This window comes from Bombina bombina, chromosome 4 (assembly GCF_027579735.1).
Source record: "Bombina bombina isolate aBomBom1 chromosome 4, aBomBom1.pri, whole genome shotgun sequence".
Lineage (NCBI taxonomy): Eukaryota > Metazoa > Chordata > Amphibia > Anura > Bombinatoridae > Bombina > Bombina bombina.
In genome coordinates this window covers 1,210,019,790-1,210,091,878 of record NC_069502.1, presented here as the reverse complement: position 1 = coordinate 1,210,091,878, position 72,089 = coordinate 1,210,019,790, and the positions used below count along the sequence as shown (strand labels likewise).

Genomic DNA, 72,089 nt, shown 5'->3' with positions numbered 1-72,089 from the left:
TGGTATCATATGTTATATTCTTTATTACAGCTGGTTATATGGTATCATATGTTATATTCTTTATTACAGCTGGTTATATGGTATCATATGTTATATTCTTTATTACAGCTGGTTATATGGTATCATATGTTATAGTCTTTATTACAGCTGGTTATATGGTATCATATGTTATATTCTTTATTACAGCTGGTTATATGGTATTATATGTTATAGTCTTTATTACAGCTGGTTATATGGTATCATATGTTATATTCTTTATTACAGCTGACTATATGGTATCATATGTTATATTCTGTATTACAGCTGGTTATATGGTATCATATGTTATATTCTTTATTACAGCTGGTTATATGGTATCATATGTTATATTCTTTATTACAGCTGACTATATGGTATCATATGTTATATTCTTTATTACAGCTGGCTATATGGTATCATATGTTATATTCTGTATTACAGCTGGTTATATGGTATCATATGTTATATTCTTTATTACAGCTGACTATATGGTATCATATGTTATATTCTTTATTACAGCTGACTATATGGTATCATATGTTATATTCTGTATTACAGCTGACTATATGGTATCATATGTTATATTCTGTATTACAGCTGGTTATATGGTATCATATGTTATATTCTTTATTACAGCTGGTTATATGGTATCATATGTTATATTCTGTATTACAGCTGGTTATATGGTATCATATGTTATATTCTGTATTACAGCTGTATATATGGTATCATATGTTATATTCTTTATTACAGCTGGTTATATGGTATCACATGTTATATTATTTATTACAGCTGACTATATGGTATCATATGTTATATTATTTATTACAGCTGGCTATATGGTATCATATGTTATATTATTTATTACAGCTGACTATATGGTATCATATGTTATATTCTTTATTACAGCAGACTATATGGTATCATATGTTATATTCTTTATTACAGCTGGTTATATGGTATCATATGTTATATTCTTTATTACAGCTGGTTATATGGTATCATATGTTATATTCTTTATTACAGCTGGTTATATGGTATCATATGTTATAGTCTTTATTACAGCTGGTTATATGGTATCATATGTTATAGTCTTTATTACAGCTGGTTATATGGTATCATATGTTATATTCTTTATTACAGCTGACTATATGGTATCATATGTTATATTCTTTATTACAGCTGGTTATATGGTATTATATGTTATAGTCTTTATTACAGCTGACTATATGGTATCATATGTAATATTCTTTATTACAGCTGACTGTATGGTATCATATGTTATATTCTTTATTACAGCTGACTATATGGTATCATATGTTATATTCTTTATTACAGCTGTCTATATGGTATCATATGTTATATTCTTTATTACAGCTGGCTATATGGTATCATATGTTATAGTCTTTATTACAGCTGGTTATATGGTATCATATGTTATATTCTTTATTACAGCTGGCTATATGGTATCATATGTTATATTCTTTATTACAGCTGGTTATATGGTATCATATGTTATATTCTGTATTACAGCTGGTTATATGGTATCATATGCTATATTCTTTATTACAGCTGGTTATATGGTATCATGTGTTATAGTCTTTATTACAGCTGGTTATATGGTATCATATGTTATAGTCTTTATTACAGCTGGTTATATGGTATCATATGTTATAGTCTTTATTACAGCTGGTTATATGGTATCATATGTTATAGTCTTTATTACAGCTGGTTATATGGTATCATATGTTATATTCTGTATTACAGCTGGTTATATGGTATCATATGTTATATTCTTTATTACAGCTGGTTATATGGTATCATATGTTATATTCTTTATTACAGCTGGTTATATGGTATCATATGTTATAGTCTTTATTACAGCTGGTTATATGGTATCATATGTTATATTCTTTATTACAGCTGTCTATATGGTATCATATGTTATATTCTTTATTACAGCTGGTTATATGGTATCATATGTTATATTCTTTATTACAGCTGTCTATATGGTATCATATGTTATATTCTTTATTACAGCTGGTTATATGATATCATATGTTATATTCTTTATTACAGCTATCTATATGGTATCATATGTTATATTCTTTATTACAGCTGGTTATATGGTATTATATGTTATATTCTTTATTACAGCTGGTTATATGGTATCATATGTTATATTCTTTATTACAGCTGGTTATATGATATCATATGTTATATTCTTTATTACAGCTATCTATATGGTATCATATGTTATATTCTTTATTACAGCTGGTTATATGGTATCATATGTTATATTCTTTATTACAGCTGGTTATATGGTATCATATGTTATATTCTGTATTACAGCTGGTTATATGGTATCATATGTTATATTCTTTATTACAGCTGGTTATATGGTATCATATGTTATAGTCTTTATTACAGCTATCTATATGGTATCATATGTTATATTCTTTATTACAGCTGACTATATGGTATCATATGTTATATTCTTTATTACAGCTGGTTATATGGTATTATATGTTATATTCTGTATTACAGCTGGCTATATGGTATCATATGTTATATTCTTTATTACAGCTGGTTATATGGTATCATATGTTATATTCTGTATTACAGCTGGTTATATGGTATCATATGTTATATTCTTTATTACAGCTGGTTATATGGTATCATATGTTATATTCTTTATTACAGCTGGTTATATGGTATCATATGTTATATTCTGTATTACAGCTGGTTATATGGTATCATATGTTATATTCGTTATTACAGCTGACTATATGGTATCATATGTTATATTCTTTATTACAGCTGGTTATATGGTGTCATATGTTATATACTTTATTACAGCTGACTATATGGTATCATATGTTATATTCTGTATTACAGCTGGTTATATGGTATCATATGTTATATTCTTTATTACAGCTGGTTATATGGTATCATATGTTATATTCTTTATTACAGCTGGTTATATGGTATCATATGTTATATTCTTTATTACAGCTGATTATATGGTATCATATGTTATATTCTGTATTACAGCTGGTTATATGGTATCATATGTTACATTCGTTATTACAGCTGGCTATATGGTATCATATGTTATATTCTGTATTACAGCTGGTTATATGGTATCATATGTTATATTCTTTATTACAGCTGTCTATATGGTATCATATGTTATATTCTGTATTACAGCTGGTTATATGGTATCATATGTTATAGTCTTTATTACAGCTGGTTATATGGTATCATATGTTATATTCTTTATTACAGCTGGTTATATGGTATCATATGTTATATTCTGTATTACAGCTGGTTATATGGTATCATATGTTATATTCTGTATTACAGCTGGTTATATGGTATCATATGTTATAGTCTTTATTACAGCTGGTTATATGGTATCATATGTTATATTCTTTATTACAGCTGACTATATGGTATCATATGTTTTATTCTTTGTTACAGCTGGCTATATGGTATCATATGTTATATTCTTTGTTACAGCTGGTTATATGGTATCATATGTTATATTCTGTATTACAGCTGGTTATATGGTATCATATGTTATAGTCTTTATTACAGCTGGCTATATGGTATCATATGTTATAGTCTTTATTACAGCTATCTATATGGTATCATATGTTATATTCTTTATTACAGCTGGTTATATGGTATCATATGTTATAGTCTTTATTACAGCTGACTATATGGTATCATATGTTATATTCTGTATTACAGCTGGCTATATGGTATCATATGTTATATTCTTTATTACAGCTGACTATATGGTATCATATGTTATATTCTTTATTACAGCTGGCTATATGGTATCATATGTTATATTCTTTATTACAGCTGGCTATATGGTATCATGTGTTATAGTCTTTATTACAGCTGGCTATATGGTATCATATGTTATATTCTTTATTACAGCTGGTTATATGGTATCATATGTTATATTCTTTATTAAAGCTGGTTATATGGTATCATATGTTATATTCTTTATTACAGCTGTTTATATGGTATCATATGTTATAGTCTTTATTACAGCTGGCTATATGGTATCATATGTTATATTCTTTATTACAGCTGGTTATATGGTATCATATGTTATATTCTGTATTACAGCTGGTTATATGGTATCATATGTTATATTCTTTATTACAGCTGGTTATATGGTATCATATGTTATATTCTTTATTACAGCTGGTTATATGGTATCATATGTTATATTCTTTATTACAGCTGGTTATATGGTATCATATGTTATATTCTTTATTACAGCTGACTATATGGTATCATATGTTATATTCTTTATTACAGCTGGTTATATGGTATCATATATTATATTCTTTATTACAGCTGACTATATGGTATCATATGTTATATTCTTTATTACAGCTGGTTATATGGTATCATATGTTATATTCTTTATTACAGCTGGTTATATGGTATCATATGTTATATTCTTTATTACAGCTGGTTATATGGTATCATATGTTATATTCTTTATTACAGCTGGTTATATGGTATCATATGTTATATTCTTTGTTACAGCTGGCTATATGGTATCATATGTTATAGTCTTTATTACAGCTGGCTATATAGTATCATATGTTATATTCTTTATTACAGCTGGCTATATGGTATCATATGTTATATTCTTTATTACAGCTGGCTATATAGTATCATATGTTATATTCTTTATTACAGCTGGTTATATGGTATCATATGTTATATTCTTTATTACAGCTGGTTATATGGTATCATATGTTATATTCTTTATTACAGCTGGTTATATGGTATCATATGTTATATTCTTTATTACAGCTGGCTATATGGTATCATATATTATATTCTTTATTACAGCTGACTATATGGTATCATATGTTATATTCTTTATTACAGCTGGCTATATGGTATCATATGTTATATTCTTTATTACAGCTGGTTATATGGTATCATATGTTATATTCTTTATTACAGCTGGTTATATGGTATCATATGTTATATTCTTTGTTACAGCTGGCTATATGGTATCATATGTTATAGTCTTTATTACAGCTGGCTATATAGTATCATATGTTATATTCTTTATTACAGCTGGCTATATGGTATCATATGTTATATTCTTTATTACAGCTGGTTATATGGTATCATGTGTAATAGTCTTTATTACAGCTGGTTATATGGTATCATATGTTATATTCTTTATTACAGCTGGCTATATAGTATCATATGTTATATTCTTTATTACAGCTGGCTATATGGTATCATATGTTATATTCTTTATTACAGCTGTCTATATGGTATCATATGTTATAGTCTTTATTACAGCTGGTTATATGGTATCATATGTTATAGTCTTTATTACAGCTGGTTATATGGTATTATATGTTATAGTCTTTATTACAGCTGGCTATATAGTATCATATGTTATATTCTTTATTACAGCTGGCTATATGGTATCATATGTTATATTCTTTATTATAAGTGATCTTGTGCTTTCACTGACACATCTTTAATAAACTATGACAGGGGCTGCAGAGCTGTATGTTTTTTATTATTTATTTATCTACAAAAATACAGAACAATTGGGCAATTTGTGCAGAATTTTCCCAGATACATTCATTCTGCTGGGAAAGTTATTTTGCAGAAAAACAAAGCAGACCACTGACCTTGGGGTAAATGTCCCCCTCACCCTGCAGGTCACAGTTATCTTGTGATAAGGAAGCACTGGTCAGACTCACAAGCATATCCTGTTTAGTCACTACATTTAAAGAACACAGAATACTTTGTATTTCCTGATGCATTTAAACGTACAAAACCACTTCTAAACAAAGGCATTGATAATAGTTTGCAGAAGAGAACATGTTTTGATGTTAGATCATTTTCTTATTCTACTATTTCTGTGTTTAACACCTGCAAATGGATTAAACACATAGTTAAAGTCAGCCCCACAGCAGCAATGCACCGCTGGTAGCTAGCTGAAAACATCTGGTGAGCCAATGACAAGAGGCATATATGTGTGGTCAACAAATCAGCAGCTAGCTCCCAGTGCATTGCTGCTCATGAGGTAACAGAAGTAAACGCAAAAGTCTCTTTAATAATGATGTTAATGGTTACTATAGAGACACGCTGGTTGCTTGTATAGTCTAGTTCCCTTTCATTTCAGAACTACAACAACAGCTCTATATACTGTGGGTGACGTGGTCTCTGCCCTACTGTCAAATAACACAGCAATGTTTCCTTGTTGCTTGATACAGACTGTACAGATCTCTGGAACTATTTAGCAGTGGCTACAACATTAATAATGAACAGCAGTTTCACTAATAAAACCAAATCAAACCACTGTAAAATAAATCAGTTTGCAAAGGACAATGCATATAAATCATTTATATTAGTTCAATCACATCTCTTCAACAAGGAAATCAAGAAGCTTCTGAGCTGAACTCAACCACTGACTGGTGCAGCCCTGTTACTTCCTTTGTGGAAGCCACGGTTATCTGCTGTTTCTTCATGGGACTTTATCTAATAAATAGATTCCATAGTTTAACAAATTAAGGATTTTTTTTTACTAAACTGTCCCTTTAAAGGGACAGTCAACAGTAAAATTGTTATTGTTTAAAAAGATAGATAACACATTTTGTACCCATTCGCCAGCTTTGCACAAGCAATATTGTTGTATTCATATACTTTATAACATTTAAACCTCTAATTTTTGCCTGTTTCTAAGCCACTACGTACAGCCTCTTATCACATGCTTTTTTATTTGCGTTTCACAACAGGAGACTGCTAATTCATGTGAGCGATATAGATAACATTGTGCTCACGCTGTGGGTTTTGCACTACACAGCACTAATTGGCTAAACTGCAAGTTAATAGTTAATAAATAAAGAGCCATGTGATCAGGGGGCTGTCAGAAGAGGCTTAGATACAAGGTAATCACAGAGGTAAAAAGTGTATTTCTATAACAGTGTTGGTTATGCAAAGCTGGGGAATGGGTAATAAAGGGATTATCTATCTTTATAAACATTAACAAGTCTGGTGTAGACTGTCCCTTAAAGGGACAGTATACACTTATTTTCATACAGCTGCATGTAATAGACACTACTATAAAGAATAATATGCACAGATACTGATATAAAAATCCAGTATAAAACGGTTTAAAAACTTACTTAGAAGCTCTCAGTTTTGCTCTGTTGAAAAGGTAGTTGGAAAGCCCACTGCAAGTGGGAAATAGCAGACACTCCCCCCTCCCCCTTCTTTTGCATATGAAAAGACCCTTTACACAAACAGGAGCAAGCTGGAGTAGGTAGCTGAGGGTATTCTCATAAAACTTTGAGGCTTGGTTAGGAGTCTTAAAATCAGAGTAATATTTAAAAATAAGCAAAACTATACATTTTAAAAAAAAAAACTAAAACTTTATGGGCTATATAAATAGATCAACTACACAACATTTATGCAAAGAAAAAATGAGTGTATAATGTCCCTTTAAAGCATAAATTACTTCATTTTAATAGCTAACCTGTTAGAACTAAATTGAGCAAAAGTAAACCACTATAAAATTATTACATTAAGGGTATCTATAATCACTCTATTTAAATAAACTGGAATCTGTTTAAAGGAGGGTACTAAAATGGTCTAAAAACAAAACTAAAAAAAAAGGCTCAATGACTTAATTATGTACAGCTTAGAAGAGGGAAGGGAGAGGTGATATGAGTTTAAAGTTTAGGCTGTAAGTATTTTTCACAAAAAAAACAAGGGGTTGTGGACTCAAGCTGAAGGGCAGCAGATTCGGAAGCAGCGCAAGATTCAAGGAATAAACTTCCATTTATCTGTATATAAGTCCTATTATTTTCCCTACTACTAAAGTTAAACTAACTGGCCTGTAGTTACCAGATTCTTCCCTATTACCCTTTTTATGAAGAGGCACTACATTTCGCTATTCTCTAATCATCTGGAACATCTTCTGTTAAGGAACATTACAATACACGTTTTTTCTTTGCATAAGTGTTTTGTAGATGATCTATTTATATAGCCCATAAAGCTATTTTTGTTTTGTTTTTTAATGTATAGTTTTGCTTATTCTTAAATAACATTGCTCTGATTTTCAGACTCCTAACCAAGCCCCAAAGTTTTAGGATAATAGAGACATATACCTACTCCAGCTTGCTTCTGTTTGTGTAAAGGGTCTTTTCATATGCAAAGGAAGGGGGATATTTCCCACTTGCAGTGGGTGTTTTAGTAACCTTTTAAACAGAGCTAAACTGGAAGCTTCTAAGTAAGTTTTTAAACAGTTTTATATCAGTATCTGTGCATCTTATTCTTTATAGTAGTGTCTATTACATGCAGTTATATGAAAATTGGTGTATACTGTCCCTTTAATAGTGACTGATTAAACTAATCTCTTTATGTAAGTTGTCTTTATGTAAGTCATAATTCTTTCTTTTAAAATACTCACCAATCCCAGCAACAGCAGGGGACCTCAGTGAATGTGTGACCCCCAAACATGTACAGAAGAAGAATGACCCGATAATTAAAAACTAGCCGACATGGAGAGAAATGACACAAAATCTTTGGGGGCTTTTTTTGAGCATTATAATGTAATGCAGGTGCGTCTCCTGCTCACCCAGACCCTATATAGGAATAAAACAACTCTCAAGCTAAAATTTGCCTTTCTCAAATTGTTTAAAGGGCCAGTAAACCTAAAAAATAATGTTATATAATTCTGCACATAGTGCAGAATTATATAACATTATAGTAGCAGCAGCTTTATAAAACCTAATATTCCCTGTGAATTTTTATAAAAAAGACAGTTTTTCAGACCCGCTCTCTGTGCTCTTCTGAGCGGGTCTGTTTTTATCACAGAGCGCATCTGGCCAGCTGTCTAGTCACAGCCCAGCTCGACCACGCCATTATACCCTGTGCAGCTCGCTCCCGCTGTCAGACAGAGCAGGAGTGAGCTGCACTGAGAGTAATGGCGTGGTCGGGCCGGACTGTGACTAGACAGCTGGCCAGATGCGCTCTGTGATAAAAACAGACCCGCTCAGAAGAGCACAGAGAGCGGGTCTGGAAAACAGTATTTTTTTATAAAAATTCACAGGGAATATTAGGTTGTATAAAGCTAACGCTAATATAATGTTATATAATTCTGCACTATGTGCAGAATTATATAACATTATTTTTTAGGTTTACTGGCCTTTTAAGCCTTTGCCCATATAGATCTGCATCATGCAGTACATAGCCCATCGTACCACATAATAATGCTTGAAGCACAAGCAGTCTCGGTTGTCACATGACAACCGACACTTGCTGCTTGAGGGCTTCCAGCATCGGCCTTCACGATCAGTGCTCTGTTACCATATTATACCAGATTGCAAGATCATTACAGATAGTGACACTGTCTGTAATGATCTCCGTTGGTGCTGGTGGGAGGTGTGGGAGGGAACGTGGGAGGCGGGTGGGCGGCCCAGCGGCCCAGCGGCAGAGGGGCAGGATCCTACACTACAGAAAATAAATTTTGGCCTAGATTACAAGTGGAGCGCTATTTTAAGGTGCGCCATAAATGGGGCAAATTTGCCTGTTTACAGGTGCACGCTTAATAACCAGTCATTACAAGAGGCTGGTTAATGCTCCCGCGAGCTCAATTACCAGAGGTCAGACCTCTGGTTAATTAAAAAAAAAAAAATGCCCCAATTGCCCCCCACAAAAAGTGGACAGTTCCGTTCCTGTAATAAAAAATGTAAGCATCCTTATTTTTTAAATAAACTGCACGAAGCAGTTATAAGGGGTTAAAGTGAGGGCTGAAAAGTGCCTTTACATAGCGGTCTATGGGGACTGTGTTTTATACTGCAAATTTATATGTATATGCAAATCTATATGTATACGCATATAAACACATAAATATATACTGTATGTACAATATATATACGCATATAAACACATAAATATATACTATATGTACAATATATATATACTCATATAAACACATAAATATATACTGTATGTACAATATATATACGCATATAAACACATAAATATATACTGTATGTACAATATATATACTCATATAAACACATAAATATATACTGTATGTACAATATATATACGCATATAAACACATAAATATATACTGTATGTACAATATATATATACGCATATAAACACATAAATATATACTGTATGTACAATATATATACGCATATAAACACATAAATATATACTGTATGTACAATATATATACGCATATAAACACATAAATATATACTGTATGTACAATATATATACTCATATAAACACATAAATATATACTGTATGTACAATATATATATGCATATAAACACATAAATATATACTGTATGTACAATATATATACTCATATAAACACATAAATATATACTGTATGTACAATATATATATGCATAAACACATAAATATATACTGTATGTACAATTTATATACTCATATAAACACATAAATATATACTGTATGTACAATATATATACGCATATAAACACATAAATATATACTGTATGTACAATATATATACTCATATAAACACAAATATATACTGTATGTACAATATATATATACGCATATAAACACATAAATATATACTGTATGTACAATATATATACGCATATAAACACATAAATATATACTGTATGTACAATATATATACGCATATAAACACATAAATATATACTGTATGTACAATATATATACGCATATAAACACATAAATATATACTGTATGTACAATATATATACTCATATAAACACATAAATATATACTGTATGTACAATATATATACGCATATAAACACATAAATATATACTGTATGTACAATATATATACGCATATAAACACATAAATATATACTGTATGTACAATATATATACGCATATAAACACATAAATATATACTGTATGTACAATATATATACGCATATAAACACATACATATATACTGTATGTACAATATATATACTCATATAAACACATAAATATATACTGTATGTACAATATATATACGCATATAAACACATAAATATATACTGTATGTACAATATATATACGCATATAAACACATAAATATATACTGTATGTACAATATATATACGCATATAAACACATACATATATACTGTATGTACAATATATATACGCATATAAACACATACATATATACTGTATGTACAATATATATACTCATATAAACACATAAATATATACTGTATGTACAATATATATACGCATATAAACACATAAATATATACTGTATGTACAATATATATACGCATATAAACACATAAATATATACTGTATGTACAATATATATACGCATATAAACACATACATATATACTGTATGTACAATATATATACGCATATAAACACATAAATATATACTGTATGTACAATATATATACGCATATAAACACATACATATATACTGTATGTACAATATATATACGCATATAAACACATAAATATATACTATATGTACAATATATATACTCATATAAACACATAAATATATACTGTATGTACAATATATATACGCATATAAACACATAAATATATACTGTATGTACAATATATATACGCATATAAACACATAAATATATACTGTATGTACAATATATATACGCATATAAACACATAAATATATACTGTATGTACAATATATATACGCATATAAACACATACATATATACTGTATGTACAATATATATACGCATATAAACACATAAATATATACTGTATGTACAATATATATACGCATATAAACACATAAATATATACTGTATGTACAATATATATACGCATATAAACACATAAATATATACTGTATGTACAATATATATACGCATATAAACACATACATATATACTGTATGTACAATATATATACGCATATAAACACATAAATATATACTGTATGTACAATATATATACGCATATAAACACATAAATATATACTGTATGTACAATATATATACTCATATAAACACATAAATATATACTGTATGTACAATATATATATGCATAAACACATAAATATATACTGTATGTACAATTTATATACTCATATAAACACATAAATATATACTGTATGTACAATATATATACGCATATAAACACATAAATATATACTGTATGTACAATTTATATACTCATATAAACACATAAATATATACTGTATGTACAATATATATACGCATATAAACACATAAATATATACTGTATGTACAATATATATACGCATATAAACACATAAATATATACTGTATGTACAATTTATATACTCATATAAACACATAAATATATACTGTATGTACAATATATATACGCATATAAACACATAAATATATACTGTATGTACAATATATATACGCATATAAACACATACATATATACTGTATGTACAATATATATACTCATATAAACACATAAATATATACTGTATGTACAATATATATACGCATATAAACACATACATATATACTGTATGTACAATATATATACTCATATAAACACATAAATATATACTGTATGTACAATATATATACTCATATAAACACATACATATATACTGTATGTACAATATATATACGCATATAAACACATAAATATATACTGTATGTACAATATATATACGCATATAAACACATAAATATATACTGTATGTACAATATATATACGCATATAAACACATAAATATATACTGTATGTACAATATATATACGCATATAAACACATAAATATATACTGTATGTACAATATATATACGCATATAAACACATACATATATACTGTATGTACAATATATATACGCATATAAACACATACATATATACTGTATGTACAATATATATTCATATACATTTTTAATTTGCTGCCTAATGCTGCGTGACTAATCCCTGCGCTGCGCAAGGTTCTTTGCTGTGTCTCATGGCATGAGAATGAGGTTCTCATTGGAGCCTATAGAAGCGCGCTCTCATAAGTGCAAAGCTTCCAGGTAATGCGAACGCATGCGCTGGTATTACTGAGTAGAGCGCAAATATCTAAACTTCATCATTATTTCAGAAATGATACCTTCCCACTCCTATGCTCTCCAAATGAATAATTTATTCATCTAATTACAAATCAGTTATTACTAGTTGCTTAGAGTGTGTGTGTTTATTATATGTGTGTGTTTATTATATGTGTGTGTGTGTTTATGATGTCTGTGTGTGTTTATTATATGTGTGTGTGAAATTGTGTGTGTGTTTATTATATGTGTGTGTGTTTATTATATATGCGTGAGTGTGTTTATTATATATGCGTGAGTGTGTTTATTATATGTGTGTGTGTTTATTATATGTGTGTGTGTTTATTATATGTGTGTGTGTGTTTATGATGTGTGTGTGTGTTTATTATATGTGTGTGTTTATTATATGTGTGTGTGAAATTGTGTGTGTGTTTATTATATGTGTGTGTGTTTATTATATATGCGTGAGTGTGTTTATTATATGTGTGTGTTTATTATATGTGTGTGTGTGTTTATGATGTGTGTGTGTGTTTATTATATGTGTGTGTTTATTATATGTGTGTGTGAAATTGTGTGTGTGTTTATTATATGTGTGTGTTTATTATATGTGTGTGTGAAATTGTGTGTGTGTTTATTATATGTGTGTGTTTATTATATGTGTGTGTGAAATTGTGTGTGTGTTTATTATATGTGTGTGTGTTTATTATATATGCGTGAGTGTGTTTATTATATATGCATGAGTGTGTTTATTATATGTGTGTGTTTATTATATGTGTGTGTGTGTTTATGATGTGTGTGTGTGTTTATTATATGTGTGTGTTTATTATATGTGTGTGTGAAATTGTGTGTGTGTTTATTATATGTGTGTGTTTATTATATGTGTGTGTGAAATTGTGTGTGTGTTTATTATATGTGTGTGTGTTTATTATATATGCGTGAGTGTGTTTATTATATATGCATGAGTGTGTTTATTATATGTGTGTGTTTATTATATGTGTGTGTGTGTTTATGATGTGTGTGTGTGTTTATTATATGTGTGTGTTTATTATATGTGTGTGTGAAATTGTGTGTGTGTTTATTATATGTGTGTGTGTTTATTATATATGCGTGAGTGTGTTTATTATATATGCATGAGTGTGTTTATTATATGTGTGTGTGAATGTGTGTGTGTTTATTATGTGTGTGTGTGTGTTTATTATATGTGCGAGACTGTGTTTATTATATGTGTGCGTGAGTGTGTTTATTATATGTGTGTGTGTTTATTATATGTGTGCGTGAGTGTGTTTATTATATGTGTGCGTGAGTGTGTTTATTATATGTGTGTGTGAGTGTGTTTATTATATGTGTGCGTGAGTGTGTTTATTATATGTCTGTGTGTGTTTATTATATGTGTGTGTGAGTGTGTTTATTATATGTGTGTGTGTGTTTATTGTATGTGTGCGTGAGTGTGTTTATTATATGTGTGTGTGAGTGTGTTTATTATATGTGTGTGTGTGTGTGTTTATTATATGTGTGTGTGTGTTTATTATATGTGTGTGTGAGTGTGTTTATTATATGTGTGTGTGTGTTTATTATATGTGTGTGTGAGTGTGTTTATTATATGTGTGTGTGAGTGTTTATTATATGTGTGTGTGAGAGTGTGTTTATTATATGTGTGTGAGAGTGTGTTTATTATATGTGTGTGTGAGTGTGTTTATTATGTGTGTGTGTGTGGGGTGACTTCATGTATCAATGGTCTCCACTTGTGAAAAATACAAGCTAAAACTGTTGGATAAGTGTGTGTGTGTGTGTTTGTGAGGGTGTGTGTGTGTTAGTGTGAGTGTGTGTGTGTTTGTGTGAGGGTGTGGGGGGGGGGTGACCCCTTCATGTATCACTGGTCTCCATGTGTGAAACATATTAGCTAAAACTGTTGGATAAGTGTGTGTGTGTGTGTGTTTGTGAGGGTGTGTGTGTGTTAGTGTGAGTGTGTGTGTGTTTGTGTGAGGGTGTGGGGGGGGGGGTGACCCCTTCATGTATCACTGGTCTCCATGTGTGAAACATATTAGCTAAAACTGTTGGATAAGTGTGTGTGTGTGTTTGTGAGGGTGTGTGTGTGTTAGTGTGAGTGTGTGTGTGTTTGTGTGAGGGTGTGTGGGGGGGGTGACAACTTCATGTATCACTGGTCTCCATGTGTGAAACATATTAGCTAAAACTGTTGGATAAGTGTGTGTTTGTGTGTGTAGTATTTGTGTTTGTGTGTATTTGTAGTGTTTGTGTGTGTGTGTAGTGTTTGTGTGTGTGTGTAGTGTTTGTGTGTGTGTGTGAGGGGGTGACCCCTTTATGTATCACTGGTCTCCACGAGTAAAACATATGACCTAAAACTGTTGGATAAGTGTGTGTGTTTGTGTGTGTGTGTGTGGGGGGGGGGGGGGCCTTCATGTATCACTGATCTCCACGTGTAAAACATATGAGCTAAAACTGTTGGATAAGTGTGAGTGTTGGGGGGCAGCAGATTTCATGGCTCAGTATGACACAGGGATTTCCTCACATGACACAATGCAGACTGCACTGTGGTCACTTTACATTACAGAAGTCTCTGAACAGCATTTCATAGAAAAAAAGTGTTATACTGTGAAAAATAACTGATAAAATTAATAACAATAAATAGGAAAATACAGAACTAAACCACTGCTGAGATCTAGCGGGTGGACTGGTGGTTACACACATGTGCCTCTTTTTTTATATAGATTTGTATAGATGTATATGTATAGATTTGTATAGATGTGTATGTATAGATTTGTATAGATGTGCATGTATAGATTTGTATAGATGTGTATGTATAGATGTGTATGTATAGATTTGTATAGATGTGTATGTATAGATTTGTATAGATGTGTATGTATAGATGTGTATGTATAGATTTGTATAGATGTGCATGTATAGATTTGTATAGATGTATATGTATAGATTTGTATAGATGTGTATGTATAGATTTGTATAGATGTATATGTATAGATTTGTATAGATGTGTATGTATAGATGTGCATGTATAGATGTGTATGTATAGATGTGTATGTATAGATGTGCATGTATAGATGTGCATGTATAGATTTGTATAGATGTGTATGTATAGATGTGTATGTATAGATGTGTATGTATAGATGTGTATGTATAGATGTGTATGTATAGATTTGTATAGATGTGCACGTATAGATTTGTATAGATGTGCATGTATAGATTTGTATAGATGTATATGTATAGATTTGTATAGATGTGTATGTATAGATTTGTATAGATGTATATGTATAGATTTGTATAGATGTGTATGTATAGATGTGCATGTATAGATGTGTATGTATAGATGTGTATGTATAGATGTGCATGTATAGATGTGCATGTATAGATTTGTATAGATGTGTATGTATAGATGTGTATGTATAGATGTGTATGTATAGATGTGTATGTATAGATGTGTATGTATAGATTTGTATAGATGTGCACGTATAGATTTGTATAGATGTGCATGTATAGATTTGTATAGATGTGTATGTATAGATTTGTATGTATAGATTTGTATAGATGTGCATGTATAGATTTGTATAGATGTGTATGTATAGATTTGTATAGATGTGTATGTATAGATGTGTATGTATAGATTTGTATAGATGTGCATGTATAGATTTGTATAGATGTGTATGTATAGATTTGTATAGATGTGTATGTATAGATGTGTATGTATAGATTTGTATAGATGTGCATGTATAGATTTGTATAGATGTGTATGTATAGATGTGTATGTATAGATTTGTATAGATGTGGATGTATAGATTTGTATAGATGTGCATGTATAGATGTGCATGTATAGATGTGCATGTATAGATTTGTATAGATGTGTATGTATAGATGTGTATGTATAGATTTGTATAGATGTGCACATATAGATTTGTATAGATGTGCATGTATAGATTTGTATAGATGTGTATGTATAGATTTGTATAGATGTGCATGTATAGATTTGTATAGATGTGTATGTATAGATTTGTATAGATGTGTATGTATAGATGTGTATGTATAGATTTGTATAGATGTGCATGTATAGATTTGTATAGATGTGTATGTATAGATTTGTATGTATAGATTTGTATAGATGTGTATGTATAGATTTGTATAGATGTGCATGTATAGATTTGTATAGATGTGTATGTATAGATGTGTATGCATAGATTTGTATAGATGTGCATGTATAGATTTGTATAGATGTGCATGTATAGATTTGTATAGATGTGCATGCATAGATTTGTATAGATGTGTATAGATGTGTATAGATGTGTATGTATAGATGTGTATGTATAGATGTGTATAGATGTGTATGTATAAATGTGTATAGATGTGCATGTATAGATTTGTATAGATGTGTATGTATAAATGTGTATAGATGCGCAAGTATAGATTTGTATAGATGTGCATGTATAGATTTGTATAGATGTGTATGTATAGCTTTGTATAGATGTGTATGTATACATGTGTATAGATGTGCATGTATAGATTTGTATGTATAGATTTGTATAGATGTGCATGTATAGATTTGTATAGATGTGTATGTATAGATTTGTATAGATGTGTATGTATAGGTGTGTATGTATAGATGTGTATGTATAGATGTGTATTTATAGATTTGTATAGATGTGTATGTATAGATTTGTATAGATGTGAAGAATTATAGATCTAGAAATGTAAATAAAGAACATACAGATGATCTAGTCTAGGTACTGTTAGTTTAAATCACTTGTATTCAAAATGACCTGTGTTCAATTACCTGTGCTAATTGTATGATGCCATATGGGGTGGAGTTTAAATAAGGGTATATAAGGAAGCTTTTTTGGCAACGTTTCGGACCTATCAGTCCTTAAAGGGACACTGAACCCAAAATGTTTCTTTTGTGATTCAGATAGAGCATGAATTTTTAAGCAACTTTCTAATTTACTCCTATTATCAAATTTTCTTTATTCTCTTGGTATATTTATTTGAAATGCAAGAATCTAAGTTTAGAGGCCGGCCCATTTTGGTGAACAACCTGGGTTGTCCTTGCTGATTGGTGGAAAATATCCATCCACCAATCAAAAAGTGCTGTCCAGAGTTATTAACCCAAAAAAGCTTAGATGGCTTTTATTTCAAATAAAGATAGCAAGAGAACGAAGAAAAATTGATAATAGGAGTAAATTAGAAAGTTGCTTAAAATTGCATGCTCTGTCTGAATCACAAAAGAAAAAAAATTGGGTTCAGTGTCCCTTTAATCATGCATACCCAAATGTTTTCTTTCACAATTCAGATAGAGCATTCAATTTTAAGAAATGTTCTAATTTACTTCTATTATCAGCCGGACCATTTTAGGTTCAGCACCCTGGGTAGCACTTGCTGAATGGTGGCTGCATTAAGCCACCAATAAGCAAACATAACCCAGGATCTGAACCAAAAATGGACCGGCTCCTAAGCTTTACATTCCTGCTTTTAAAAAAGATAGCAAGAGAATGAAGAAAATTTGATAATAAGAGTAAATTAGAAAGTTGCTTAAAATTGCTGCTCTATGGACCTGAGTTCCGGGGGTGCAGCTGACTCGAGACCGACACATCCATGCTCCTTTGGCGAAGGATGCTGACGTTCGTGCCAGGAAGCATCCCAAGAGGCACCCGGTTCTCGCTTAAGCGCCAACACACTGCGCTACGGCTATGGAAGGAGCTCCGTTAGCTTAAAATGGAGGTCGCCTGGAAGACAACGAATACCCCTGCAGATGTATAGCCCCTGCCCACCAGTGTTGCGAGAGGGGGGATCCCGGAGCGGGCAACTCTGTTGCCTAAAGCCAGGAGAAGGGCCGCTGCGGCCCGGTGCCGCAAATCTTCCTATACTTGGTACCTTCCCCCTTCCACTGGTGCTGCGTGAGGGGGAGCTACACTGAACTCCCAATGGGGAGGCTAACCAGGCAGGCCCTTCGTGCTGAAACATATCGGATGCTTGCTGCTGCTGGGCCCGCAGTCTCAAGAGGCGGTAAGCAGCGGGGGGTCACTTATCAGTGTCTGCCCACTATAAACCCCTGAAAAGGGAAGGCTGTTTCCTGTGCTATGTCTGTGCTTTTATGTCACTTTGCTACAAGAAACCATAGCTCACCCCCCTTATTTACCTGCCTATGCCTTGGGTTATAGGGACAGTCATCACCAGAATTTTTGTTGTTTAAAAAGAAAGCTAATCCCTTTATTACCCATTCCCCAGTTTTACATAACCAGCACAGTTATAATAATACACGTTTTACCTCTGTACTTACCTTGTATCTAAGCTTCTGCTGACTGCCCCCTTATTTCAGTTCTTTTGACAGACTTGCATTTTAGGCAACCAGGGCTCACTCCTAGGTCACTTCACGTGCATGAGATCAATGTTATCTATGTGAAACACATGAACTAATGCCCTCTAGTGGTCAAAATGCATTCAGATTAGAGGCAGTCTTCAAGATCTAAGAAATTAGCATATGAACCTCCTAGGTTTAGCTTTTAACTAAGAATACCAAGAGAACAAAGCAAAATTGGTGATAAAAGTAAATTGGGAAGCTGTTTAAAATTACATGCCCTATTTAAATCATAAAAGGTTTTTTTTTGGACTTGACTGTCCCTTTAAGTTTCCTCTTGCTGAGGAAATCCAGAACTAAACGTAAAATAAGAGGAGGTAACTACAAGCAGGATTATCTTTGAACTATTACCTATTTCTTGCTGTGTTCCTTCACCCTCCAGGGAATTGCTAGGTGCCTCTAGCTCTTTCCCTAAATCCTAACCCCCATATTATTAAAGGAGATAGGGGGAGAGAAAAAAGGGTGGAAGGTAAAAAGAAGAAGGGAAAAGAAAACAAACAAAAAAAGGGACCCCACCGCTGGCATATCATCTAGGTTGAGATCTCTTCTGCCTTAAGAGAACTTGCTAAGGGCGAAAAAAAGGCTATAGGAAAAGGGGGGGAGGGGAAGAGAACTTTAATTACTTGGCTTCTTGAACTTTCTCCTGGATTATTTAACAATACTAATATTGCTTTTGCTTGCTGTGTATGCATTTATCTGTTAAAAACTTTTTTTTTACCATGATATGTGAAGTTTTCTTTGACCCTGTATATTATCTGGCATACAAGCTTTGGGGTCTTTTCAGCGAGATATAACCCCTAGACCCCAGATATAGCTGAGTAACACTGCGTCACTTGAGCCGCACTGGCTAGAGAGCTACATTGTGCTTCTCACAGTTGAATGCCATTAAAATACCATATAACAGTTGTGGCTTAAATCTGAGACACTTGTGAATAAGTAAAGTGTCAACTTTAGTCAAGAGTTGCAATCTTGAGTTTTTTACAGCTGTCTAGATTTAAGTTAATTCCTATTTGAGGGGGCCAAGTAAAAGATTAAAAAAAAATAATATATATAAATAAATATATATATATATATATATATATATATATATATATATATACATACTGCAGGGCTGAACATTTTAGTAACTACGTCCTAGATATTAACCCTGAGACAATCCCCCTTTCTCTGGAAAGTGAAATATACTAGGTGGGTCTTTATCTAGGATAAGACCGCCAGCTTTAACCTACTATGTAGCGGGATACTGAGATAGTCATAGACATTCACTAAGAGGGACAAACAAAAGCTTCACTAGTAATCTTGATCCTCATACTCTCTGTCTCTCAGTATTTTGTTTATATTGGGTGTTAAAATTTCCATCAAGGGGGGCTGACTGTCCTACATCTGTGGTCAAATTATACTGCCCCTTTAACTTGAGCCTGAAGGTCATTAAATTCCAGATAATTTCGACCCATTTTATTTTTGTTTCTGACCTAAATTAAGGTACCTTCTGAGGAACTTAATTTAGTCTAGTTAAAATAATAAGGTAGGCTTACACATCTCAGTACCTAAGTTATAGAGGGGATAGCATTAGTCTAGAGCTGCAACCTTGAGCTCTTGTCCACCACATAACAGCTGCTACAGGTGGAACATACCTGAGTAGCAACATTCCTTAAGTTTAATCTTCTTGTTCTCAGTTAGCTTCCTTATTCTATCCATAATTGTATAGAGAAATAATACTTTTATATTCCTGAGATTGTGTTCCGGTCATAGAGTTTAAGAATCTGGGGGTTCTCTTTTCTCTTTGTTGCCATTTCTGGTCTTCAACTCACCTCATCACAACTCTAATGAATCTAACTTAACATCACTAAATGCCTGCACTTCCCCCACATTCACTCCCGTTCCTCCCTGTCCCCCCCCCCCCCCTTTGTTTTTTCCCCCTCACTACTGTATGCTGGATAAAATCTTTTGTAAAGACACGTCACCCCTGTATATGGATACATTTATTAGTTCACCTGCTTACATTAACACCACCACTCCAGTCATGGCAAGTAAACAGAGAGAGAAGAACAAAAAATCCTATTGAAACACTAGCTGAAGTACACCCCGAAACAGCTCATAACAGTAAGCACAGTAGTTCTCGAGACCCAAACATTAGTTGATAGTATCATTGAAACACTAACCTCTAAGTTTGACACACTTAATACAGAAATTAAGCAAGATATCTCCTTTTTAGCAAAGGAAGTCAGGCAGTTTGCTACAAGAATTCAAGAAGCTGAGCAGAGAATTTCCGATTTGGAGGACACGACAGTTTCTCAAGATGCTGGGATAGAGAATAATTATACCACCATTATTTAATTACAAAACAGAATTGAAGAGCTCGAGAATAGGTTGAGAAGGAATAACCTGAGGGTTATTGGGGTTCCAGAAACTATAATGCCTGATGACTTGACAAAGTTTATTACCCATACACTCACACAGTTATTGAACATCCCCCAATCATCTTCACCAATTATAGTTGAAAGAGTTCACAGACTTGGGAAACTGTCTGCCAATTCTAGAGGTTTTGCCAAACCTAGACCAATAATAGCCAAATTCCTGAATTTTCAGGATAAAGTAATGTTTTTGCAACACTTCCGCAAAAAAACAACCAAGTTTCTTAAACGAAATCCCAATAAATAAAACTTTTTGGTCATTGCGTTTCTTTTTCCCAAAATGTTTATTTAAGAACCTCACATTTAAAAACGCGCTAAGTGGGAAGATGGAGGAATATTCACACTTTAATCAAGGATCACTAAATAAACCTTCAATTTTTGGGGAGGCAGCAAAAGTGGTACTCAGGGGGAGATTATAGCCTATATGGCAAGACTGAAAAAAAAATAATAGATTTATAAAAAGAGAAGTTATGGAAGCAGTAGTCAACTCCTATAACCGTTACCTTTTTTGAAATATTGTAGAAAATTGGCTCAGGTATTCAAGGGCCAAAAAAGAGAGGGATACTTTCCTGTTAAATAATGCAACCCACTCTGATTTAAAAACTCAGTCAAAATGTTATAGGTAAAATGTTAAGGCGGGGAAGTTATTAGCTAACCTAGTAAAGAATGGTAAAAAGTCCTCTGATTAATTTTATCCAAGAAAAAGGTATATAAAACCCCTGAAGAAATCGCAAAGCTTTTCCATAAATACTATTCAGACCTCTACGCATTTAGAGAGTCGGATAAATTAAATAGTGAAGAATTTTGGAAAGAAGTTACAACTCCAGTGCTTAGTAATGAGTCGCTTGCAAGAGTTAATTTACCTATCGCTGAGCCTGAAATTATGCGGTGCATTCAAGCATTACAGCCGGATAAAGCTCCTGACCCCGATGCACTCCCAAACAAATTTTATAAGATCCTTGCTCCAGTAATTACTCCCCATCTAGCTAGTCTTTTTAACTATTTTTATATAGGTAACAATCAAATCCCAAAATCTTTTGCATCTTCACAAACAACATTGATTCTTAAACAGGGGAAAGACCCGACTAGAAAGGAGTCATATAGATCTATAGCACTCCTTAACACGGATTACAAAATACTTACTTCAATCTTGGCGAAAAGACTACAAAGGGAATTAAAAGATATTATACATAAGGACCAGGCAGGTTTTCTAAATAAGTGTAACTCTGCAGCTAAAATTAGAGAGGTTTTTTTTAACAATTGATTACTTTAAAATTTCAGAGTGGGGCAGGAACACCATGCACTCAGATGCTGCAATTATCGCAATAGACACTGAGCAGACTTTCGACTCAGTATATTATGATCATTTGTTAACCACATTCTCACGTTTTGGGTTCAAAGGGAATTTCACGAGTCTGATTGAAAATCTGTATTATAAATCCTCTACCAAATTACTCACCAACAATTTTAAATCCCCTAATATAAACTTATAAAGGGGCACTCGGCAGGGCTGTCCTCTCTCTCCACATCTGTTCGACATTGCCATTGAGTTATTAGCTATAAAAATCAGGCAAGATATAGAGGGTATTAGAATAGGAAAAAAGGAACTAAAAATCACACTCTATGCTGACAATGTCCTTGTATATATATCTAAAGCCCTAACTAATATCCCAAGGTTAATCAATCTGATACACACATTTGGTACATTCTCGGGCTACAAGATTAATACTACAAAGTCAGAAATAATGTGGATCAAAGAGCAAGAAAATCTCGCCCGGTAGCTGCCTTTTAGAAGAGTCACTAATTCTTTTAAATATCTGGATATCAATATTTCCTCTCAACCGCAAAACTGGTACAACCTTAGCATTCCTCCCATTTTTAAGCAGGTCAAAGACTACATGAAGAACTGGCAAAAGCTCCCCATCTCTATATCAGGTCGGGTTGCCTTATTCAAAATGATCCTCCTTCAAAAAATACTTTATATTCAGCAAAACGTCCATTTAAAGGCAAAGACATTAAAGGCCTCAATACAGCACTTAGATTTTTTTATCTGGCAAAATAAACGGCCAAGAATCTCAATTAATACATTGTTTCTGCCTAAAACATTTGGGGAAAGGGGGAAGTGATACAAAGATTCTACACTCAGACTCCTTGATGATCCCGAAGGTGGTGTAACCTCTAAACACTGACACCTAAATACAATATAGAAGAAAGAGAAGGGGGGTTGGGATAGCGCTTAAACAGCTTGAGTCTTGTGAAATAAGTGAAAGTATGTGATCTTAGATTAGTCAGTGACTAAAGACTGAGGGTATCCCTGATTATGGTTCTCGATTGTGAGGCTAGCTGCCTAGGTATATTAAATGGGAGTATCTGTTTTTTTTGTGTTTTTTTTGTTTGTCATGTGACCAGAATTTATGCAGATAGTTCCTATATCTCAGATAGTGCCTATATCTCAAAAGTGTAAAATGACCTTATATCTTACGATTTGTATATCATGCATATGTGGTAAAATATATTTATAGTAATGTGTTTTTATAAAAAAACAAAACAAAGAGAGGAGTAATGTATTACAAATAAGTTTTATTCTAATACAGATGAGAGTCCTAACGTAAATTGAGAAACAATAAAATCTAACATTTGGATGCCGGCATCTGAATCTATTTCTTAAAACATTGCTAAAATTACAGTAGCATTAAAAATTAAATTCCTATATATATAAAAATTGCTGCTATTTTAGACCCGGATCTAAACCCTGAGAAAAACAGCAAGGGAGAATACAAGGAACCACTTCACAAACAAAAGACCGGCCGGTCACCACTCTAATGAGGAACCCAGAATATGGACAATAAATCAAGGTTTTTATAATAAGAGACACTTTTTTATAATAAGAGACACTCTTTTCTACAAAATTTCCTGTAACAGATTAATCTGTAAACAACTATCTGTAACTGTGATAACCACCGTAGACCTGGAACATCTATGTTATGAGCACAAATACACATCAAGCTAATATATCGCTAATCTACATGTGTACTAGATAAAGTAACCATAAGATTTGTATACAAGCATAAGTCGCTTCTTAGAAATTGCAATTGTTGCCAGAAAATAGCAGTAATTTTTATATATATAGGAATTACATTTTTAATGCTACTGTAATTTTAGCGATGTTTTAAGAAATAGATTCAGATGCCGGCATCCAAATGTTAGATTTTATTGTTTCTCAATTTACGTTAGGACTCTCATCTGTATTAGAATAAAACTTATTTGTAATACATTACTCCTCTCTTTGTTTTTTTTTTATAAAAACACATTACTATAAATATATTTTACCACATATGCATGATATACAAATCGTAAGATATAAGGTCATTTTACACTTTTGAGATATAGGCACTATCTGAGATATAGGAACTATCTGCATAAATTCTGGTCACATGACAAACAAAAAAAACACAAAAAAACCAGATACTCCCATTTAATATACCTAGGCAGCTAGCCTCACAATCGAGAACCATAATCAGGGATACCCTCAGTCTTTAGTCACTGACTAATCTAAGATCACATACTTTCACTTATTTCACAAGACTCAAGCTGTTTAAGCGCTATCCCAACCCCCCTTCTCTTTCTTCTAAAACATTTGGGGGCTTTGCACTCCTAGATTTAAGCAAATATAACCTTGTTTTCCTGGGTAGGATTGTGATAGATTGGATCCTGAACATGGACTACTTCACCAACAATAGCCTAGAATCAAATATTTTGTACCCGTATCTTCCTCTTATCCATTGCCCTTCTAGCAATATAAATAGTCAAGTGAAGCAAATCAAATCTATTTACACAGTTATTCAGGCCTGGAAAAAAAAATTGGAAAACATAAAATGTCATCTTAGATATTCCTAAGTACCAAATAATATTAGGGAACCTAGAATTTCAAGAGGGCACTCAAGATTTAATCTTTCGCTCTTGGCGAAAAAAAGGCTTGGCTTTCTAGCACAATTTGTGGATCAGGATACACAAAACATTAGAACTTTCGACACATTAAAACAGGAGTTCAGACTTGAGAATAGAGATTTTTTTTGCCTACTAGTTGCAAGTAAGACATTATGTGCTTGGTTTGATTAGCTCTTTTGCCTGGAAGTGGACTTGGGGGAAGCTTGATGGCTGGCTAGGAACGGAGTCCTTTTAATTTCAACCTGGTATGATCTTTTAGTTTCACAAAGGGGCAATCTGAACATAATAGATATTGCCCCTAAATGGGAAACTGTAATCCCTGATAGTAATATTCACCCGGACCTTGTAAAATGGTCTATAAATAAATCTAAACTGGAGAGAGACCCATTTGAAATTGCTATACCGCACATATTACACACCAGATAAGGGTTATAAATGGCACAACCTTAAATTTAATAGATGCCCAAAATGTGCACTCCTAACTGCCGATCTTATTCACATGGTGTGGGTGTGTCCAAAGTTGCGACAACTATGGTCTAAATTGGACTATTGGATTAAGAACACTGTTAGGATTAATGCGGATTGTATCTCCCTAAATTAAGTATTTTTTTCTTGTAAATCAGAGTCAAGTGTCAGATAATAGCGTAATCATTAATTTAATAATTTTAGCTTGCAGAAATTTGACCTTTAGGAGCTGGAAGGCCAAAAGAACCCCTAGTATTAGTGAAATTAAAAATTATCTTAAGAAACAATGTATCATAGAACACTTAGATAGAGACATGAATTCAGAAAAAGATATAATCTAATTTTTCAAAAAAAATGGGTGACTTTTATAAAGATATTCCTGCAAAGGGAAATAGATTGATTTTCCCTTTTAGAAACACATATATTGTGCTATTAAACCTTTGGTGAAATGGCCAATGCCCACTCTCATTTCTTTCTTTCCTCACCCCTTTTTTTTGTCGCTGTATGGCTGGAAGGGGGTACTAGGAGCAAGGGGGAAAAGTGGGAAAGAGAGGTCATCGCAAATTGTGGAGTGTCGAGCGATGTTATGTCTTGTGAATATTGTTTATTATGCTGATTTTTAACTTTTGTTGTTTAACTGTGAAACATCCTATGTATTCAATAAGTTGTATTGACATCTCTCTTTCCTTAATAAAACAGTAAAGTAAAAAAATAAACGCTGCTCTGTCTGAATCATTAAAGAAACAATTTGGGTGTAGTGTCCCTTTAAGTGCCAGCATGTGTCAGTAGAATAATGTCATTCATTATAAGGTGTTGTGTGACAGAACGCCTGTTATTAAATACAGATTAGTGACATAGTGACATGTCTTACTTGTATTGGGGTGGAGGGATTTCTGTATTAAACTGACTCCTTAGCGATGTAACAAAAACTATTTTCCAATAAATGTTAAATATCTTCTCACTCGTTCTGATAAGTGCATGTTATGGATTACTTTTAGACTTTACAATATGTTGCTATGTTTTCCTGTCTATCTTACCCTGCAATTCACCATAATGCTATTTTTATTGCCGTGTAAAAAATTTAATTTAGCTCTTAGATGTTATGCAAAAGGAAAACCTGTAACGTTCCACCCCAGAAATGGTTTAGATGCCAATAAAACAAGTATTGGCAAACATTTTGTTTTGGATTCATTTCTTCTGTTTTGGGGTTTCATTGTTTATTGGTAGTAATTTATTTATCTATCTTATAATTAACACATTTTCAGGATTTTTTTACTTACTTTACTTTACTTTACTTTACTACGAATCCCACCTCTAAAAGGACTTAATAAAACACAGACAACACTTTACTACTTATTACCAAGTATCCCAAAAGTTTTTTTCTTTTCATTATTGTCACATATATTTAAATTCACATTAAAGGGACAGCATAGTAAAAATGTAACTTTTATGTATCAGATAGGGCAGGCAATTTAACAACTTTCCAATTTACTTTTATCATCAAATTTGCTTTTGTTTTATTGGTATTCTTTGCTGAAAGTGGCACCCCCACAGAAAGACCAGCGACATACAGGGGTTAAAGCGTGACTACCCTGTTGTAAGCAATGTGTGGGGACATAAAAACAAACAAACAGGAGTACACAGCTTTATTTTTTATTTCTTTGAGGACACCACCTGAGGAATTTGAAGTAAGAGACACAGATTAAAAGACAGTCGCTAGTATTACAAGGAAATGATAAAAAAAAGGTTTACCAGAAAATATTAGCAGAGCCAATATATTTTTTTAGTGAGCCTTATACTTTTATTGGCTAGTGCTCATATTAAAGTGGTGAGTTAAAAGGATATGAAACACATTTTTTATTTCGTAATTCAATTAGAGCATGTGATTTTAAAACAACTTTCCAATTTACTTTTATTATCTAATTTGTTTGTTGGTATCCTTTGTTGAAAAGGATACCTAGGTAGGCTCAGGAGTTACTGATTGGTGGTTGCACACATATATGCCTCATGTTATTGGCTCACCCAATGAGTGTGGAGTGCCTGGATGGGCAGGGAGCACAATAAGTGGGTGGGTCAATGGAGGAGCACAAGAAGCTGGCAGTTACCCCCCCCCTCCCTTTGTTTACAGTGGGCGTGGGGGGGGGGAGGGGAACTGCGGGCTGACAAAGAAAGTAGGCAGGTTCAAGGGAGAGATAAGGATAGGAATGAGGGAGGGATTAGAAAACGAGTAAGGGATATTAGGGACTTACCAAGGCAGCAGAATCAGTTCACAGCTTGTCTTCGCAAGCTCCGGTCAGGGATTGGAGGAGGGGGTGCACTCCTCCATTCCCTCCCCTACAAAACGAGCACATTATGTTAACCCCAGGGCCCCAAACAACATGGGGGATAATGAGAATAGGGCCGGGGCATCAAAAAATCTATTCAGATCAGGGGGCAATTCCGGTCCCGGATTAGGGGGACAATCATCTAGCGGGTATGGACAGGCAGCTAGAGAAGGCACTGATAGGTGGGGTGATGAGGTGACATGGGCCAACAGGGGGGTCTCACATAGTGAGGCTGGCACCTCCCATAGTTACCCCCTTTATATGAGCCACCCGGTGGCAGACAGGGGACATTACTATATCACAGCCAGGGATCCCCCTGCTGTTTCTTGGCATCCATCATTGGAGGGAATGCATCATTCACGCCCAGGTCCCATTAGCAACCTACATCCACCTTCCTGCTCCCCTCCCCTCCCCCACCCGCTATCATTACAGGGAACGGAGGGATGGGCATCACCTAGCCACAATCAAGATCAAGCACTAGGACATGGAAAGGAAAGCAGAGAATAAAGCAGCAGGAGCCGCAGTCAAGGAAATGATATGGTGGAACGTGCAGCAACTTCCAGGGACCTGAGTGAGTACAAAGAAAGGGAGTTTGAATGCTCTGATGGGGGAGGTAGTTCTAGTTCTGATTCAGAATCCAGTAGTTCTGATTCAGAATCAGAAGTGGTAGAGGGTAGTCAGCAGACATGTAACAAAATATTGAAAATGGTAAAGAAATTGAGCAGAAGAGGTAAGAGGGAGCAGAGTAATGCACTAACAGCGAACAAATGTTCAAGGGAGTTTAACAATACCGGGGAGCTGGGTGCAATGTTACCTAGTACAGGGAACAGGCTAGGCGTGCAATGCGAATTAGACCCATTATGGGAACATTTAAAGCAGAAGATAATTAACAAAGCTAGACTTGGCCGGTATATGGATGTGTTTCAGTTGACAAAGGAGGCAGTGAAGGCCAAGGAGGCAAAAGGGGATAAAATGCATAAGAAAGAGATACCTAGAAAGGATATTTTACAGTGGGTTAAAGGATTTCTCGTTTATGCGGCATGTTACTTGAGGGACAGGCCGACCCAAGGGGAAAGCCTTATTAGGTACCTGCATACTATTTTGGAGGTGTACACCACTTTTGGGGGTCAGGCTTGGAGGGACTATGACACAGAATTTAGGAAGAAGCTAGGAAAGGCTAGTGTTAAGTATTTTGGTGCAAAGGAATTGGATATGTGGACTCGATTGGTTAAGCCAGACAATAGTCAGAGGTTCAAACAGGCGTACACTAGCGGCAGTTACACAGGCACGGTAGCTGAAGATAACATAAAAAAAATATGTTGGGGGTATAATAACAAAAAATGTGACAGACCTAGCTGCATTTTTAAGCATATTTGCAGGTACTGTAAGGGGGGACATCCAGGGGTAGAATGCACAAGGCACGGCAAGCGGCCCTTTCGCGCCATGCAAGGGAAGGGAAATACAGCTTCCCAAACAAACTGATTTCAGTAGCTTTACCCCACTACACATACCAGTAATACTGGCTATGCTAAGGGCATATCACAATACAGCAAGGGCTTCATTTCTTACACAGTCATTCAGGCAAGGTTTTATTATACCAACACAGGGGAAAATTAAAATGGGGAGACAACGGAACTTAATTTCAGCTTACCAGTACCCGTTAGAGGTGGAAAGTAAAATACAAAAGGAAGTACAGTTAGGGAGAATGGTGGGGCCCTTTGTAACACCGCCGCTTAGGGATATGATAATTTCACCAATAGGGGTGGTGCCTAAAAAAGAGGAAGGAAAGTTCAGGTTAATCCACCATTTGTCGGCACCCAGGGGTACCTCGGTTAATGATGCAATAAATGACCAGATTTGTTCAGTGAAATACCAATCGTTTGACCAGGCTTTGGAAATGATAAAATCAATAGGCCCGGGTGCAGAGATGGCAAAAATAGACATAGAGTCAGCATTCAGGCTTCTTCCATTGCATCCGGAGAGCTATAGATTGATGGGGATCAAGTTTAGGAACCAATATTTCTATGACCGTTGTTTACCAATGGGATGTTCGCTTTCGTGCGCATATTTTGAGGAGTTCAGTACGTTTATACATGATATGTTGGTAGCAAGAACAGGCAAGGGAACAGTAGCCCATTACTTAGATTATTTTTTGGTTGCTGGGAAGATGGGAACGGAGCAGTGCAAATATTTAATGGTTCAGCTACAGACATTATTAAACTTAATGGGAGTTCCCATAGCACACAAAAAAACTGAGGGACCAGTGACGTCCCTAGCATTCCTAGGGATTCAAATTGACACAGTGGCTCAGGAATGTCGACTACCCATGTACAAACTTAAAAAACTAGGGAAGAAGCTAGATCAGGCACACACAGTACAGTACATGACACTTAAAGAAGTTCAGTCGTTGCTTGGGTTACTTAATTTCACTTGCAAGGTGATACCTATGGGCAGGGTTTTCAATAGGCATTTAGAACAGGCCACAGCAGGGTATGACAACCCTAGGAGTAGAATAAACATAACGGAAGAATTGAAGCAGGACTTGCAGATGTGGGCGGAGTTTATAAGACAATTTAATGGGGTACGGATTTGGCAGGATGGCCCACATTCAAACCAAGTGTTACACCTATTCACTGATTCAGCGGGTTCATACGGGTTTGGCGCATATTTGGAGGGGCAATGGTGTGCAGAACAATGGCCGAAAGCATGGGTGGAAATAGGGGCGACGCGAAATCTCACACTCTTGGAGCTTTTCCCCATAGTGGTAGCAGTAGAAATTTGGTGCCAGCGATTAAGTAACAAGAGTGTCAGATTTTGGACAGATAATATGAGTGTTGTGCATGCCATTAACAACTTGGCATCAAAATCACCGCCAGTAATTAAATTACTGAGGATACTGGTGCAGAGATGCATGCAGAGTAATATTACCTTCATGGCCAAACATGTGCCTGGCGTTCAAAATATATTAGCTGACGCATTATCACGGGGCATGTGGGACGTATTCTGGAAAGTAGCGCCTAAGGCAGAAAAAATTGGAATGGCTTGCCCATGCTATCTTTGGCAGGTGGTGGAGCAAAAAGAATCCTATGGGACCTGGTAAAGAGATCTGTGGCCGCCAGAACTTGGAACAATTATTCAAGGTACTGGGAGGAATGGGTGTCATTTTTAAAGAGGGAACAGGGCCAAGCAAACACGCTCCACGCCCTTTGTGAATACATGGCAGAGCAAAAGGAAAAAGGGGTCAAGAAAGGCCTCATGAACTCAAAGTTAGCGGCAATGTCCTTTTTTAATCAGTGGTGGGGCTCAGAAGATTATACAAAACAGTTTATTATCAGAAAAGCCCTTAAGGGATGGGATAAAGGAGGCAATAGGCGAGATCAGAGGGAATCCATTACAAGGGAGAAGTTGGCATTAATAGGGAAAATGTTGCAAAGCATATGTAAAGATAAATTTGAGGTCAAATTGTTCAAAGCAATATACGCCTTAGCATTCGCAGGGGCATTTAGGGTTAACGAGGTGGTAGCAAGAAATAAACGGGACCCGGAAGGGGGATTACAATTGAGTCATGTAAGTCTATACCCTGATTCGATGTTGGTGTATGTATGCAGGTCAAAAACAGATCAGGACGGGAAAGGGAGTTGGATAGCGATTCAGAGGGAGGAAAATAGGGACATTTGTCCTGTCAAAACCTTGACCAAATATATGGGTATCAGGCCAAAAGGGGGGGCTCAGTTATTCAAACATAAAGGAGGAGAACCAGTGTCGATCTTTCAATTCAGGAGAGTGCTGAAGCTGGCAGTCCAAGGACTGGGATGGGAACCAAGCAGGTATAATACCCATTCATTTAGGATAGGAGCGGCCACTTCGGCGGCATTAGGGGGTTCGACAGATGAACAGATTAAGAAATTAGGTAGATGGAGTTCAGAGTGTTTTAGGAAATACATACGGCCATAAAAAAAAAATAAAAAAAATAAATAAAAAAAAACTATATATATATTTTTGTCTACATAGAACTTTATACTCACACTATTAGGTAGGTAGCATAGGTATGTATGCATGTTTTCATTATATTTTGTGTTGGTAATTATATCCCTTCTTTGTTTCCTGTCACACAGGTAGAGGGGTGAGGGCAGTGCGAGTTTGGATAATCGGGCACTCCTACATACACTGGGCAGCGGTTAAGGCCACAAGGGATAACAATCAGCAGCTGGGTTTCCACAATAGTAAAGTGTCAATAAGGTGGTTAGGGAAGAGAGGCATGAGTTGGGAACACTTGCCGCAGACCATTAACCAAGCAGCATTAAGGTGGGGGGCCCCAGACATAATTGTCATTCATTTGGGAGGAAATGACATAGGATATTGGCAGAACCTCGACCTTATTGCGGCAGTGAAGTCGGATTTTAGATGGCTCGTTGCTCGATGGCAACACATTAGGCTGGTGTGGTCTTCTATAATATCAAGACGAAATTGGTGGGGAGTAGAATGCCAGAGAGGAGGCTTTAGGGCTAGGAAACGCATCAATAGTGCCATTACACAGTTTATCACGACCTTACATGAGCCAGGGAGGCATACAGTGGTCAGACACGGGGAGCTCAGGGTGGAGAACGCGGAAATGTACAGGCCGGACGGGGTACATTTATCGGAGGCTGGATTAAACATCTTCGTACAAAACATAAGGAACACCCTAGAAAACATGGTGAGTGGAGGTCACGAGTTGAGTGGTGCAGTCATTAATATAGAGAGGTGGCGGCAAAAGAGTCCCCTCTTTTTGTTTATATTTGTTTTGGTGGCGGTAATTGGCGGCCAGTGTTGGTGCATGGTTTGACCGAGTAACGCACAGGGCGTAAGTGGAAATATAGGTCTACGAACCCGACGGGCGAGCCAGTAACAGTTTTCCACATGCGCAATGCGGCGTTTTGGTGCGGTGTAAGTTTGGCACCTGGTAGGCTGGCTGGGGGAGCGTGGGCTCCCTGACCCCCCCCCTCTTGGGCAATTGTTGGTTCCGGTTGTGTCAAGTTCAGCCGCAATTACGGGGGGGTTTAGTTAGGGGACTCATTGCCGTTACTTATGGAATTAAATTTAAATAAAGTGACCTTGTTAATTTTGCCACTACAACGGTGTTGTGTCTTGATTGGGGGGAACAAGTAAAGAGGGAAGATAAAGTAATAACAAATTTGGGTGCGGGGACAAGTTGACCATGCAGCACTTATGAGTGTGGAGTGCCTGGATGGGCAGGGAGCACAATAAGTGGGTGGGTCAATGGAGGAGCACAAGAAGCTGGCAGTTACCCCCCCCTCCCTTTGTTTACAGTGGGCGTGGGGGGGGGAGGGGAACTGCGGGCTGACAAAGAAAGTAGGCAGGTTCAAGGGAGAGATAAGGATAGGAATGAGGGAGGGATTAGAAAACGAGTAAGGGATATTAGGGACTTACCAAGGCAGCAGAATCAGTTCACAGCTTGTCTTCTTTCCCACCCTCCCGTCCCTAAGCAAAAGGTTGTATATGAGGTATTACAATTTTCTTTTCTTTGTATTACAGATTGTGAATCAACAATGAGGTCACGGAGGGCAATGAGTCCAGATGGATGAATAAGGAATGTCGTGCTATTCGGTCGACATGAAAATTGGCAAATATTAGAGTAATGAAAAAATGGCTATCCCCACTTAGCAGGTAGCGTTCCGAACGGGCGTAACTATTAAGTGGTGGTATGGCAAACCCCCCGAGGAGCGGCGGTAATTGGCGGCCAGTGTTGGTGCATGGTTTGACCGAGTAACGCACAGGGCGTAAGTGGAAATATAGGTCTACGACCCCGACGGGCGAGCCAGTAACAGTTTTCCACATGCGCAATGTGGCGTTTTGGTGCGGTGTAAGTTTGGCACCTGGTAGGCTGGCTGGGGGAGCGTGGGCTCCCTGACCCCCCCCTCTTGGGCAATTGTTGGTTCCGGTTGTGTCAAGTTCAGCCGCAATTACGGGGGGGTTTAGTTAGGGGACTCATTGCCGTTACTTATGGAATTAAATTTAAATAAAGTGACCTTGTTAATTTTGCCACTACAACGGTGTTGTGTCTTGATTGGGGGGAACAAGTAAAGAGGGAAGATAAAGCAATAACAAATTTCGGTGCGGGGACAAGTTGACCATGCAGCACTTATGTGTTAGCCAGCTCCCAGTAATGTATTGCTGCATATTAAACAAAGGATTGCAAGAGAATGAAGCAAATTCGAGAATAGGAGTAAATTGGAAACCTTGTATAAAATTGTATTTGCTATATAAATCATGATAGAAAAATGTATATGTGTATGAATTTGTCTGTGTGTATGTAAGTGTATGTTTGTATAAATATATATGTGTATGAATTTGTCTGTGAGTATGCAAGTGTATGTTTGTATACATATACATGTGTATGGATTTGTCTGCGAGTATGCAAGTGTATGTTTGTATACATATACATGTGTATGGATTTGTCTGCGAGTATGCAAGTGTATGTTTGTATACATATACATGTGTATGGATTTGTCTGCGAGTATGCAAGTGTATGTTTGTATACATATACATGTGTATGGATTTGTCTGCGAGTATGCAAGTGTATGTTTGTATACATATATATGTGTATGGATTTGTCTGTGAGTATGCAAGTGTATGTTTGTAAATATATATATATGTGTATGGATTTGTCTGTGAGTATGCAAGTGTATGTTTGTATACATATACATGTGTATGGATTTGTCTGTGAGTATGCAAGTGTATGTTTGTATACATATACATGTGTATGGATTTGTCTGTGAGTATGCAAGTGTATGTTTGTATACATATACATGTGTATGGATTTGTCTGTGAGTATGCAAGTGTATGTTTGTATACATATACATGTGTATGGATTTGTCTGTGAGTATGCAAGTGTATGTTTGTATACATATATATGGTTATGAATTTGTCTGTGAGTATGCAAGTGTATGTTTGTATACATATACATGTGTATGAATTTGTCTGTGAGTATGCAAGTGTATGTTTGTATACATATACATGTGTATGGATTTGTCTGTGAGTATGCAAGTGTATGTTTGTATACATATACATGTGTATGGATTTGTCTGTGAGTATGCAAGTGTATGTTTGTATACATATACATGTGTATGGATTTGTCTGTGAGTATGCAAGTGTATGTTTGTATACATATATATGTGTATGAATTTGTCTGTGAGTATGCAAGTGTATGTATACATATATATGGTTATGAATTTGTCTGTGAGTATGCAAGTGTATGTTTGTATACATATACATGTGTATGGATTTGTCTGTGAGTATGCAAGTGTATGTTTGTATACATATACATGTGTATGGATTTGTCTGTGAGTATGCAAGTGTATGTTTGTATACATATATATGGTTATGAATTTGTCTGAGTATGCAAGTGTATGTTTGTATACATATACATGTGTATGGATTTTTCTGTGAGTATGCAAGTGTATGTTTGTATACATATATATGTGTATGGATTTGTCTGTGAGTATGCAAGTGTATGTTTGTATACATATATATGTGTATGAATTTGTCTGTGAGTATGCAAGTGTACGTTTGTATACATATATATGTGTATGGATTTGTCTGTGAGTATGCAAGTGTACGTTTGTATACATATATATGTGTATGGATTTGTCTGTGAGTATGCAAGTGTATGTTTGTATACATATATATGTGTATGATTTGTCTGAGTATGCAAGTGTATGTTTGTATACATATATATGTGTATGAATTTGTGAGTATGCAAGTGTATGTTAGTATACATATATGTGTATGAATTTGTCTTTGAGTATATAAGTGTATGTTAGTATACATACTGTATGTATATACGTGTATGAGTTTGTCTGTAAGTATATAAGTGTATGTTTGTATACATATGCGTATGAATTTGTCTGTAAGTATATAAGTGTATGTTAGTATGCATATACGTGTATGAATTTGTCTGTGAGTATATAAGTGTATGTTAGTATGCATATACGTGTATGAATTTGTCTGTGAGTATATAAGTGTATGTTAATATGCATATACGTGTATGAATTTGTCTGTTAGTATATAAGTGTATGTTAGTATGCATATACGTGTGTGAATTTGTCTGTGAGTATATAAGTGTATGTTAGTATGCATATACGTGTATGAATTTGTCTGTGAGTATATAAGTGTATGTTTGTATACATATATGTGTATGAATTTGTGAGTATATAAGTGTATGTTAGTATACATATATGTGTATGAATTTGTCTGTGAGTATATAAGTGTATGTTTGTATACATATATGTGTATGAATTTGTCTGTGAGTATGCAAGTGTATGTTTGTATACATATATATGTGTATGAATTTGTCTGTGAGTATGCAAGTGTATGTTTGTATACATATATATGTGTATGAATTTGTCTGTGAGTATATACGTGTATATTTGTATACATATGCATATATGTGTATGAATTTGTCTGTGAGTATATAAGTGTATGTTAGTATGCATATATGTGTATGAATTTGTCTGTGAGTATATAAGTGTATGTTAGTATGCATATGCATATATGTGTATGAATTTGTCTGTGAGTATATAAGTGTATGTTAGTATGCATATGCATATATGTGTATGAATTTGTCTGTGAGTATATAAGTGTATGTTAGTATGCATATGCATATATGTGTATGAATTTGTCTGTGAGTATATAAGTGTATGTTAGTATGCATATACGTGTATGAATTTGTCTGTGAGTATATAAGTGTATGTTAGTATGCATATATGTGTATGAATTTGTCTGTGAGTATATAAGTGTATGTTAGTATACATATATGTGTATGAATTTGTCTGTGAGTATGCAAGTGTATGTTTGTATACATATATATGTGTATGAATTTGTCTGTGAGTATGCAAGTGTATGTTTGTATACATATATATGTGTATGAATTTGTCTGTGAGTATATAAGTGTATGTTAGTATGCATATACGTGTATGAATTTGTCTGTGAGTATATAAGTGTATGTTAGTATGTATATATGTGTATTAATTTGTCTGTGAGTATATAAGTGTATGTTAGTATGCATATATGTGTATGAATTTGTCTGTGAGTATATAAGTGTATGTTAGTATGCATATACTGTATGTGTATGAATTTGTCTGTGAGTATATAAGTGTATGTTAGTATGCATATACGTGTATGAATTTGTCTGTGAGTATATAAGTGTATGTTAGTATGTATATATGTGTATGAATTTGTCTGTGAGTATATAAGTGTATGTTAGTATGCATATATGTGTATGAATTTGTCTGTGAGTATATAAGTGTATGTTTGTATACATATCTATGTGTATGAATTTGTCTGTGAGAATATAAGTGTATGTTAGTATGCATATACTGTATGTGTATGAATTTGTCTGTGAGTATACAGGGAGTGCAGAATTATTAGGCAAGTTGTATTTTTGAGGATTAATTTTATTATTGAACAACAACCATGTTCTCAATGAACCCAAAAAACTCATTAATATCAAAGCTGAATAGTTTTGGAAGTAGTTTTTAGTTTGTTTTTAGTTATAGCTATTTTAGGGGGATATCTGTGTGTGCAGGTGACTATTACTGTGCATAATTATTAGGCAACTTAACAAAAAACAAATATATACCCATTTCAATTATTTATTTTTACCAGTGAAACCAATATAACATCTCAACATTCACAAATATACATTTCTGACATTCAAAAACAAAACAAAAACAAATCAGTGACCAATATAGCCACCTTTCTTTGCAAGGACACTCAAAAGCCTGCCATCCATGGATTCTGTCAGTGTTTTGATCTGTTCACCATCAACATTGCGTGCAGCAGCAACCACAGCCTCCCAGACACTGTTCAGAGAGGTGTACTGTTTTCCCTCCTTGTAAATCTCACATTTGATGATGGACCACAGGTTCTCAATGGGGTTCAGATCAGGTGAACAAGGAGGCCATGTCATTAGATTTTCTTCTTTTATACCCTTTCTTGCCAGCCACGCTGTGGAGTACTTGGACGCGTGTGATGGAGCATTGCCCTGCATGAAAATCATGTTTTTCTTGAAGGATGCAGACTTCTTCCTGTACCACTGCTTGAAGAAGGTGTCTTCCAGAAACTGGCAGTAGGACTGGGAGTTGAGCTTGACTCCATCCTCAACCCGAAAAGGCCCCACAAGCTCATCTTTGATGATACCAGCCCAAACCAGTACTCCACCTCCACCTTGCTGGCGTCTGAGTCGGACTGGAGCTCTCTGCCCTTTACCAATCCAGCCACGGGCCCATCAAGACTCACTCTCATTTCATCAGTCCATAGAACCTTAGAAAAATCAGTCTTGAGATATTTCTTGGCCCAGTCTTGATGTTTCAGCTTGTGTGTCTTGTTCAGTGGTGGTCGTCTTTCAGCCTTTCTTACCTTGGCCATGTCTCTGAGTATTGCACACCTTGTGCTTTTGGGCACTCCAGTGATGTTGCAGCTCTGAAATATGGCCAAACTGGTGGCAAGTGGCATCTTGGCAGCTGCACGCTCGACTTTTCTCAGTTCATGGGCAGTTATTTTGCGCCTTGGTTTTTCCACACGCTTCTTGCGACCCTGTTGACTATTTTGAATGAAACGCTTGATTGTTCGATGATCACGCTTCAGAAGCTTTGCAATTTTAAGAGTGCTGCATCCCTCTGCAAGATATCTCACTATTTTTGACTTTTCTGAGCCTGTCAAGTCCTTCTTTTGACCCATTTTGCCAAAGGAAAGGAAGTTGCCTAATAATTATGCACACCTGATATAGGGTGTTGATGTCATTAGACCACACCCCTTCTCATTACAGAGATGCACATCACCTAATATGCTTAATTGGTAGTAGGCTTTCGAGCCTCTACAGCTTGGAGTAAGACAACATGCATAAAGAGGATGATGTGGTCAAAATACTCATTTGCCTAATAATTCTGCACTCCCTGTATAAGTGTATGTTAGTATGCATATACTGTATGTGTATGAATTTGTCTGTGAGTATATAAGTGTATGTTAGTATGCATATACTGTATGTGTATGAATTTGTCTGTGAGTATATAAGTGTATGTTAGTGTGCATATATGTGTATGAATTTGTCTGTGAGTATATAAGTGTATGTTAGTATGCATATATGTGTATGAATTTGTCTGTGAGTATATAAGTGTATGTTAGTATGCATATATGTGTATGAATTTGTCTGTGAGTATATAAGTGTATGTTAGTATGCATATATGTGTATGAATTTGTCTGTGAGTATATAAGTGTATGTTAGTATGCATATATGTGTATGAATTTGTCTGTGAGTATATAAGTGTATGTTAGTATGCATATACTGTATGTGTATGAATTTGTCTGTGAGTATATAAGTGTATGTTAGTATGCATATACTGTATGTGTATGAATTTGTCTGTTAGTATATAAGTGTATTTTAGTATGCATATATGTGTATGAATTTGTCTGTGAGTATATAAGTGTATGTTAGTATGCATATACTGTATGTGTATGAATTTGTCTGTTAGTATATAAGTGTATTTTAGTATGCATATATGTGTATGAATTTGTCTGTGAGTATATAAGTGTATGTTAGTATGCATATACGTGTATGAATTTGTCTGTGAGTATATAAGTGTATGTTAGTATGCATATACGTGTATGAATTTGTCTGTGAGTATATAAGTGTATGTTAGTATGCATATATGTGTATGAATTTGTCTGTGAGTATATAAGTGTATGTTAGTATGCATATATGTGTATGAATTTGTCTGTGAGTATATAAGTGTATGTTAGTATGCATATGCATATATGTGTATGAATTTGTCTGTGAGTATATAAGTGTATGTTAGTATGCATATACGTGTATGAATTTGTCTGTGAGTATATAAGTGTATGTTAGTATGCATATACAGGGAGTGCAGAATTATTAGGCAAATTAGTATTTTGACCACATCATCCTCTTTATGCATGTTGTCTTACTCCAAGCTGTATAGGCTCAAAAGCCTACTACCAATTAAGCATATTAGGTGATGTGCATCTCTGTAATGAGAAGGGGTGTGGTCTAATGACATCAACACCCTATATCAGGTGTGCATAATTATTAGGCAACTTCCTTTCCTTTGGCAAAATGGGTCAAAAGAAGGACTTGACAGGCTCAGAAAAGTCAAAAATAGTGAGATATCTTGCAGAGGGGATGCAGCACTCTTAAAATTGCAAAGCTTCTGAAGCGTGATCATCGAACAATCAAGCGTTTCATTCAAAATAGTCAACAGGGTCGCAAGAAGCGTGTGGAAAAACCAAGGCGCAAAATAACTGCCCATGAACTGAGAAAAGTCGAGCGTGCAGCTGCCAAGATGCCACTTGCCACCAGTTTGGCCATATTTCAGAGCTGCAACATCACTGGAGTGCCCAAAAGCACAAGGTGTGCAATACTCAGAGACATGGCCAAGGTAAGAAAGGCTGAAAGACGACCACCACTGAACAAGACACACAAGCTGAAACGTCAAGACTGGGCCAAGAAATATCTCAAGACTGATTTTTCTAAGGTTTTATGGACTGATGAAATGAGAGTGAGTCTTGATGGGCCAGATGGATGGGCCCGTGGCTGGATTGGTAAAGGGCAGAGAGCTCCAGTCCGACTCAGACGCCAGCAAGGTGGAGGTGGAGTACTGGTTTGGGCTGGTATCATCAAAGATGAGCTTGTGGGGCCTTTTCGGGTTGAGGATGGAGTCAAGCTCAACTCCCAGTCCTACTGCCAGTTTCTGGAAGACACCTTCTTCAAGCAGTGGTACAGGAAAAAGTCTGCATCCTTCAAGAAAAACATGATTTTCATGCAGGACAATGCTCCATCACACGCGTCCAAGTACTCCACAGCGTGGCTGGCAAGAAAGGGTATAAAAGAAGAAAATCTAATGACATGGCCTCCTTTTTCACCTGATCTGAACCCCATTGAGAACCTGTGGTCCATCATCAAATGTGAGATTTACAAGGAGGGAAAACAGTACACCTCTCTGAACAGTGTCTGGGAGGCTGTGGTTGCTGCTGCACGCAATGCTGATGGTGAACAGATCAAAACACTGACAGAATCCATGGATGGCAGGCTTTTGAGTGTCCTTGCAAAGAAAGGTGGCTATATTGGTCACTGATTTGTTTTTGTTTTGTTTTTGAATGTCAGAAATGTATATTTGTGAATGTTGAGATGTTATATTGGTTTCACTGGTAAAAATAAATAATTGAAATGGGTATATATTTGTTTTTTGTTAAGTTGCCTAATAATTATGCACAGTAATAGTCACCTGCACACACAGATATCCCCCTAAAATAGCTATAACTAAAAACAAACTAAAAACTACTTCCAAAACTATTCAGCTTTGATATTAATGAGTTTTTTTGGGTTCATTGAGAACATGGTTGTTGTTCAATAATAAAATTAATCCTCAAAAATACAACTTGCCTAATAATTCTGCACTCCCTGTACGTGTATGAATTTGTCTGTGAGTATATAAGTGTATGTTAGTATGCATATACTGTATGTGTATGAATTTGTCTGTGAGTATATAAGTGTATGTTAGTATGCATATGCATATATGTGTATGAATTTGTCTGTGAGTATATAAGTGTATGTTAGTATGCATATATGTGTATGAATTTGTCTGTGAGTATATAAGTGTATGTTAGTATGCATATACTGTATGTGTATGAATTTGTCTGTGAGTATATAAGTGTATGTTAGTATGCATATGCATATATGTGTATGAATTTGTCTGTGAGTATATAAGTGTATGTTAGTATCCATATACGTGTATGAATTTGTCTGTGAGTATATAAGTGTATGTTAGTATGCATATACGTGTATGAATTTGTCTGTGAGTATATAAGTGTATGTTAGTATGCATATACTGTATGTGTATGAATTTGTCTGTGAGTATATAAGTGTATGTTAGTATGCATATACTGTATGTGTATGAATTTGTCTGTGAGTATATAAGTGTATGTTAGTATGCATATACGTGTATGAATTTGTCTGTGAGTATATAAGTGTATGTTAGTATGCATATACGTGTATGAATTTGTCTGTGAGTATATAAGTGTATGTTAGTATGCATATACTGTATGTGTATGAATTTGTCTGTGAGTATATAAGTGTATGTTAGTATGCATATGCATATATGTGTATGAATTTGTCTGTGAGTATATAAGTGTATGTTAGTATGCATATACGTGTATGAATTTGTCTGTGAGTATATAAGTGTATGTTAGTATGCATATATGTGTATGAATTTGTATGAATTTGTCTGTGAGTATATAAGTGTATGTTAGTATGCATATACTGTATGTGTATGAATTTGTCTGTTAGTATATAAGTGTATTTTAGTATGCATATATGTGTATGAATTTGTCTGTGAGTATATAAGTGTATGTTAGTATGCATATGCATATATGTGTATGAATTTGTCTGTGAGTATATAAGTGTATGTTAGTATGCATATACGTGTATGAATTTGTCTGTGAGTATATAAGTGTATGTTAGTATGCATATACGTGTATGAATTTGTCTGTGAGTATATAAGTGTATGTTAGTATGCATATACTGTATGTGTATGAATTTGTCTGTGAGTATATAAGTGTATGTTAGTATGCATATACGTGTATGAATTTGTCTGTGAGTATATAAGTGTATGTTAGTATGCATATACTGTATGTGTATGAATTTGTCTGTGAGTATATAAGTGTATGTTAGTATGCATATACTGTACGTGTATGAATTTGTCTGTGAGTATATAAGTGTATGTTAGTATGCATATATGTGTATGAATTTGTCTGTGAGTATATAAGTGTATGTTAGTATGCATATACTGTATGTGTATGAATTTGTCTGTGAGTATATAAGTGTATGTTAGTATGCATATACGTGTATGAATTTGTCTGTGAGTATATAAGTGTATGTTAGTATGCATATACATGTATGAATTTGCAAACAACTTTGGGAACAAGATTCCCTAAACAGAAATGCTTCGTTAACACTTTTTGCCCAGACTAATTCTAGAGGCAGGAAATGCTTAAAATATAACCTTTATTTTAACTCTTTAAAGATGGGTTGACAAACTAAATTAAAATCCCTATCATAGGCAGCTATGGTGTGAACTTTATTGATATGTTACCTGAATTGTTGGCTATTGGCTTTCTTGTGTTATTATTATATCAGGCAACATTCATAGTATTTCTATGGAATTTCTATATAAAGATTCCAGGTAATAAACCAATAGTGTCCTAAACGATTGATACCTTGCTGGATGGATTATAATAATAATAATAATAATAATAAAAGAGCGTTTATTTGGACGCTTTCATAACTTCATATATTTGAATCATCCGTAAAGATCACTATCCCAGATACCTTTGTGATATCAGTTAACTGTCGGGGGGTGTATACAATACTCTACTGGATTTTTTATACGTTTATCTCACATAAAGTGATAACTGCTTATTATACAATATTCTACTAGATTTTTTATACGTTTATCTCACATAACGTGATAACTGTTTGCATTGGTATACACAAATAATTGTTTACATGTGTGTATTTTATTTGTGTTAACACTGTCTTGTTCAAGGGATTCACATTGGTTTAGACAACACTGTATCAGTAGAGAACCACAACTAGCACTTATGTTGATGCTTTAACCACAGCTTGAGACTTGCGAGTTGTTATGTATACACAAATAATTGTTTATGTGTGTTTGTTATGTGAACACCTTTTTATTCAAGGGACTCACATTGGTTTAGACAACACTGTATCAGTAGTGAACCTGTAACTAGCATTTGAGTTGATACTTTAACCACAGTTTGAAACCTATTAGGTTATTGTTAGTATGTAATGCACCATAAAACTATATTGCTCTATATGTAAATAACTTCCACCCAAATGGATATTTTAGTTTGCTAGTTACGCTGGTATAGTCGTTTACCAGTGTCCACAACAGTATGTCAAAATACCCCAAATTATACTGTGATCAGTTAGTATTACTTATATCGCTGCTAGCTAGCTTCCATTATGATACTCTGTGTAAATATCTTAAATACTTTTTCCATAATTTGTATGCTAGTTGCGCTAGTGTTAATCTTAACCAGCATATGAAATTATATTACGGTAAATTAGTATTGCTTGTATCGCATATAAAGCTTTTGCAGGTGAAACGCATCAGGGAGGTGTGTGGGACGATGGGTCCCATTTGTTGTAAATTTTAAATCTATCAGAGTGTTATGGTTGTGATTAATATAAGGGTTACCCAAATTGCAATAGAATTTCTATATATGGGGGAACGATATAAGTGGTAATATACTGTTTGAGAAATACAGAATCTCCATAACTACTATCTAAGCTCATAAGGGATTAAAGATATCAATAATAACTGTGCAATAGCTGCTCTTATATGAGCATTATATATATGACAACGAGGGACGGTTATCAGTCCAAACACTAGCAATACTCATAAACTGCACTAATACCCAAAAATATGGATACATTGTAATGAAAGCTAGCTAGCAGCGATACAAGCAATACTAATTTATTGTAATACAATTTAATGTGCTGTTGTAGACATAGGTTAAGATTAACACTAGCTCAACTAGCATATAAATTATGGAAAAAGTATATAAGATATTTACACAGAGTATCATAATGGAAGCTAGCTAGCAGCGATATAAGTAATACTAACTGATCACAGTATAATTTTGACATACTGTTGTGGATGCTAGTTAACGACTATACCAGCGTAACTAGCAAACTAGCTAGTAATTTGGGGAACGCTAACAGCAGATTATATCTTGCACATCTAAACTAGCACCAATTACGTAATATCTATTATGATGGATAATTTCACAAAATATCCATTTGGGTGGAAGTTATTTACATATAGAGCAATATAGTTTTGTGGTGCATTACATACTAACAATAACCTAATAGGTTTCATACTGTGGTTAAAGTATCAACTCGAATTCTAGTTACAGGTTCACTACTGATACAGTGTTGTCTAAACCAATGTGAATCCCTTGAACAAGACGGTGTTAACACAAATAAAATACACACATGTAAACAATTATTTGTGTATACCAATGCAAACAGTTATCACTTTATGTGAGATAAACGTATAAAAAATCCAGTAGAGTATTGTATACACCCCCGACAGTTAACTGATATCACAAAGGTATCTGGGATAGTGATCTTTACGGATGATTCAAATATATGAAGTTATGAAAGCGTCCAAATAAACGCTCCTTTATTATTATTATTATTATTATTATCCATCCAGCAAGGTATCAATCGTTTAGGTCACTATTGGTTTATTACCTGGAATATAGAAATTACATAGCAATACTATGAATTATGAATGTTGCCTGATATAATAACAACACAAAAAGGCCAACAGACAACAATTCAGGTAACATATCAAAGTTCACACCATAGCTGCCCATGATAGGGATTTTAATTTAGTTTGTCAACCCATCTTTTAAGAGTTAAAATAAAGGTTATATTTCAAGCATTTGCTGCCTCTAGAATCAGTCTGGGCAAAAAGTGTTAACAAAGCATTTCTGTTTAGGGAATCTTGTTCCCAAAGTTGTTTGCATGCTGTAATAAATGCCAGCACCACTCCTCCATTAGGAAATAGTAATTGAGATGATGCAGATACATGAAGTTTCCTATAATGTAAAATAGAGGAGCTTGCCTTTATAGGGCCCTTGTCATTTTGTGTATATACAGAATGTGTATAAATTTGTCTGTGAGTAAAAGGATCCGGTGGGTATCCCAGTAGCTTCCACAGCAGCATAAACAGCCAGCACCAGAGAGTAAATCAATCACCTTTTATTGAAATGGATAAAAGGTGATTGATTTACTCTCTGGTGCTGGCTGTTTATGCTTCTGTGGAAGCTACTGGGATACCCACCGGATCCTTTTTCACATGCTGCTTTCACTTTGGATAAATTTACATGGCCGTGCACAGTGATGATGGTGATGCTGGTGAGTGCTGATCTTATTGTGTATATATATATGTGAATGAATTTGTCTGTAAGTATATAAGTGAATGCTTGTATACATATATGTGTATAAATTATATAAGTGTGTTTGTATAGATATGCATATACAGTGGGGCAAAAAAAGTATTTAGTCAGCCACCAATTGTGTAAGTTCTCCCACTTAAGAAGATGAGAGAGGCCTGTAATTTTCATCATAGGTATACCTAAACTATGAGAGACACAATGTGGAAACAAATCCAGACAATCACATTGTCTGATTTGGAAAGAATTTATTTGCAAATTATGGTGGAAAATAAGTATTTGGTCACCTACAAACAAGTAAGATGTCTGGCTCTCACAGACCTGTATCTTCTTCTTTAAGAGGCTCCTCTGTCCTCCACTCATTACCTGTATTAATGGCACCTGTTTGAACTTGTTATCAGTATAAAAGACACCTGTCCACAACCTCAAACAGTCACACTCTAAACTCCACTATGGTGAAGACCAAAGAGCTGTCGAAGGACACCAGAAACAAAATTGTAGACCTGCACCAGGCTGGGAAGTCTGAATCTGCAATAGGCAAGCAGCTTGGTGTGATGAAATCAACTGTGGGAGCAATAATTAGAAAATGGAAAACATACAAGACCACTGATAATCTCCCTTGATCTGGAGCTCCACGCAAGATCTCACCCCGTGGGGTCAAAATTATCACAAGAACGGTGAGCAAACATCCCAGAACCACACGGGGGGACCTAGTGAATGATCTGCAGGGAGCTAGGACCAACGTAACAAAGGCTACCATCAGTAACACACTACGCCGCCAGGGACTCAGATCCTGTAGTGCCAGACGTGTCCCCCTGCTTAAGCCAGTACATGTCCGGGCCCGTCTGAAGTATGCTAGAGAGCATTTGGATGATCCAGAAGCGGATTGGAGAATGTCATATGGTCAGATTAAACCAAAGTAGAACTGTTTGGTAGAAACACAGCTCGTCATGTTTGGAGGAGAGAGAATGCCGAGTTGCAACCAAAGAACACCATACCTACTGTGAAGCATGGGGGTGGCAACATCATGCTTTGGGGCTGTTTCTCTGCAAAGGGAACAGGACAACTGATCCGTGTACATGAAAGAATGAATGGGGCCATGTATCGTGAGATTTTGAGTGCAAACCTCCTTCCATCAGCAAGGGCATTGAAGATGAAACGTGGCTGGGTCTTTCAGCATGACAATAATTCCAAACACACCACCCGGCCAACGAAGGAGTGGCTTCGTAAGAAGCATTTCAAGGTCCTGGAGTGGCCTAGCCAGTCTCCAGATCTCAACCGCATAGAAAACCTTTGGAGGGAGTTGAAAGTCCATGTTGCCCAGCGACAGCCCCAAAACATCACTGCTCTAGAGGAGAACTGCATGCAGGAATGGGCCAACATACCAGCAACAGTGTGTGACAACCTTGTGAAGACTTACAGAAAACGTTTGACCTCTGTCATTGCCAACAAAGGATATATAACAAAGTATTGAGATGAACTTTTGATATTGACCAAATACTTATTTTACACCATAATATGCAAATAAATTATTTCCAAATCAGACAATGTGATTGTCTGGATTTGTTTCCACATTTTGTCTCTCATAGTTGAGGTATACCTATGATAAAAATTACAGGCCTCTCATCTTCTTAAGTGGGAGAACTTGCACAATTGGTGGCTGACTAAATACTTTTTTGCCCCACTGTACGTGTATGAATTTGTCTGTGAGTATATAAGTGTATGTTGGTAAACAAATATGTGTATGAATTTGTCTGTGAGTATATAAGTGTATGTTAGTAAACAAATGTGTATGAATTTGTCTGTGAGTTTATAAGTGTATGTCTGTATACATTGTGTAGGCAGAGGCAGAGTAATATTGTCTAATACTACTGTATATCATTTTCTGCTATCTAAAGCACAAATTACTTGCATAATTTAACAAAAAATGTATTTAATGATAATTTGTGCAATAAAAATTGTTATTAGCTAATTGTAGCTTAATACTGGCTAACATTGTAGCCGGTCAATCAGTAAAATTAGCTGGGTGGTTCACCCTCTACATAGGACCTGGAGAACACTGGTTTTGACATACAGGCAGTCCCCAGGATACAGACATCTGACTTAAGTACAACTCATACTTACAAACGGAGAAAACAGAGCTTTATCGTCAATCCTTCTTTCCAGGATAACCCAAAATACTCAATTTCACAAGGACAGAAAGTGATGTGAAATTTTCTGAACAGGGGCACAGATAGCAAAACAAACTTTCCCTATGCTATCCAAAACTAAAAAAAATGTTTTGCTTGATTCACCTAAAAACAAAAGTGCCTTTTCCAACTTACATACAAATTCAACTTCAAGTGACATAAAACAAGTTGAGATAGAGACAGAATAATATAATATGTTCTTTAATAACTTTACTGCAAATTTATACTGCAGTGCCTCGCCATTAACCCTTTCTTTTTAGTTTCTGAACTGTAAAGCTCTAACTCCCCCCACACAATTCCTTTTATGGCTGTATCTATGTTTATTGTTCTTTTGGTAAAATGCAAAAAAGTGAATAGGGATTATCTGCTGGAGCTTGCCTAGAAGCCGTGAACTCAGTTGATAAGAGGGGTGGAGTTAGCTGCTCCCGGCAGTTTAGCTATGTAATTCATTATGCTTATTTTTGAAAATTATTTTAAAAAATACTTGCCAGCAATTTTTAAACAATTTTTTTATGCAAACTATTTTAAATTAATTAGCCATTTTAGGATATGCACATATATAAACCTGTTTTATGGCACTTTAAGAACAAACCTACAGAATCTAGCTCGTTCGTAACCTGGGGACTGCCTGTATGTGTTAGGAACAGTCTTTTAAATGTGCTAGGCTTTGTCTCTCACCACCACTGCAAGATTGATTTTGTCTTTTGTCTTGTTTACTTAGCTTTTCTACTGTTAATAATGCAGTACATGTGCTGGTTTCAACAGGCAAAAGCAGTTATTTCATATTACAAAATAAAAAGGTAAAGGAAGGTGTCTTCCCAATGGTCCATGTTATCCGCTGTAGTGTATTTGCAAATATGTCCTTTGCCTTTATTTTGTCATTTGAAATAGCTGATTTTGCTGATGAAACTGACAAAATACGAATACAGACATATTCTGTGTAAAACAAAAAAGCTATGTAAACAGTAGACAATAACAATAATTAATTGTAGGAGAGATTTTTGTATCTGAAATAGATTTTTGTGCTCACTGTTCCTTCCACCCATAATTAATATTTCAATACCTATTATGCTGTATATTTAGACAGAGATAACAGTAGCAGGCTCAGTCCATTTATATGGGCATTTCCTTGAGAATATTAGGTGCTGGATTTAATAAGCAAAACTGGCTTTTTAATACAAAAATAAACATGAATCAACAATTTCACATACTTTTGATACTCTGCCGTTAATATAACAGGTCTTTTGGAAAATATTATGTTTTATAGTACAGTGTCCCTTTAATACTCTCCAGCAGGTAAACTGCATCACAGGGAACACATTAAGTGGAATAACGCTTTTCAGTACAATGTCCCTTTAACTGCATTTGGCAAGCTGATACCTCATAAGGCATTTTTCCAAGCAATTTGATTTTACAGGGTAACATTAAAGGGACGCTGAACCCAAATTTTTTCTTTTGTAATTCAGAAAGAGCATGCAATTTTAAGCAACTTTCTAATTTACTCCTATTATCAATTTTTCTTCGTTCTCTTGCTATCATTATTTGAAAAAGAAGGCATCTAAGCTTTTTTTTTGGTTTCAGTACTCTGGACAGCACTTTTTTATTGGTGGATGAATTTATCCACCAATCAGCAAGAACAACCCAGGTTGTTCACCCAAAATGAGCCGGCATCTAAACTTACATTCTTGCATTTCAAATAAAGATACCAAGAGGATGAAGAAAATTTGATAAAAGGAGTAAATTAGAAAGTTGCTTAAAATGTTATGCTCAATCTGAATCATGAAAGAAAAATTTTGGGTACAGTGTCCCTTTAACAAGAGCTGGAAATACAACAGAAAGTATTAAAACCATCAAGCCTTGTATAGGTCTCCCTTCCCCAACGCTCCCCACATGTAACAAGCTTGCGCATCACCCCAAAGATGGGGTAATAATAAGTACCCCAGAACACTGACCAAGGCCTTCAGTCCAACTCCATTCAAAGCAACAGAACAATTAGAAAATGTTCTAATGTGTTATGGTATTTTATTATTTCAGTATTGTTTGTATATAACTATGTGTGTAGCCTCTTCAAATGGTTTAAACACATAGTTAAAGTCATCCCCAGAGCAGCAAATAACTACTGGGAGCTAGCTGAGCATATATAGTACGCAAATTATAAGATACATATGTGTATAGCCACCAATCACCAGCTATTTACCAGTAGTGCGTTGCTCCTGGGCCTACCTACGTATGCTTTTCAACAAAGCAAGCCATGAGAATGAAATAAATTTAAGAAGAGAAGTAAATTGAAAGGTCCCTTAAAACTGCATTCTCTATATGAAAGTTACATTTTCACTGGTATGACCCCTTAAATAAAACAGTGCAAGTGCTTTCCAGAAACAAAACATTCTGTCCCCAGGGGATAAGGTCCTCAAATCAGATAGCCACATGAGCTGTTAGTCATGAAGCTCCGGGAACAATGTAACACATGTAGGACCCCAGTCATGAGTCGTGGTCTGTATTCCGCACACAGGTGGCCCCTGAACAGTGCATTAGCCCGTCTGCAGCGTGCACAGTATGGGCACTATGCCCTTAGTAAGCATGGCCGCCGGTATGTCAAGGACACGTCACCGCACAAACGCGCGCCTATTGGTCAGTCTGTTTCCAGTTTGGGGGCGGGTTTTCGCAGATAGCGCGCGCCTATTGGTGGAAGATAGGTGACGTCACTGGGCGGAGAGGAAAGTGTTTGAAGTTCTCGCTTCAGCAACTGAACTCAGGTGACAGTGACTTTCGGCACCTGGCGAGGAGCAGCCGGGAATACGGGAGGCTGTGGAGCCCTGAGACAGGGACTGGACTGACAGCGCAGGGCAGCAAGGAAAGAGTTAATGCAGCTCCTCCAGGGGTAACGTGAGCTTCATAGAACACTACACCCGTTAGTTAGGGGCTAATAAGACCTCTATATAGACACTAAAGACACTAATGAATCAGACAGTAAGGAGGAACATTATATTGTAGTCAGCCAAGGTCTAATGACAGAGTGTCCGTATTAAATCAGTAGGGAGTTCATGCTGAACTGGGCAGTAAGGAGTTAATGTAATAGTCAGTAAGGGGTTAGTGTAATATTGTGCCTTATCAGTAAAAACAATGTAATATTGAGCGTCATCAGTAAGGGATTAATTCCAAACTGGGCAATAAGGAGTTAATGTTATATTGAGCCTTATCAGTAAGGTGTTAATTCAGAGATGGACAGTAAGGAGTTAATGTAATATTAAGCCACATCAGTAAGGGGTTAATGTAATATTGAGCCTCATCAGTAAGGGGTTAATGTAATATTGAGCCTCATCAGTAAGGGGTTAATGTAATATTGAGCCTCATCAGTAAGGGGTTAATGTAATATTGAGCCTCATCAGTAAGGGGTTAATGTAATATTGAGCCTCATCAGTAAGGGGTTAATGTAATATTGAGCCTCATCAGTAAGGGGTTAATGTAATATTAAGCCACATCAGTAAGGGGTTAATGTAATATTGAGCCTCATCAGTAAGGGGTTAATGTAATATTAAGCCTCATCAGTAAGGGGTTAATGTAATATTAAGCCTCATCAGTAAGGGGTTAATGTAATATTGAGCCTCATCAGTAAGGGGTTAATGTAATATTAAGCCACATCAGTAAGGGGTTAATGTAATATTGAGCCTCATCAGTAAGGGGTTAATGTAATATTGAGCCTCATCAGTAAGGGGTTAATGTAATATTAAGCCTCATCAGTAAGGGGTTAATGTAATATTGAGCCTCATCAGTAAGGGGTTAATGTAATATTGAGCCTCATCAGTAAGGGGTTAATTCCAAACTGGGCAATAAGGAGTTAATGTTATATTGAGCCTTATCAGTAAGGTGTTAATTCCGAGATGGACAGTAAGGAGTTAATGTAATATTGAGCCTCATCAGTAAGGGGTTAATGTAATATTGAGCCACATCAGTAAGGGGTTAATGTAATATTGAGCCTCATCAGTAAGGGGTTAATGTAATATTGAGCCTCATCAGTAAGGGGTTAATGTAATATTAAGCCTCATCAGTAAGGGGTTAATGTAATATTGAGCCTCATCAGTAAGGGGTTAATGTAATATTGAGCCTCATCAGTAAGGGGTTAATTCCAAACTGGGCTATAAGGAGTTAATGTTATATTGAGCCTTATCAGTAAGGTGTTAATTCCGAGATGGACAGTAAGGAGTTAATGTAATATTGAGCCTCATCAGTAAGGGGTTAATGTAATATTGAGCCACATCAGTAAGGGGTTAATGTAATATTGAGCCTCATCAGTAAGGGGTTAATGTAATATTGAGCCTCATCAGTAAGGGGTTAATGTAATATTGAGCCTCATCAGTAAGGGGTTAATGTAATATTGAGCCTCATCAGTAAGGGGTTAATGTAATATTGAGCCTCATCAGTAAGGGGTTAATGTAATATTGAGCCACATCAGTAAGGGGTTAATGTAATATTGAGCCACATCAGTAAGGGGTTAATGTAATATTAAGCCACATCAGTAAGGGGTTAATGTAATATTAAGCCACATCAGTAAGGGGTTAATGTAATATTGAGCCTCATCAGTAAGGGGTTAATGTAATATTGAGCCTCATCAGTAAGGGGTTAATGTAATATTGAGCCTCATCAGTAAGGGGTTAATGTAATATTGAGGCTCATCAGTAAGGGGTTAATGTAATATTGAGCCACACCAGTAAGGGGTTAATGTAATATTGAGCCTCATCAGTAAGGGGTTAATGTAATATTGAGCCTCATCAGTAAGGGGTTAATGTAATATTAAGCCACATCAGTAAGGGGTTAATGTAATATTGAGCCACATCAGTAAGGGGTTAATGTAATATTGAGCCACATCAGTAAGGGGTTAATGTAATATTGAGCCTCATCAGTAAGGGGTTAATGTAATATTGAGCCTCATCAGTAAGGGGTTAATGTAATATTGAGCCTCATTAGTAAGGGGTTAATGTAATATTGAGCCTCATCAGTAAGGGGTTAATGTAATATTGAGCCACATCAGTAAGGGGTTATTGTAATATTGAGCCTCATCAGTAAGGGGTTAATGTAATATTGAGCCACATCAGTAAGGGGTTAATGTAATATTAAGCCATGTCAGTAAGGGGTTAATGTAATATTGAGCCTCATCAGTAAGGGGTTAATGTAATATTGAGCCTCATCAGTAAGGGGTTAATGTAATATTGAGCCACATCAGTAAGGGGTTAATGTAATATTAAGCCATGTCAGTAAGGGGTTAATGTAATATTGAGCCTCATCAGTAAGGGGTTAATGTAATATTGAGCCTCATCAGTAAGGGGTTAATGTAATATTGAGCCTCATCAGTAAGGGGTTAATGTAATATTGAGCCACATCAGTAAGGGGTTAATGTAATATTAAGCCATGTCAGTAAGGGGTTAATGTAATATTGAGCCTCATCAGTAAGGGGTTAGTAATATGAAGCCTCATTAGTAAGGGTGATTTAGCTAAGGTCAGGGTTAACATACTGCAGTATTTGTGTATAGGGTAAGATAGGAGCACATCTGCTATGCTTGGGATCACCACAGAGTATTTATCTGCTCACAGGTAGTTAGCGGCTGGAACCATGAGGCTGACGTTGCATAAAAAGAAGATAGCTGCCCTGCTTCTGCTCCTGGTGATGGGCATCTGTGTTTGCCTGCTCCTCACCTCCTCTTCTGCCCAGGAGGAACAAGTCGCCACACTGAGCAGTTTACGCTCTGATAACAAGAGTTTCTCCGCCTTCCATCTGCCCCATGGCTCCCCTCTGCAAATGAGACTGTTTGCCTATCGAAACAATTTACGGCAGACAGTTATTAATGCTGAACTCTTCCCAAGTCGACCTGAGCTGGTGGTTGTGGTACAGGTACGAGGAGGACCTGGGAGTGGTGCCCGCCTTCGGCTACTCACAGAATCCTTAAAGGCAGCTGGGCCTGGGACCACCAACCGCCTCTTGCTGGTATTGAGCATGGAGAAGCCTTGCACTGAGGTTGCTGATGCCATACAATCTATAGACTTCTGCCGTGTGCTGCCCCTCTTCTTCCCATACAGCATGAGCTTCTACCCGCATGAGTTTCCAGGAAGTGACCCTGCAGACTGCCCACGAGACTTATCCAAAGAGTCTGCCTTGCAAAGTGGCTGCAATAATGCGGAATACCCTGACAGCCATGGGCATTACAGGGAAGCCTCCTTTGCCCTGGACAAACATCACTGGTGGTGGAAGCTGCACTACACCTGGGAAAGACTGCGGGAAGTGAGTGGGTACAGTGGTTATGTGCTGTTCCTAGAAGAGGGCAGCTATCTCCTCCCAGACTGGATGCATGTGATGCGTCTCATGCAAAGTCAATGCCAAGAGGAAGGATGCCAACTGCTGAGTCTTGGAGGCACTGCCAGCCCAGATTCATCACCAGATCCACAGCAGGTAGAATTAAGCGGCTGGGTAGCGCCAAAGCATCGATCTGCTGTAGCAATGCCTAGAGGACTCTACTACCAGCTTATGGGCTGTTTAGCGGAATTCTGCACATATGATGATTATAACTGGGATTGGAGTCTGCAACATATCTCGGCATCGTGCCTTGCCCACCCACTAAAGGTTCTGTCTGCCCGCCTGCCAAGGGTACTCTCTCTGCCTGCTGACGGCGGAGATGGTGGATGTGGGCGCACAGGGCCATGTGCCAGCCCAGAGGCTGGCTTACAAACTCTAAGAACGCAGGTCAGGGAGCTGAGCGGGCGACTTTTCCCAAAAACTATAACTGTCGCCAGCCGCCAAGAAGAAGTACGGAACCCCCCACAGACTAAGAACGGTGGCTGGGGGGACATTAGAGACCATGCACTGTGCCAATCATATGCCAGATTATGAGGTGCCCCTGCTCTCACACTTACTGCTTGTGTGATATGGTGCTTCTTGATTACCTACCAGCAAGTATATGTGAACTGTGACCAAAGGTACAAACATTCTCAGGAATTCAGGAAATCATTATGCAAGAGATTAACGTTTACTTAAATTGCTGATTTGTGATACGTTATCACCGTTTGGTTCTGATGCTTATAACGTGCACTTTGCCTTCACATTGATGCCTTAAAATGGAAACTCTTTGTATTTACCAAGGATGCTTTACAAATTTTAGCTATTTTTTGTTTGCTACAGAAATTTAGGTTTTTACTTTTTCTACGTTTATTCATAATGAAGTTTTGTAATATATTGGGTTAATACAGAACTCTTTTACCTAATTTCCCAAATACCATTCTTTATCTGCAAATATTTTTTCAGAACTCCTGTATCACACAACAAAGACAAAAATATCATCAAAGGATACAATATATAACCAAAGATTATTTTATCTGTCTTTCTGTTTTTGTCTTTATAATATGTGTTTGTCATGTCTTATATGTCTGATTGTATGCATATCACAGTCAAAGCCTAATTTCGTAGGGAACAAAATATATATATATATATAATTTTTATTTTATTTTTTTTCATTCCATTGTGGGATCCAGCACTCACTTCCTATATACAAAACAAGCTCCCGGGGTACAGTTCAAAATATTCATCCACAAAAGTCTCAAAGAACAGCACTCTCCATTACTTAATCCCTTAAAGGGCCACTAAACCCAAAATCTTTCTTTCATGATTCAGATAGAGAATAGAAATTTAAACAACATTACAATTTACTTCTATTATTTATTTTGCTTCCTTTTTTAGATATCCTTAGTTGAAGAAAAAGAAATGCACATGATGAGCCAATCACACGAGGCTTCTATGTGCAGCAACCAATCAGCAGCTACTGAGCATATCTAGATATGCTTTTCCGCAAAGAATATCAAGAGAATAAAACAAATTAGATAATATAAGTTAATTAGAAAGATGTTTAAAATTACATTCTCTTTCTAAATCATGAAAGAAAAAATGTGGGTGTCATGTCCCTTTAATCCTTTTATTTGGTTAATGTTTTGGGGGTCTCCCCGTCCTCAGACCAGACAAAAGTTATTGTCTGGTCTGAGGACGGGGGAGACCCCGAAAACAACCAAATAAAAGGATTCAGTAATGGAGAGTGCTGTTCTATGAGTCTGTGTGTATATGTGTAAAAAAAATAAAAATAAAAAAAAAAATATATATATGTGTATATATTATTTATTTTAGTGCGTGTATTATGCATAGACTGTATAGCAATGTTTTAACTGTGCATTTTAGACACCCCATTAATGAAGGGGTTAACTATTTGCTGAGAATTCTGAGCCATTTGCCAGTGAATCTCTTCAGACCAGTCATTCAGTGTAACCTTATGTGGCTAAACATTTAATCTAATCACTGATTACAAGTCTGACCTATTGTGGGAGTTTTGTTTATTTATAAAAATCTCCCTGTAGTAGTGAAGTCAAAAGTCCATATTTATCCACTTCCCATTTCTCGGTAGGTCCATAAGTATGTGAGGGTTGTGAAACACATTGTGACCTAAATGTAATCTATTTTTTGGCTGGATAAAAATACATTTTGTGCATGTTTAATATCTAGAATGCATATCATTTTCTTACTAACAGATGCACCGCACCCTATTTTATGTTGATTTCTCAGCTCTTTACAGCACAGTTATTTACTCTGTATTACAGGAATATGGGGCTGCAATCACAGTGTTTTCCCCATGACCTCTTTAACGGGTGCAACACCTGGCTAATATTACTGACCTCCCAGCTAAAGTCTTAGCTAATATTATTTTATTGCACAAATTATCATTAAATACATGTATGTTAAATTGTGCAATTATTTTGTGCTTTGGATAGCTGAAAAAGTAAGAATTACACTGCAATCACCTGGCTAATGTATAATGCAACATTTTCTGTGGAGGACACTGAATGATATATTATCAAAACATGGAAAATGTGTGGGGGGTTTTTGGGGGGGGGTTTGCATGTCAAAAACCAGCTGAGAAATATTGGAACATATTTTTCCAGTAAAAACTGTTTGATAATTATTTGTGCTCTATATGCATACTGCAGTACACATGCTCTTTGGTGGTAAGAGACAAGCCTCCACAAATATTTTGAAAAGTAGGTTTATTCAGCATACTAAGATTTACAATTTTTTTTCTTTTACTTACAAAAATAATATATTATAAAACACACATTTGTGCTCTATGCATACTGCAGTATGAGCATGTATTTGTGACTAGGTACAACTCTAAATGTAGCCAGCAAGTGCTACCCAGGGTGCTGATTCAAGAATGGGCTGGCTCCTAAGCTTTAAATTCCTGCTCTTTCAAATAAAAATACCAAGAGAACAAAGAAATGTTTAATGGGAGTAAATTAGAAAGTTGCTTACAATTGTATGCTCTGTCTGAATCAAGAAAAAAATGTGGATTTTACATCTTTTGTAAAAAATGAAGAAATTTGAATTATATTTTGCTGCACCAAAAAGTCCTTTGCTAATATCTCCCAAACCCTCTTTGCGTTTTTTTGTTTGTTTTTAAACAACGTCACTAGGTTGTTCTCCAATCTCCATCTGCTCAGTCACGCAATTCACTTCAGTGTAGTGTGCACGTGCGCTGGATGAGGCAGCTGACAGCTTTAAAGTGAATATTGTGATCAAGTTTGCTTTAACAGCCTGGTGTCTTTAGTTGCGGTCTTCACAGGTTGGGCTTAGTTTAACAACATTAGAGACAGATGGGAGACTCTTGATCTGGCAAACCTCATAGGAGATGAACCTGCATATAATAATCACCAATGTGAATTAGGAAAATATTACATCTGCTGCACTTTTCATTGTTTTACAGCTTCTGCTTTTTTTTTTTATCTCTATTTGTAGATCTGCAAAAAACACATTCCCTAGAGAACACAGTCACTTTGCATTTATAGTTTCCATTCTCGTTTTCTGTACAAACCTGTTTTGCTACAATACTATCAGGATCTGCTTACAGGGGGTATAGTAAAGTGTGAGCCTTGTGTGACTTCAGCTGACAATGTTGCACAAAAGCCACTGCTCACACTAACCAAACACTGTATAACTGGAATTTAGCCTCTGCAATGTGTTACCTGACAGCCAAGGGGTTAACTGAGTAGTGATAAGATTATTAAACTAAAACAGGTTTGTACAGATACTGCTCACTATTCTGTTATTGAAACTCTATCTTGTTGGGGGCAGATCTTTCCGTAACCCAGAGGATTTCCTCTGCAGAACTGCTTCCTGCAATTGTTGGGAGAAACAAATTGCTGAGTATGAACAGCTTTTTGGGGTTAGAAAGTTTTTAACCTTTGACTTATTTAAAAATTGTTCTATCTGTGCAGATTTAACCCATTGACCACCAGGGAAGTCTGTCACCCAAGCACTGCCTTGCAACCCTGTCTGTCAGTAAAGGGGTCCATTTTTGTTTTTATATAAACTATACAATGCATTACAACCCTTGTGACCGCAAAGCAATGGCGTACAAAGTGAAATTCAATAGCAGTTGTGTCTGATTATAAAGTGACTTAAAAGAGCAAATTATTTGACGACTTTATACAGGACACTAAGGGGGCGATTTATCAAAGTAATCCGGCCTTAATTGCGGCCAAAATTACGCATACAAACCTATCGCCATATTTATGTAAGCAAGCTGCGTCTATAATTGTGCAAATCTGAAAGAAAATGCATTTGCCTAGGCACATAGGCGCGCGCCCGAGCTCACCAATATACATTAATAGGCGTAATTTCAAAGCCCGACCTACAAATACGGCAAGTTTCTTATTTAACATTGCTTTGTGCTAATAGGGAACTGAAATTTCTCCTTAAATTGCGTGTTCTATATTTCGCCATTCAGACTGAGGCGAACAGCATAAACGTACATTCTTTTACAGCTTGTGATGAAGTACTTTCTTCTTTTAACTGCTCAGAGCCAAGAAGAGACTGATATTGCTAGACATTTGCACTTCCACAGGTGCATACAGGTTCCAAGGGTTTTGTCGCCCGTTGTGGTCTTTGTAAGCCTTGACTGACAAACGAGATATATATAATGATAGCAAAAACTTGCACTCACTGGACTTTTCAAACACCAAACATTTAATGTAACGTTTCGGAGACAAAGTATCCCCTTCCTCAGATACTTTGTCTCCGAAAACACTCTGCTAATCCACATCTCCAGACCATATGAAAAAGAAAAAAGTATATGTCAAATTGTTAAAAGTTGAAAAATACAGCTTTATTTGGTACAAAAAATGTTAAAATCAGTTGCATGTAAAAACATGAAAGAAAAAACAAAAGCTACAGTCCTGTAACTGACATAGAGCAACAGCAACCAAACATGTTTCGGGCCTAATGTCAGCCCTTGTTCACTGGCATAACTAGTGCTGGGAAAAGCCTTAATTTAAAGGTAAAGTTAATTATCAATTACATGCATCTGTTGAATTAACCCATGACTACCTAGATAGTCATGGTTAAAGGTAAATTATCATTAATTGTTTTTTTGTTTCTTATATTAAACATTTTCATTTTAAAGCAAACATAAATGTTAAGTGTGTTTATTTAAAACTGTCAGATGGCTAGATATATATGAAACAATTTTATTACTCTAATTTGATCCTAAATGGATGTAGAACTCAATCTCCACTTAAAGATATTTTTTACTTAAAGATATTTTTTACTTTAATTCATTTTCTTTTTTGTTAAAAAGGAGAGAAAATGAAAAAAACAATCATAAATCTATTAGTAAAATAAATCAACATCCATTATGGAATTTAGACCAAAGGGGTGCTTTGTTTTGAGATGGAAAATCCAAAACACTTCCCTTTGGTCCAAAAGTCTCTCTATCGCCCCCTCTCCTGTGTCTAGGGACATGGTCAATGCCTTGTACTGTCAAGAGGGTATCATTAGAATTATGTTCCTCTCTAAAGTGCTTAGCTATTGGTGTATTGCAATCCGGGTTGCCAATATCTCTGAGATGTTGTAAGAACCTGTCACGCAGGGCACGTTTAGTGCGCCCCACGTACTGTTTTTTACATCCTTGGCATGTAAGTAAATAAATGACAAATTTGGTGTTACATGAAATGCTGAAGCGTATGTCAAACTCCCTATTTGTTGTACTTGATACAAATTTGGGACCCTGTTGGATGTGTTTGCAGGTTTTACAAATATTTCCTTGACATTTCATGGAACCTATTCTTCTCTTTAACCAAGATTGGTTAGTTTGTGACGGTAGCATTGAGGGAGCTAATAAGCTTTCTAAGGTCTTTGCTTTACGTGCTGAAAAATTACAGCCGTGTTGAACTATTTTGCTTAACTTGGCATCACTTTTTAAAATTGGCAAACGGTTACGAATAATGTCACAAATTTTGTTATAGTCTTTACTGTAATTTGTTGTAAAATATGGTTTATTGTTATATCTCTTATTCTGTGTTTTACTCACACATTTAGTAGTAAGAAGATCATCTCTGTTTAATTTATCCACTCTATTCTTGGTTTCCTTTAATAATTTCATATCATAACCTCTGGCTTCCAATCTGTGGCCGGTGTTGGCTGCATATGATTGAAATTTGTCCTCAGTGGTGCAATTCCTTTTAGTCCTAATCATTTGGCCATAGGGTATAGAATTGATGGTGTGTTTTGGGTGATAGGAGGAAGAGTGAAGAATGGTATTACCAGCTGAACTCTTTCTGTATAACTCTACCTCCAAAGAATGTGTGTCAGTATGTGAAGTGAGTGTGATATCCAAAAAGTTTAGGCAATCGCTACTCTTAAACATGGTGAATGTAAGGTTTAGATTATTGCTGTTGGCGTGTTCAAGGAACAGTTGAACCGAATGACTGTCCCCATCCCACACCAAAAGCAAATCATCTATATACCTACCAAAATAAACAATGTTCTCACGAAAGGGATTAGTATCCCCAAAGACGTGGCACAGCTCCCAAAACCCCATATACAAATTTGCATATGAGGGTGCGAATTTCGCACCCATGGCCGTGCCACGTCTCTGGAGATAGTACTTGCCCTCAAACATAAAAAAATTGTGTGTAAGTAAATATTCAACAGCAGTGTACAAAAATTGAATTGTCAAAAAATCATAAGTAGTGAAATTCGTAAGGAAAAACATTAATGCTTGTAATCCCATATCATGAGGGATGGATGTGTATAATGATGTCACATCCATTGTGACTAATCTGTAATTCTCACACCAAGTTATGTGTTCGACCTGTGCAATAAGTGCTGTAGTGTCTCGTAAATAACCATATAGATTAGTAACTATAGGCTGTAAAAACGTATCAACTAGATCCGAAAGTCTTTCATTAAGTGAACCAATACAGGCCACGATCGGACGGCCCGGAGGGTTTTTGGGGTCTTAGTGAAGTTTAGGCAAGTGGTGGAATATCGGCATAGTTGGATGTTTAGGTAATAGATATTCCACCACCTTCTCAGAAATCACTCCATCCAGTTTAGCTTTGTGAACTATCTCAGCTAATGATCTACGAAAATTGTCAGTAGGGTCACAGATCAAGGGCTGGTATACAGCCTCATTGGCAAGTTGCCTATTGGCTTCTGCCACATAATCACATTTGTTTAAGATAACAGTATTACCACCCTTATCTGATTCCCTAATGACTATATTCGGATCATTTTTAAGATCAATGATGGCTTTTCTTTCAAGTGCAGTCAAATTGTTATTTTTATAACCTTTACTAGTAGTGCTTTTATTTTTGCTGTCCAATTCAATGAGCTGAGTCTCAAGTGTCTGTTGAAAGACCTGTAAGTTTAAGCCCCTAATATGTATAGGATAAAAATAGGTTTTATCTTTAAATCTACAAAGATCAATATCTTTTTCTGAGGGGCCAAATCTTTGATCAACATTGCTATCCCTCATTAGCTCCAGCATGTCTGTCATGGCTGCTTGGTCGTTAAAGTTAAAATTGAAATGATGTGTTGACTCAATAGTAGTACTATTATCACCATCTTTTTGTGTTACACTATGTTCCTCTGACTCATCATTAAAATAATGTTTCTTCAAAGTAAGGTCTCTTACAAATCTATTTACATCTAGAATGGTGGAAAATAAATCAAAACTACAGCTAGGGGCAAAGCTCAAACCTTTTTGTAAAAGTGAAATTTCCTGTTTGTTCAAATTTCTAGATGATAGATTAATAACATTATTTAAGGAGGGGTTGTCCTGTAGGACACTCTTTTCCTTTGAGGATACCTGTTGTAATTTGCACTTTCCCCCTCTTCCCCGACTCCCTCTACGTATTTTCTTTTGGTTTTTGTTTTTATCTTTATATTTGGTTTGCTGGGGCCCACCCCGTTTTTTGACTGGGAGGATGTACTGGGGGTTGGGGGATCTAATACAGAAATGGTGTCTCCTACTGAATTACCACTAGATGTGTTTTGTTGTGATGTTTCCTGGTCAGAAGTATCATAGTCGTATTCAGTTTCACTGAATGTGACTTTTTTGGATTGTTTAGGCCCTGCATTTGTGTTACCCATGCCTTTCTTATGTGTAACTCTATTCTTATATGGTGTCCTATGTTCATTACTACTGGACCACTTATAGACCTTATTAAGTTCATAATCAAGCTTGTCCCTGTGCATTTTTTGTTGTTTGAATAACCACAATTCCCTTTTAAAGGACCTCATGTTGTCCTGGAATTGTTTATCATAATCTTTAAATTCCTTTTGATGTTGATGTTTTTTTTAGGTCTCCCTGTAACTCCTGCATATGTTGGATAAGTTGCAATCTCTGTTTCTTTTTGTATTCAATCAACAAATCTATTAATGCTTTGGAACAGGCTGTCAATACATCATTCCATTTGGTTATAAAATCTTGGCAGGTCACTTGAAAAGAGGGAAATTTAGAAATTCTCAGGCCTCGTGGAATCCTAGACTGTTGTTGGTAAATCTGAAAAGTTTTAATGTCCAGTTCTAGTCTTATGTTTAGTGTTTGAAAAGTCCAGTGAGTGCAAGTTTTTGGCTATCATTATCTACTATCCACTAGCACCCTGGCTGCTGAATTTTGAAGTGAGAGTGCTCATCTTGGTGTTTATATATATATATATATATATATATATATATATATATATATATATATATATATATATATATATATATATATATGTGTGTTTTATTTAATTTGATCTTATATTACCAACAAGGAAGAACATATGGAGAAAAAAAAACGCACAGAAACATTATTACAAAATATAACATTATTAAATTAGGTACTGTACTTAACTGCACAAAATGTAAAAGATATGACATATAAATATGCGCAAAATAGATACCTAAAAAACGCATTTTTTATAATCAAGGCATGGCGGCGTAAATATTTATGGGGATGTACTATAATAAATAGGGAGTAAATGCTTTTTACGACAGGCGAAATGTATCATTATTACGCCCCAGCTCGCCTTTTATAAAACGAGCAAAGTTACGTCTATTTTTTTTTTATAAATTCAGGCGCACATGTGTGCTTCTCCGGAGGTGAGCTGGGGCGCATTTACAGGCGAAGGCTTTGATAAATCGCCCCCTAAAAGATAAAATACTCTCTTTAGATAAGGACATTTTCTTCCTGGTGTGCAGTATATTGTTACTGCAGATCCTTATCTGTGCCAAGTGCACAACTTTCAATATATTTTACTCCTTAGTAGCCGTTACACATGGCTTGTAGTTAAACTGAACATTTTATTTGTACACTGCAATGTTCACTTTTTGGTATTGAAAACCAATATGTTCAGCTGACTTTTTTTTTAGTTCGTACACAGCCTTTCCTTAATTTCCAATAAATTGTCAGCAAAATAGTGCAATATTTTGCTGTAAATCAAGTTCCTCTATTACTGGAAGTGTCTTTTTAAAAACAAGAACTGTGGGAAGGAATTGCTGTAGCACATTGCGCAGTGTCTAATATAATCAGCAGCTGGGTAGGTGAATATATTTTTTATAGTGCTATTTAATGAGTTGTTCTGTATAGATGAAACAGAAGCCCTGTGCTAATAAAGATTTATTCACTCTTGTAGCCCTTAAGGAGTATGACGGATGACTCTCCTCACAGGTGTACAACCTTTTCTAGAGTTCTGAATCATCGCGGTTTACTCTTTATCTGTCTCAGTACAAACCAGGTGTCGCATGATTTGTTTTCACCTCAAACCGTTCTCCGTTTACTTAACAGATGTCACAGATTCAGGGGAAATCTCAGGCCACACCCCTCAAAGAGACAATTCTTTTTCAGTTTAAAAATGTACTGGGGTTCCCCATAGTTTCATGTTTATGTGCAGGATAAATAGTGAGGTTTTTACACCCACAGACTGTAGCTACAAAGCACAAGAACAACCCGATATGTTATCATTATTTTACCATTATGCAGTCTCTACCCAGTCTTCTCAAACAAAACCCCTTTCTCTAGGAACAGACACGAATCAGACAGAGCAATCAATTGTAAACAACTTTCTAATTTTACTTCTATTTCTCTCGGTATCCTAGGTTCACTAGCAGTAATACACTACTGGGAGCTAGCTGAGCTCATCTGGTGAGCCAATGATAATTATATATGTGCATCCACCAATCAGCAGTTAGCTCTTAGTAGTGTGTTGCTGCTCTTGAGCTGACTTACCTCTACTTCTCAACCAAGAGAACAAAAGAACATTCCATAAAAGAAGTAACTTTGAAAGTTGTGTAACACTGCATGCTTTTTGTCCAAATCATTAAAGTTTAATATTGACTTTACTGTCTCTTTAAACAACTCCCCCCCCCCTATAAACCAGAGGCGTCCAATCTCTTCTCATGAGGGACCACATTGTAACTTGAACCACTTGAAGGGATAATGAGCACATTTTTAGAAGTATCACTAAAGAATTGTATCCCATACTGTGATATAGACAAAGTACCTTATAAAAGGCACATTAAAAGCTTAGTATGGAGGTTATTCCCTGCCTCTTTCTATTCACTAGTGCTGCCATGTTGTAATCTGTCTTTTACTGCATTTACTGTTCTGTTACCTGCAGTGTAACTTAGGTTCCAAAATGGCAACGCCCATGATTAGTGGGCGGTGCATGAAATGTTTTTACTGTCTCTTTAACCCCCTTTACTACCAGCAATTTCAGAGAAGAACTTTCCCAAAATATTGGAGAAGTTTTAGCATTTGTGATATCACTCAATTTAAACAGAAAAAGAGCTTTGTTTATTTTTATTTACCTATCAATTTTTTTTGTATGTGTATTAAAAAACCATCAATGATGCAGCGTGCACAGTGTCAGACTATGGCCGAGTTTCCGTTGAGGCGGTAAATTGTGGAAACTGGTCTTAAAAACTTTCATCTCCATTAAAGTATATGAAGATTTTTTATTTCTTTTTTTAAGATCCCACCTTAAGGGAAGCTAGGCCTATGTCAGGTAGCATTGCTCTCTGATTTATTTATCATCTTGTACCGAAAGCACTTTGTGCTAGAAGGGTGAGATTGGTTTTATAAGCTAAGAGCCCTAAAATGTGCTCCCTGGTCCTAAAGTACACAAATAGCTTGTATAGGTGGAGGGCCACAATTCATTATAACATGGTTTTTATATTACTGCTCCTAGCGTACCTATGTTTAACCCTGCAGAGGGAGGGGGTTAAAACCTGAGCAGAACAGCCAGCCAATTAGGAGTGGCAGTTTCATGTCGCTGCCAATCACGGATTTTCGTTTCTTGCGGTTCCAGGAAGCCGATGGGATTAAACACTAATAATGTTTGATCATGGACATAATCTGAGCTCTTGTGCCGGGGAGTTGCAGGAGGTAATAATGATCTGCACATTGTTTAATGTCTTGGTAACCTCATGCAAATCCCTCTAATTCTGCTTTGTAATAATCATAATCTAAACATAGTATACAGACACCACCAATTACTCTACTGAATGGACAGCGCATACTTTATCACCTTGGTTGGGGCTGAGTAACTGCGTTATTGGCCTCAGGGTAACTAAAGGGTTAAGTAACATTCTGTTGGCAGACAGCATTGCTGGCTTTTTGTGTAAATATTTTCTTTTTAATTTTTACTATTTTCTATTTAATATGGTGCACAGATCTAACAACTGAATTATATTTTTAAAGGGACATTAAACACTAAGGGGTGGATTTATCAAAGGCTTTGCAAGCCTTTCGACCCACTACGGCTGCGCGTTTTCACAAGAGAACCTGCACGCCCTATTTAACAAGCAGCAGTCATCAGACCGCTGCTTCCCTAATCTTTCGCCACCTCTAAAGTGGCGAAATTCAATCTCCACAGTCTAGTCTGACCGGGGAGATTGACAGCTCCTGCCCGTGTGTGATTGGCTGTGCGCGGGCAGGGGGCGGGATTGCACACAAGAGCAAAATAAAGCTTGTGTGCAATGCTGAATTCCGCCAGGGGAATTCAGCCCGCCAGAGGCGAGCTGAGGTAGACAGGGGAGCTTATGTGCGCCCCTGTCCGCCTCAGCGTGATAAATCGCTCCCTAAATAAATGTTGGATATACAATTAGCCTGATAATAAGCAAATTTATTTTTGTCAATGATATTGAAGAAATAAGTGTAAAGTTTCTAAGAAGTAATGGTTGGCATCGTGTTGAAACCTAGGTTTCCCTTATCTAACTGCTTAGGATCATTGGGGACAAATAAAGTGTGCAACCAGTGGCAATATGAAATATAGCAATGCTAAAGGGACTTTAAGCCATGTGAGATACTTTGTCAGCTCATTTATAGCTTCCACTAACTGTCCTTAGAAGGGGATATGAGACAATAAGAACAGCCTTTTAAACATAGGTAACTATGTTCTATTATGGCAGTGCCCATTATTTTATAGAAATGACAGGAAAAAAAGGCGTATAAATAAAAGTATATTGCAAAGCTGGTTTATTACACAAATTAAACATTTGTTATTACAATCTCATTGTGTTTAAGTTCCCTTTAAAGGGACATTATACACTCATTTTTACTTTGCATAAATGTTTTGTAGATGATCTATTTATATAGCCCATAAAGTTTTTTTTTAATGTATAGTTTTGCTTATTTTTAAATAACATTGCTCTGATTTTCAGACTCCTAACCAAGCCCCAAAGTTTTATTTGAATACCGTCAGCTAAATACTCCAGCTTGCTCCTGTTTGTGTAAAGGGTCTTTTCATATGCAAAAGAAGGGGGGAGGGTCTTATTTCCCACTTGCAGTGGGCTTTCCAGCTACCTTTTCAACAGAGCTAAACTGTGAGCTTCTAAGTTTTTTTTTAAACCGTTTTATTCTGGATTTTTATATCAATATCTGTGCATCTTATTCTTTATAGTAGTGTCTATTATACAGACATCCCAACTCTTCCTGAAGTTCCGGGAGTCTCCCTGATTGCAATAGCGGCTCCCTGATGCCAGCAAATGGAATGCAATCTCCCTGAAACTCCAAGTACCATGATCCAATGTGGCCCAAATCCGGAAAAGTGTTTCTTTTAAGAATGCCTTTAGTTGCTGGGACGTTATAGAACCCTCAAAGCATTCATCACTAACCAAAAAGCCCCCACTGATTTTAATAAAATAAAACAGAAATACTACCTTATTTACTGCACATAATTAAACTTCGTATTCTAAAATATTTAAGCATTCAACAAACGTACGATCACTGGAAAAAAGGTTTGTTGTATGTGGTTGTGCAATGAAACTACTTTTTTTTTTAATGTGCCTTTAAAGGGAAGCTATTTTAATGGTAAGTCTCTTATTTGGGGTTTCAAGGTGTCCAATATATAACTGGGAGGGGGGTGGCGGCAGCGCAGTAGCGGGTAATGCCACCTCCCTGAAATGAGCTTTTGCAGTTTGGGATGTCTGATTATATGCAGTTATATGAAAATGAGTGTATACTGTCCCTTTAACAACCATTTAAAGGTGTTATCCATATTACTAATGTCATTTCATGTGGTTCAGGAAACCTGATTTAGCAAATTATAAAACAATGAAATTAAAGGGATTTGAGAATCAAAACCTATGAGCATTCATTGTGTGCCAGTCTCTGAACGTTGCTTGTGATTGGTGCACTCACTTGTCCTTCAGTTAAATGTGTGCATGTAGTGTAAGCACCAATCACAGGCTGCATATGCTCCTGGCACTGCGTGTAGACTGTGCCAATCTCAGTGTACCTTGTCACATAGCTTTGCAAACTGAGTGCGTTAGAATATCCTTTAAAACAACTGCAATTGCTCTGCTGAATGTATATATCACTTTGCTCTTCATATGTGTAATTGGAAACAGCAGAAACACCAAGAAGCATTGCTAAACTAGGTAATGATTTTTCCCCCCAAAAGCGCAGAATCAGAAGTGATCTAAAGTCTAAGTAGCTATAAAAACTATTGATTGTGCTGACGGTAACCAGTCGGTCACCCGTGTTTGTCAAATATGTTACCAAAATGTTATCTTGCAATGAAAATGTATTTTTGTAATTTAAATGAAATGGACATTGAAATCTTTGTGCGTTTGGTTTTATGTTCTAAAACTGGATGGTATTTGCATGGGTTAGACTACATAGTACAATGCACTGCTGATAGTATTACACTTGTCCTATGTGAATTACATCTGAAAACTATATTGTTTAGAAAATCGTTATTTGACAGACAATCCCTTAGTTCCCAGTGACTGTTAAAGGTTGTTGCTACGACCACATGATCATCCTTTTTTTAGTAGGCACCAGTGTTTTCTGGGGGTTGTATGAGGGCTCAAGCCTTGGTTGAGCTCCAAAATGCAAAAGTTTGCTGCTGCAGTGTTTCAGCTGTAACAAAAGGGCTAAAATATCACCTTTTTCCTATGTGCATTCATTGACAGGCTTGACAGTTCCGCAGTGTTGGGTTACCATGGCGACTAGAATTGTGTTTTAGCTCCAAGAAGATTTCTGCCTATTCTAGGGCCCTGCCCCTTTTATTTGTAATTAAATGGCAGCTGGGTGTACAATCTACTTATTCTTCCCCTTCCAAAGCCCAGGTGCAGCAGGGTTGGTCAATTAAAGATGAGTGGGACTCGGAAACCAAGCTGATGTGAATTGCGGATATAATCTGTGTAGTGGGCTGCAGGGGACCTGAATGTGATCTAGATATACAACATTTATAGGGAGCTGCAGGGGCCATGCTACTGGTGTGATGTGTCACCTGCCTGTATCACTAATATAACAGGGCTGCATGGGCCATGCATCTGATCTAGATATAAAACATTTATAGGGAGCTACAGGGGCCATGCTACTGGTGTAATGTATCACTAATATAACAGGGCTGCATGGGCCATGCATCTGATCTAGATATACAACATTTATAGCGGGAGCTGCAGGGGCCATGCTACTGGTGTGATGTGTCACCTGACTGTATTACTAATATAACAGGGCTGCATGGGCCATGTATCTGATCTAGATATACAACATGTATAGGGAGCTGCAGGGGCCATGCTACTGGTGTGATGTGTCACCTGACTGTATTACTAATATAACAGGGCTGTATGGGCTATGAATCTGATCTAGATATACAACATTTATAGGGAGCTGCAGGGGCCATGTTACTGGTCTCACGTGTCACCTATGTATTACTAATATAACAGGGCTGCATGTGCCATGCATCTGATCTAGATATACAACATGTCTAGGGAGCTGCAGGGGACATGCAACTGGTGTGACATGTCACCTATGTATTACTAATATAACAGGGCTGCATGGGCCATGCATCTGATCTAGATATACAACATTTATAGGGAGCTGCAGGGGCCATGTTACTGGTCTCACGTGTCACCTATGTATTACTAATATAACAGGGCTGCATGTGCCATGCATCTGATCTAGATATACAACATGTATAGGAAGCTGCAGGGGACATGCAACTGGTGTGATGTCACCTGACTGTGCTACTAATATAACAGGGCTGCATGGGCCATGCATCTGATCTAAATATACAACATTTAAAGGGAGCTTCAGGGGCCATGTTACTGGTGTGATATGTCACCTGACTGTATTACTTATATAACAGGCTGCATGGGCCATGCATCTGATCTAGATATACAACATTTATAGGGAGCTGCAGGGGCCATGCTACTGGTGTGATGTGTCACCTATGTATTACTAATATAACAGGGCTGCATGGGCCATGCATCTGATCTAGATATACAACATTTATAGGGAGCTGCAGGGGCTATGCAACTGGAGTGATGTGTCACCTGACTGTATCACTAATATAACAGGGCTGTATGGGCCATGCATCTGATCTAGATATACAACATTTAAAGGGAGCTGCAGGGGCTATGCAACTGGTGTGATGTGTCGCCTGACTGTATCACTAATATAACAGGGCTGCATGGACCATGCGTCTGATTTGGACAAGTGACCTGTATATAGAGCTGCAGGGGACATGCAACTGGTGTGATGTGTTGCCTGACTGTATCACTAATATAACAGGGCTGCATGGGCTATGCATCTGATCTAGATATACAACATTTATAGGGAGCTGCAGGGGCTATGCAACTGGTGTGATGTGTCCCCTATGTATTACTAATATAACAGGGCTGCATGGGCTATGCATCTGATCTAGATATACAACATTTATAGGGAGCTGCAGGGGCTATGCAACTGGTGTGATGTGTCCCCTATGTATTACTAATATAACAGGGCTGCATGGGCCATGCATCTGATCTAGATATACAACATTTAAAGGGAGCTGCAGGGGCTATGCTACTGGTGTGATGTGTCACCTGACTGTATCACTAATATAACAGGGCTGCATGGACCATACAACATGCACATACCTCCCAACATTTAAAAATTAAAAAGAGGGAACCCCCCCCCCCCCCCCCCCCCCGCAGCAAACATTTGAAATGTGATGGGCAGGAGCAGGGATGGGGCTTAACAAAAATCATAAGCCCAAAGTAGTATAAATAAAATTCTAAATAAAGTCATATATATACAAGCTCAAACCACTGGTGTAGCTATGTGAGCTCTGTATTTAATTAGCTTTTGCAGAGACAGTGCTAAATATTTTTATCTTAATTGGACATTTAATAATAGATTCTTTAAAACTTCTCTCTGCATTCCCCATTAATATTCTAGATTCTGTCCTTTAAAGTCAGCAACAATGCACAGTAACACACTACATAACATACACTTACACTTACACATGCAGATACACACACACTACATAGCATACACTTATACATGCAGATACACACACACTACATAGTATACACTTACACATGCAGATACACACACACTACATAGCATACACTTATACATGCAGATACACACACACTACATAGTATACACTTATACAT

At 36.1% G+C, this 72,089-nt stretch overlaps 1 protein-coding gene across 1 annotated transcript; it reads left to right on the top strand.

Annotated features, from left to right (window-relative positions):
* The first annotated feature begins 51,573 nt into the window (after positions 1-51,573).
* Positions 51,574-60,343, top strand: LOC128658185 (alpha-1,6-mannosyl-glycoprotein 2-beta-N-acetylglucosaminyltransferase). Its single transcript, XM_053712705.1, has 2 exons — positions 51,574-51,728; positions 54,437-60,343. Exon 2 carries the CDS (start codon positions 54,456-54,458, stop codon positions 55,725-55,727), a length of 1,272 nt encoding a protein of 423 aa, XP_053568680.1. The 5' UTR covers positions 51,574-51,728; positions 54,437-54,455; the 3' UTR covers positions 55,728-60,343.
* The last annotated feature ends 11,746 nt before the right edge of the window (positions 60,344-72,089 follow it).

What these genes read in the sequence shown, in the direction of transcription:
- LOC128658185 (XM_053712705.1), top strand. Translation starts at nt 54,456, where the DNA reads ATGAGGCTGACGTTGCATAAAAAGAAGATAGCTGCCCTGCTTCTGCTC.